The 72,089-nt window shown below is 33.5% G+C and overlaps 1 protein-coding gene across 1 annotated transcript; it reads left to right on the top strand.

Moving 5' to 3' along the window:
- Window positions 1-35,393: 35,393 nt before the first annotated feature.
- On the top strand, window positions 35,394-36,257 carry LOC149140155 (uncharacterized). The gene is made up of 3 exons (XM_089450907.1): window positions 35,394-35,557; window positions 35,686-35,750; window positions 35,864-36,257. Exons 1-3 carry the CDS (start codon window positions 35,394-35,396, stop codon window positions 35,944-35,946), a joined length of 312 nt encoding a protein of 103 aa, XP_089307033.1. The 3' UTR covers window positions 35,947-36,257.
- Window positions 36,258-72,089: the final 35,832 nt, after the last annotated feature.

The following is a 72,089-nucleotide window of genomic DNA, read 5'->3' as shown; positions in this document are numbered from 1 at the left end:
GATAGAGTTCAACCAGCAGATGCAACAACAACAGGAGGAGCCATAATCAGGTACACCTAGGCAGTATGAACATAGGTAGCAGAGACAACATTGTTCAATGTGCATTAGAGGATCAAAACCATCGATTTCCATCGAACAAGGTGGGGAGTAGAAGATATTGTTGAAGTGCCGAGCAGTGAGAGCAGTGAGAGAAGAGACAATGTTGTAAGACTAACATCAAGAGAAACATTGAAGGGTGCATAGAAAAGAGATTGTGTGAGAAAAGGCAAAGTGTTGAGGATATGTTGTTGTGAGCAACGGGAAAAGAGAAGTTTTATGAGACCAAAGGGAGTGTGTGGAACAATAGTGGACCAAGAGCATAAGTTGTTCCTGCAACCAACCTGATTGGTATTTTCCATAATTGTATACGCCTCTGTTTTTAGTTTGAAAATTGTATGAAATAGTAGAAAAGTGGCAAGAGCAGGTTGTAGCCTACATTCAGAAGAGGTTGGATCCTCTTGGAAATTTGGTGCTATCTAACTTAAGTGGGTGGTGCCTCCTGGGAGTGGGTGCTCACAAAAAAAATGATGTAATTAAGTAGGTGCTTAAATTACATCATAAAAAAACAACAAATTGGTGGCTTTTTCCCTCTGGGTTTCCACATGAAGACACTGATGTAAAAATGTGTATGCTACTCATGTGATTGGTTGTGTGAACTATGAATACTTAAACTTGCTTCTCACTTTCTATATGAATAAATGTTCTCATAAGTAACATAAAATAAAAAGGACTAAAAGCATATTTAGGAAAAGATTTAAGAATCTCACTATTATTGATTCACCCCCCCCCCCCCACCCCCCCAAGTAATTCCTTATTCCAACACATTCACCTTCTTAACCACCTTAGGCACAACCATGATATTATTATGTCATATTCCTTACTCATAACTTTTTGAACATGGTGGCTCATAACACATATTTCATTAAAATTGGAAATTTTTTATTACAAGGACATCACTAGAATTGAGTTTTTTAGTTATTTTGGAATTCTAAATCCACTATTTAATTCCAAATTTAATGAAATATGTGTTTCATGCACAAATGTCAAATAGGCCATGTAATGTCATTTCACATCACAACCTTATTGGGTTACTTCAGAATAAGCCTTGAACAAAGAAGGAAGAATGTGGGGAGAAGTTGTTGCAATTCCAATGGATGCAACTCCTCCACATGAACCCACTATTTTTGCAACTCCACCTAGAAGTTATGATGTTGCAACACAAAGGAAGGTTACAATGTAATAGCCTTGGTAAAAAATTCGATGTAATAAAGTTAATAAAGGTGAAATAATAACCAAGGCCATGGGACATGTATTCCAAGCTAAATGTTGGGAAAAACATCCTATTGTGGGTGTTCACTTAGTTTATTATGGCTAAGAAAATTGGCAAAGGTAATGGCAAAGGATTTGGAAAGGAAAAGTGGCATTAATTGGAATTTTATTTATGAAATTAAAGGAAATTAGGAGAAAAGGAAGGTGAAAGGTCACAGGTTTCATGTGAGGAGGAAAATGAAGGAACATAATGGAAAATTGAAGAAAATAGAGGCTTCATTAATAAAAAGGCTTCTGAGGATCATTTGGTACCTTTCCTCAGTTCAGTTTTGGATATATCTCTCTATCTATTCTCTCTCACACACACTCTTGGACACTTAGAGCATTCTTGGAGCACTCTAGCTTTGGATCAAGGAAAGAAAAGGAAGGACAAAGAAGGCAAAGGGAAGCAAAGATCAAGTAAGGAAGAGAAACATCTGGCAGATACAACGAGACTATTTGCAAGTATCGATTTTCATGTGTGATTTCCTTTCTAGTTTTGGAATGCATGGTACATACATGTGTGTATTTGGTTCTCTTATTGTCATTGGCATGGGTTTTTCCAAGTGTGACAGTGTTCTTCAGCATTGCCTTGCCATTTTCGGATAGCCATGGTGTGATGGGTTATCTCGTATTTGGTTGAGTTGGATTTATGGATGGTTTCAAAATTGAGTGAGGTGGTCTCTGAAGCAAAGATCAAGCAAGGAAGAGCAACATCTAGCAGCTACAACAGAATTATTTGCAGGTATTGATTTTTATGTGTGATTTTCTTGCTAGTTTTGGAATGCATGGTACATACATGTGTGTATTTGGTTCTCTAACTGTCATTGGCATGGGTTTTGCCAAGTGTGACAATGTTCTTTAGCATTGCCTTGCCATTTCTGGATAGCCATGGTCTGATGGGTTATCTTGTATTTGGTTGAGCTGGATTTCTAGATGGTTTCAAAATTGAGTGAGGTGGTTTCTGAAAAAAATAACACAAGGCCTAGGAATCCCTGGACCAAAGAAGGTGGGATTGCGGTAAAGCTCGATTCTGTGTGCCTCACTGGGCCTAGGAATCCTCGACTAGTGAATGTCGAGATATACATTAAAGCCTAAAGGTGTGTGTCCTTAATTAGGCCTAGGAAACCATGACTAGTGAATGGTTGGATATATGGTAAATCCTAGAGGATGGAGTATTGATTAGGCCTAGGAATCCTTAACCATTGTATGACGAGATATATGGTAAATCCTAGAGACTAGGAGATAGGAAAATTCCTCATGGTATAGGTGGAGAAATTCGGTGGTATCCATTCTTGTTTAGGGCCTAATTATCTGGGGGGGGATTGCGGTAAAGCCCGAGGAAACCTGGTTTGTTTTGGTTTTGAATCCCACATTCATTCTTGGAATATGGCATGATGGTGATTCGCCGAAAGAAAGATTTGGTTAAGCCAATCTATGGTTGGGTGTTTTGTGGAAGTCCCATACTTGATTATCTTTTTCATTCATTAATAAGAGCTCTTTCTCCTTGGTATTTAATTTGTAAATGTATTGGCTTATATGTGGGTTTTATGGCTGATATATCCTTGTTATTTCTATTGGTTATATGTTGGTTATGAGTATGTTTTATGACAAACTTGATGTATGGATCTCATCATATTTTGATTTGCAAATGAATGTACAATGAATATATGACCTAATAGATGATAATGCAGCTATTTTGATAAGCCAACAATGCTTCCTTATGAATCTTAGATAAGTATGTGACACCTATGCTTAGATCTATTGTTATGACCTGTAGAATGCATGTTTGTGACATGTTTGAAGAAAGGCCTGTCATGGCTAGTAGGGGTAAGATTAAGTACTTGTACAAAAGATTTCATTAATATCCTTATTCCATTATTATTATCATTTCTGAAAGTTTCATGAAGTTCTACGCAGTGGCCTGAGCCTTGGCCCTAAAAACACGGCACAAAATCTAGGGTTGCTGGCTCAGAACTAGCTAAAAAAGTCCACAATTGCTGGCATGCCTTGTTGTGGGAGTGACTAGAAGGCCTCAGTCACATGCATGGCTTGTCATGGGAGCAGCTGAGGGTCCAGATCAGTGAAATGTCAAGTTACCTTAGGGGTTGGTCACCTGGAAAGGTTGGTTGGCTCTTGAAGGCTCTATAGCATGTGTGGAAGGTTAGAATGGTTTTGTTTTGTTGGTTCCACTTCCTTAACTATACATGGGGAGTTGAATCACATCATAGTAGCCTCTCATCACATGTTTACCCTAGCAGACTGGTTAACCAGGGTAAATGTGGGTGGAAGGTGTTACATACAATGCAGTGTTCTCCATAAATCATCATCAACAATAGGTTAGATTACTAATTCATTCTTACAATGACCTTTTTCCATATTGTAAACATTTGTATTCTAATGGGTTAGATTCTTGTTAGTCTAACTTGCATTCAGATAGATATGTTTTGATTTACTTTACTTTATGATTTCTTTACACATTTTTTTTATTTCATTAGACAATTTTTTATTTCATTATATTTGGTGCGATAGAAATAATGAGAGTCAGCCTTATTAAGTATTTAGGATTTTATGAATTTTTTTTTTACAATTTTTTGATATTATCATCCGTGTAAAAAAAACCAATGATTTTTATTCACAATTTTTTGATATTATCACCATTATAATAAAACCAATGATTTATATAGAGTTATATTTATTCACTATTTAGTAATATTAATTATTATTATTATTTTTTATCATTAATCATATAATTTATTTTATTTTATTATCAAAATATTTTCTCTATTTCATTTTTAAAGTCTTGGTAACCTAAAATATTTTTTTTGGATTAAAAGATGTTTAATAAAAAGGAGATTGAAATTATTATAATAATATATTCAATACCAGTTTAATATATAATTTGTAAGAATTGTATTTGGATGGAGAGAATAATAATCATTTCTTCAACCTATCAAGATGAATTCAATTAACATCAATAATTTGCTGGGTGTGGAGCGTGATTATCATTTGTTGGGTGTGGAACCTGATTATTTTCCTGATTATTCATATATTTTTTGTTTCAGTGGCCTTGGATCCATGTTCCTAATGGGCAATTAACACCACCCATTTAATCCCCGTCAGGGGGAAACGATGACTTTTATGAGCTGCCCCTAGTAGGGGTTCGGGGGCAGCGCCCCTGAAGTTAAAAATAGATAAATTTTGCTTTGTAAACTATTGTAATTTCGTAATCAATGTGAGCTACCCCTGAAGTTAAAAATAGATAAAATTTGCTTTGTAAAATATTGTAATTTCGTAGTCAATCTGAGCTGTTCATTAGGCCGATGATCTGGCGGTAGAAGTTATATTGATTTAGGATTTTTTGCAGAGCCCTAAACTCCACTGGACAGTTCTTCACAACAAATCTGATAATATTATATTAAAAATATGAGATTCTACACTATTACAGTTTTATTTAATTTCTAGATCTATAAAATTAACTGTAATTAGTGGATGCATGTAACAATAAATCAACCTAGAAAAGTAGAGAACGACAAAATAAACTCACACACACATAATACACAAGATATGCTCTTTGGAAAACCCTTTCGGGAAAACCCAGCTGGAAGGTGAGGCCACTTTGCTCTCTGTCTGAAAATATGGGTGCAGATACAAAGAAGTAATGTCTATGGCCCGTGGGCTGCTACAGTGCACAGACCCTCTATGTGTGCTCTACCTCCTATCTCTCTTGGCTATCTTTGCCCAACTATGAAACAAAATTTTCTCAAAAGAATGGAATGCCTCTTCCTCCTAGTGGCTTGGTCATAACACATCTAGATAGCCTACTAGTGGTTAAGTTTGACTATATCAACTCTTAACTAGAGTTGCAAAATAAACTCTTCTAAAGTATTTTACATCACAAACATGTGGCTAATCATTTTTCCATGAATAATGGGGACTGACGGGGCATCCTCCCGAACTATAGGTGTGAAAACAAGAAGGTCAATGTGGCGTAACTTTTGCATACAGACTCTAATTGATGCGACTTTTGCATACAGACTCTGATTGATGCGATTCTTGCCTGCCTGGAAAGCTCTCTATGTGTGTAATATTAAATCTTAGCCAACAGAAAAATCCTATCCTTGGGCATACTTTGATGGCTTTACTCAACATGATAGTTATGGTGGCGGAGCTATCCTATTTCTTAGTGAGGGCCACTTGTTCAAAATGGAACTGGATCTTGGTAAGGGGTACTAATAACTATGATGAGCTTAACAACCTTAGAAATCTGTGCCTTTTTGCACTCGAGAAATTTGTGTATCTGACAACTTCACATTTTTGGTGATTCCAAAATTATCATAAACTGGTTCAATCAAGAGTCAAATTATCAGATACACACTCAGAAATCTTTTAAATAAAGTTTTATTTTCAGCTAAAAAAATAAACAAACTTATAAACTAAAAACTACAATATTCCAAATAAATATATATATATATATATATATATATATATATATATAAAACAACTTAAAATAATTAAACTACCTACTTAATTATTATCAAAAAATATCTCCCGCAACATATCTTTCTTGATTCTTCACTTACTTCAAGTGTTTTCTCGATCTCAAAAGCTGTCGAGGATATTCGTAGGTCTTTTTGGAGAACAGAATTTAAAGGTTCAGTCCAATCAGAGAATTCACATCGGCCTCGACACCATTCTAAATCATATTGTTTGTTGAAGCTAAAGATTGATAAAACATAAATCATAATAATAAGTTGATTTAAAATTAAAATTTAATTATATATATAATTTATTTAAAGAAAAATAATAATAATAATTTACAAAACAATTTTAAAGTATAATTTATAAAATTATAAAACTAATTTATATCTATTTAATTTCAAATCTATTAAGCAATTGGGAAGATTAAATTTCTCAAGGTCAAGGTGTAAATTTTTTTAGTGTAAAACATGAAATTTTTTTTGCATTTTTAGAGATTTGATCTCTCTCTAAGCTTTATATATCTGGAGTTTACTTATTAATTTTACTTTTTAGTTTAATTTTTTTTTGTAATTTCAGTGAGTCAAAATGTTTTAATTAATAATTTTATTTTTTATTTTCTTTTTTATTTTTATGTGATTTGACTGGGTCAAAATGTTTATGTCTCTTCCATAGTGGGATGGAGAGTGTCTCTAGCTCCAAAAATGTAACAAAATTAAATTTAAAAAAAAATATTTATAGAATATTCTGAGTGTAAAATGAGATATGGTTTTTGGGCATGTGGAATTGATGAGCCATGGTAGTGGTCCATGGTATGTTATGGTTAATAATATCCTTGGTAAAGTGGGGTGAGTATCCATGGTTAAAGATCTTGTTATATTGTAACTATTATTTTGATAGTGAAATTGGAGAGTGTCTCTAGCTCCAAAAATGTAACAAAATCAAATTTTAAACAAAATTATTTATAAAATATTTTGAGTGTAAAATGAGATATGGTTTTTGGGCATGTGGAATTGATGAGCCATGGTAGTGGCCCATGGTATGTTATGGTTAATAATATCCTTGGTAAAGTGGGGTGAGTATCCATGGTTAAAGATCTTGTTATATTGTAAGTATTATTTTGATAGTGAAATGAGAGATGGTTTTAGGGGGTATGTTATGGTTAATAATATCCTTAGTAAATTGGGGTGAGTATCCATGGTTAAAGATCTTGTTATATTTTAAGTATTATTTTGATAGTGAAATTGGAGTGTCTCTAGCTCTAAAAATGTAACAAAATTAAATTTAAAACAAAATTATTTATAAAATATTTTGAGTGTAAAATGAGATATGGTTTTTGGGCATGTGGAATTCATGAGCCATGGTAGTGGCCCATGGTATGTTATGGTTAATAATATCCTTGGTAAAGTGGGGTGAGTATCCATGGTTAAAGATCTTGTTATATTGTAAGTATTTTTTTGATAGTGAAATGAGAGATAGTTTTGGGGGCTCATGGTATGTTATGATTAATAATATCTTGGTAAAGTGGGGTGAGTATCCATGGTTAAAAATCTTGTTATATTGTAAGTATTATTTAGATACTGAATGAGAGATAGTTTTGAGGCATGTGGTATTGATGAGCTATCCTATTAACCAACCCATGGTATGTATGATCAATAATATCTTAATGGTATGATCAATAATATCCATGCTAAACTGGGTGTGAATATCCATGATTAAAAATCTTGTTATACTGGAAGTATATAGGGTCATAAAACTATTGTTTTAATTTATATGGTAAAATAGATCTTAATTTATAGCTACTATGGGCATGTTGTATTGATGAGCCTTAATAATATTTATGGCAAAGTGGATTGAATATCCATGGTTAAACAGATTGCTATATTGAAATTATGTTTTTATGTGCTTATTAATTCAATTTAAACTTGTTTACATAATCATTAGTCTTAATTTATTGTATGTTATATATTTTAATGTAATATGTATATTATGTTTTTCTTTTATCTAAAAAGTTATTTGTAATTTTATTGATAAAAACAAAACTACAATGTAACAAATTTAATTTTATTATTTTTATTACTTTTAAATTTTTAAAGATAATACAACATCTTCGGGGTGTAAAAATGTTGACAAACTTTCTTACATTACACCTACAAATCACCCCTATATGAGGCTATAGAGGGCCGCACAATGGCTTTCACCCTGGGTTGTAAAAATGTTGACAAATTTTCTTACATTACACCTACAAATCACCCCTATATTAGGCTATAGAGGGCGACACAATGACTTTAGTGTTTATATAATTAGCAATTTTCAAATTTAGTTCATATTATAAAAGTGATTAAATGGTAAATATACAAAAATGAACGATAGATAATAATTTATAATAATTTTATTATTTTTAATGATAATTAATAAATATGTGTAAGTCTCTTCGGATCAATCACATATATTTCTTTTTGGTCGAAGAGTTTAGAACCACTTATTGTGGTTCATAATTATGATAAAGATGGATAGCTCATTCAAAGCACCAATAAATATGGTAGAGATGCAAAACTAATTCTCAAAAGAAGAAAAATAATTATTACTATATATACAATCAATATTAAATGGTAAACCAAAAACTATTAAACTAATAATTTTCTTTAATAAGTTTGGCAAGAGTACATCTTCATCATGTCCATTATATCATTCCAATTAAGGTGGGGAATTGAACCAGCCACTTCACATCGCTTTAACAGAACTCCAGATCGTCATCTATCTAAGACCCGACCCATAGACATTAAAATAATAAATAAATAAAAAATTAATAATGAAAAAACTAAAAATCTATGAAATAAGAATAAAGAAAAATTAAAATGAGAATAACAATCATAAATATATAATTTAGTAAATTAAGGTGTTAATTTTTTTATTTTTAATTCAAAATCAACTTTGAATGGTAAAAAAAATAACAATAATGAAAAAACTAAAAGAACATGAAATAAGAATAACAAAAAATTAAAATGGAAATTAACGATCATAAATATATAGTTTAAAATTTTTTATTGTAAATAAATAAATATAATAAAGGAAATTGTTTCTTTATTAATTAAAAATGACAAATGAAAGAATTAAAATTAATAAATAAAATATTCTCTACTAACAAGTAAAAATAAAAGAATACAGGCAAACAATAATTTCTACATAAACAAATGATAGATGAAAGAAAAAAAAGAGAAAAAGAAGAAATTATTATTAAGAAAAAAATCTATATTTCTAATAAATATTACTATAAAAATGGAAGGAAGGAAACAATAAAAAGAAAACAAACCCAATCAAGAAAAAAAGAGACTCACCAAACTTTTATACAATGAAAGAAGCACACAAAAGACATTGACTATCAAATAAATGAGGAAACCTAGGAATAAAGAGATGGGATCTAACAATTGCTAATCTTCCATCCATCATCCCTATTTAGCATCTTAGACGTTTTTTAAATCTCAATAGCCTCCTTAAACTTTTGGTGATGGAAATGATAATCCTAGCAATGACCTGGGAATCCACTATACAAATGTGGTGTCTTGTCTTCTCAGCATGCTCAACTAAAGCTCAGTCAACTCCATAAGCCATAAACTTATTAAGAGCAACCCTCTTACTCTGAGAATCTATGGGCTTCCCAAGATTCATAAGGAGGGGGCTCCCCTTAAATCTATTTTCAACACAATACGTGGCCTAACTTATATTCTTCCTAAATATTTAGACCGTAAGCTCAAACCCCTTGTCGGTCGTTCAATCTTTTGTGAGAGAATCCTCCTCGTTTGTCAATGAGTTAGAGGATATTAGATTTGAACCTAATGATATAATGATAATTTTTAATGTAGTTTCTCTTTACACCAATATCCCTATTAATGAGGTTCTTGAGGTAATCAATCGTATCACTAATCCTGGTACAACCAAGCTAGTTGCGGTTTGCCTTAACTCTATTTTTTTTAGCTTCGAAGGTGAATTCTATGAACAAACATGCAATGTTTCCATGGGTTCTCCACTCTTGCCTATTGTAGCTAACCTGCTTATGGAAAATTTTGAATATAAGGCTTTGACCTTAACTCAATTTAGGCCAAAACTTTGGAAAAGGTTTATTGGTGATACCTTTATCTTATGGCCTCATGGTCGTGATAAGTTAGATTTGTTTCTGTAACATTTGAACAGTCAATCTAGCTCCATTAAATTCACCATGAAATCTGAGGTTAATGGTAGCCTACCATTTCTTGATGTTCTTATCTCTAAGAAAGTAGATGTTCTTTCTCTCCCCATGTTTTTCGTAAGAAAAACACACTCAACAATATCTTCATGCTGACTCCCATCACTATCCAACCCAATAATTGGGAGTTCTTAACACATTAGATACTCGAGCTTTGTGGGTATCACATGAGAGTCACCTAGAGGTTGAGTAAACCCATCTGCTTAATGTTATCGAAAAGAATGGCTATAGAAGATCCCTAGGTATCAAGGATTTCTTAAAGGTAAGCAAAGGTCCCAAGATTAGGAAAGAACCTAGGGATTTGGTTTCTAATATTCAACTTCCATTTATCCAAGGGTGATCTAGAATTAAAAATGAAGGTTTCATGAATTGATTTGTAAGCTAATTTATGTCTTTTAGGAAATTGATTGTGATTGCAAAAGAACAAAAATAAAAATAAATTTTTCATAATTTTAATAGTTAAAATAGACAATAAGCAACATCAAAACCAACAAATTGATGATGAAGTTCAATCCTCTTGGGCTACGTCTTTGAGTCTGATGTCCAATGGTGGCCTTTTTTAATTATATGATCAAATTATTAGTTACAACAACATAAAAGTCTCATTTTGAAAAAAATAACACTTCCATTGTGTCCATAATGCCCAAAAACCCCTGTGTAGGCTATCCTTAGACTAAAAAAGTTTAAAAAATGATGAATTTAGGACTCTTTTTCCAAAGTTGCTTATTAACTGCTCTTCAAAAACTCGTCCTTTACAAAAACTAGCAACAAAATGGACTGTGGATTATTGGTATGGTTCTTGGTTAGCAGCCCAGAGGTCTTGGGTTCGATCCATGATCCTCGATGGGCTTGGCATTTTGTAATAAATATTAAACAAAATTTTTTAAAGGTTGAAGTCCCTTTCGTCTCTTGTGCTGGTGGTCATGTGGTGCCACATATGATCGAAGGGCATGGGCCATAGGCAACGGGCCTCCCTAGCCTCGCTCATGGTCGCATGACATTAATATAACCTGGGCTTGGGGTGCAGTCAGGGTGCTACGCACCTCGCTCCGCCGAACATTCCGTCGAGGTCATGTTCACATCAATATAACCTGGGGCTGGGCCCTCGGGTGCGATCACGTTCACATCAATATAACTTGGGGCTAGGCTTTTCAGGTGTGACCACAGCCCCAATGCTCTCCCCCAACGATTGAATCATATCACCATAAATAAAAATTTCCAACCATGGTTAACAAGAAACACCTACAACCCAGTTGGTCGTGCATCTGATGCCCATTTGGGAGGTCATGTGTTTGCTTCCTGTGGAGGCTTGTTGGTTTTTCAACTAATTTTTGGCCTAATCTAGAGTTCCATGTGGAACCCTGTGATTGGGTCATGTGTCACTCTATGATTGACCCATTCCTCAAAAGCATCAACCAAAAATGGTGTGCCAAGTGTCATCATGAGACTAGCCCAAATGGAAGATTTCGATTGGCTCCCTCTTGACACCCATACCTACCCAGTCAGAAGATGACATCAACATGATGTCCTTGTATGGATTTCCATGTGGCATCTGTACACTGCACAGTCAACCCTGCAAGTTGACTTTTTAGTAGTGTCTCAAAAACTTCAGAACGCGATAACTTCCTCATATGGTGTCGGATTGAGGCGATTCAAGCTTCATTGGAATTAGAATGACAAGATATAAAATTTGGCACCATTTTTAGGAGATTTTGAGCACTTCCATTTTTAAGTATATTTTTGATCCACTGGATCATTCCTCCCCACTAGAAGTTTTTGGACCACCAAAAATATATTTTTACTCAGCAAGTAAGTAAGGGTAGAAATCCCTCACTTTCTCGATCTCTATCCACCTTGATTTGCTTGGATTGGTACCTTTGAGGCCCACACGAAGATACTCCACATTGCCTATGCATGAAGTTCTTTTCCTCTTGTGAAGAATTGAGTATTCCTACAACTCATTTAAATATTCAGGAGCAAAATCTTCTATAGATGGAATATGAACATTCTCTTCTTGATTAAATATCATAGGAGGCTCATAAAATCATAAATTTTCCACATTCACAACAGAATAAATTTACATGTATGGTGGCAAATCTAATCGAAATTCGTTGTTACCAATATTTTCCAAGATTTTGAAAGGACCATGTCTGATTGGCTTGAGTTTTTTACCTTCACCTTGTAGTATTTTCGTACTGATGTACAACTAAACTTGATCTCCCACCTGGAAATACGATCAACCGCTGAATTTGTTCAATGAAATGCTTGGCTTTTTCCACATCACTATGTCCATTTACTACAGTATCTTTACCAAAAATGAAATCCAAAGGAGACTTTGGAAAATAAACCAAACATGCTTCAAACGTAGATACTTGTGTAGATGAATGCCTGACACGATTGTAGGCATGCTAGATGTAATGCAAATTCTCATCCCAAAATTTAGGATGCTTACTACAATATCCTTGAAGGAGATCCACTATTTTTCTGTTCACTAATCATATATGGTCGTCAGTTTATGGATGAGATGATGTGCTCTTCTTTAACTTTGTGTTGATGTGTTCCCATAAAATTGACCAAAACTTCCCAATAAATCGAGAATATCGATAAAAAATAATTGAAGTAGGTAAACCAAAATGAAATCATACATTTTGGAAGAATAAATTTGCAGTTTGTTCAATTGTAACCTGTTTCTTACATGGCATCAACACACACATTTTGATAAAATAATTCACTAGAATATATAAATAATCATGAAATTTCCTATATATTGGTAGTCCCCCAACAAAATCCATAGAAATACTTTACCATGGACGAGAAGGGATAAGAAGTGGAGTGTTCAAACCCAATTTCCTATTTCTTGGCTTGCTGGTAACCCACATAGGACATCCTTTCACATATCTTGATATAATTTAATTAATATGAGGCCAATAACAATACCTAAGTAATCGAATTGTTTTTCCTACACCAATTTGACCGACAATAAGAGAAGTATGGGATTCATTTATAACAATGACTCTTTCACCCTGTGGAACACATAACTTGCCAAGATGATATAACAACTTATTATGAACATGATAATCCAAATCTTCAACATGATTTCCTTGACTCAAACTTACATAAACATCTTTGAAATCTTCATCTTGAGCATATTGTTCAATATAACTTTCATGCATGATTGAGTTACGCTTAAGAATAACAGATTCATTAACAATATGCCTTGATAACATATCTGCAACTTTGTTGTATATACCGGATTACCAAATGAAATTGCTGCAGGAATTCCATCTGTTGTAGCTTGGTTTGCAATTGTAAATATTGCAAAGGTTGATGGTCAGTATGAATAATCGTTTCTTTACCCATCAAACAGTGCTTCCATTTCTTCGCACTTTGTACCAAAGCATACAACTCTTTATCATAAGTTAGATAGTTAATTACTGAATTGGAAAATGTTTCAAAATGATAACATATTGGCTTACCATGCAACATCAAAACTGCTCCCTTGAATTTCAAATGGGTGCTTAAGATCTGAAAGTGCTAGAATTGGTGTTGTACTGATTTTCTCTTTCAAAGTGTTGAAGGATTTTTGCTACTTTCCTCCCCACTAAAAGATCTACTTCACACTTGTCAAATCATGTAATGGTGTTGCAATGAATGAGAAGTTAGCAATAAATTTTCTCCAATATTTAAATGCTCCCAAAAAACTCCTAACTTCTGTTACATTGTTGGGTTTAGGCCAATTCACAATAACATCAACTTTGGAGGGATCAATCTTCAATTTACTATCTCCTACAATATGACCCAAATAAACAAAAGTGGTTTTCCCAAATTCACATTTAGACATCTTCAAATATAAATTTTCCTTTTTCAAGACATCTAGAACTTGCTTTACATGCTCTTCACGTGTCTTACTGAAAATCAAAATATCATCCAAGTAGAATATGACAAAATCATCAAGGAATGGTCACAATACATCATTCATAACTCTCATGAATGTAGCAGGTGCATTACAAAGCCCAAACAACATAACTAACCATTCAAAAAAACCATGTTTTTTCTTGAAACAAGTTTTCGAAATATCATCTTCAACCATCCTTATCTGATGATAACCACTTCTCAAATATAACTTAGTAAAATAAACACTAATCTAGAACATCATCAATGTGAGGAAGAGGATAGAAATTCTTTACTATGATCTTGCTGAAGGCTCGAAAATCCACTCACATGTGCCATGTACAACCTTTCTTTGGAACCAAAACAATAGGAGATCCACAAGGAGATGTACTAGGTCTTATAACCCCTTTTTCAAGAAACACTTGAAGTTGCTTCTTAATTTCCGCATTCTCCAAAATTGACATCTATACATGCCAATATTTAGAAGTGGTGCATCTTGCTACAATTGCTTTTCATGTTGGATTCCTCTTTTTGGTGGTAACCCTCCAGGTTCCTGAAACATCTTGTCATAAGTGTTAACAAATTCAACCAGTTCATGCTAGAGTTTAGAATCACATCTTGAGAAAGCTTAAGATTCAACAATATCTTTAGATTTAATCATCAACAACACAAAATTCTTACTAGCATTCACAAGCCTTTTCATTTGACTAGCACTTACAAGATGAAAATTCATCTTCTTGCGATGTGTTCTAACGATATGCTCAACTCCATCTTTAATAACAAGATAATATTTGTTCTCATGGAGATAGAACATGGATTTTCGGTCATATAAGTATGGACTCTCTAAGACAATCCCACAAATATCAACTGGTACAATATCAAGTTCTACGTCATCTATAAAATTAACAGTGATGGAAAATTTGGGTTTACATTTTCTTGTCACTTGGAATTTGGCATCATCACATACCCAACCTAAAGGGTAAGGTATTGCATGAGGTGTAGTAAATTAAGTTTCTTGATAATTTCTTTAGAGATAACATTGACTTGAGATCCACTATCAAATAATGTATCAACCCTTGCATGTTTTTTAATGACCCTCATATTGAAAAGCTCACTTCTTTCTTTACCATTTTGAGATTAAATAGGCTTACTAGAAGAACTAGTACTTGCATTAGAAGCTATATTTTTCATTCCCATGGCTATGATTTTGGTTTCATCACCTGAATTAGATCCTAGGTTTTGTTGAGTTGTAGAAACAATATTTGGTTTCCCATTGTTATTGAACTTCTTTAGTCTCAATTCTAGATGTAGTTTCCAACAATGGTCTTCATCATGGCTATTTTTGAACAATGTTTACGAGTAAGTTTATCTCCCTCTTTCTTGACAATAGCGTTCTTCTTTCCTTTGTCTTTAAACTTCCCCTTTCCTTTGTATTTAGATTTAAAAGGTTTCTTTCTTGACTCTTGAGGAACATTCTTGTGTCTTGATTCTAAATGAGTTTCCTAAGCACATACTTCATCTAGATTGTGGGATTAAACATAAGTATAGTATGTCTCAAATAACTATATAACCTGCCTATATACTAAAGGAGAGTATCTTGTGAGGTCAAATCAACACCCAATATTAAAGCTCTTTTTCTAAATTCTTGTGTGTAACTTTGGAAACTCTAACCTTTAGCTTATCTAAAATTTTTCCAATCCATAATTTTTTCTTGCAATTAAGCTAATGGATAAAATTACCTTCTTAATGCAACTATTAAATCGTTCCAAGAAGAGATAATTTTACCACTTTTCTTCAAATATTCTTAAATTCTAGCCTCCCACCAAATGAGGATTGCACCTTCCAAGCAAAGAGAAGCAAGCTGGATCTTTGTGACATCATCATAAATCTTTTGAATCCTGCAATAGACTTCAATTTGACGAACCCAATTATCCAACTTTTTAGCATTTACTTCCCCATTGTACATTGACAATTCAAACTTGACAAGAAGCTTAATCAAAGGAGACTAAGCATGTCCTCTTGGAGATGGAGGAGGAGTACGTCTATGAGATGAAGAAGGTGAAGATGGAGGTGAAGGAGGAGGAGGAGGTGTCGTCATGAGATTGGCCCAAATGGAAGATTCTGATTGGCTCTCTCTTGACACCGTAGCTGCCCAGTCAACAAATGACATCAACATGAAATCATTGCACAGACTGCCACATGGCATCCGTACACTACATAATCGACCGTGCAAGTTGACTTTTTAGTTATTTACCAAAAACTTCAAAATGTGATAACTTCCTCATACGGTGTTAGATTGAGGTGATTCAAGCGTCGTTGGAATCATAATGAAAATACCTATGATTTGGGAATGGTTTTGAGAGATTTTGAGCACTTTCATTTTGAGCATATTTTTGATCTCCTATATTAAAGAGACTACTAATAAGATTGCTCAGATTCTTAGGAAACATAAAGTTTCTTCCATTTTTAAACCCCTGAACATATTTGGTAGCTCCCTAAGATTAGTCAAAGACCCAGTGGAACTTAGAAACGTGAAAGGTGTGTATTTAGTCATATGTTCTTGTGGAACACCCTACATATGGGAAATTGGTCGTTCCATTAATCAAAGGATTCATGAGCGTCTGGTTGACATAAACCATGGTAGGTTGCACTCCTCAACTTTAACTGAGCACGCTGAGAAGGAAGTACACCACATTTGTATAAAGGATCCCCAGGTGATTGCTAAGGTTGATCATTTCGATCACCGAAAGTTCAAGGAGGCTATTGAGATTGAAAAAAGTTCTAAGACACTAAATAGGGTTGATGGATGGAAGATTAGCAGTTGTTGGATCCCATCCCTTTATTTCTTGGTTTTTTCCTTTATTTGATGGTCCATGTCTTTCACTTGCTTCTTTCATGGTTTAGAGGTTTAGTGAGTCCCTTTCTTTCTTCATTGTGTCTGTTTTCTTTTTATTGTTTCCTTCCCTCCATTTTATAGTAATAACTGTTAGGAATATAGTTTTTTTTGCATAATAATAATAATAATTTTCCTTCATCTATCTTTTGTTTATGTAGAATTTATTGTTTATTTTTACTTTTTAGTAGAAAATATTTTATTTATTAATTTTAGTTCTTTTATTTGTGTCATTTTTAATTAATTAATCACTAATTTCTTTATTATATTTATTTATTTACAAAAAAATATATATTAAACTATATATTTATGATTGTTAATTTTCATTTTCGTTTTCCTTTCTTCTTTTTTCATGGCCTTTTATTTTTTTCATTATTATTTTGTTTTTAATTTATAATTTTAATAGTTTTTTTATTTACCATTCAACCTTGCCTTTGAATATATATATATAATTGCTAAAATTTCATTTTATTTTTTCCTTCTTCTTTTTTCATAGCCTTTTATTTTTTTCATTATTATTTTGTTTTTAATTTATAATTTTACCATTCAACCTTTATATATATATATATATATATATATATATATATATATAATTGTTATTTTAATTTTTTATTTCCTCTGATTTCATGGTTTTTTAGTTTTTTCATTATTATTTTAATAGTTTTTAGTTTATCATTTTACATTGATTGTATATGTAATATTAATTATTTTCATTTGTTGGGAATTAGTCGTTGCATCTCTACTATATTTATTGGTGCTTTAAATCAAACTATCTATCTCTATATTGATAATGAACCATGGCATTGACCAAAAAAGACTATATGTAATTGATCCGGAAAAGATTTGACATATCATAATGAATCACAAAACCCTTAATTCAGAGATAATTAATAAATTAAATAAACATAAAATAAATATAGAAATAAAAAATTAATTATTAATAATAGTAATAATTGCCTACCTAGCCAACATATGACATTAACATGAAATCGTCGTACGGATTACCACGTAGCATACATACACTACACAGTTGACCCTGCAAGTTGCCATTTTAGTTGTTTGCCAAAAACTTCAGAATGTGATAACTTCTTCATACGGTGTCAGATTGAGGCAATTCAAGCGTCATTGGAATCATAATAACGATATCTATGATTTGGGGTTGGTTTCAAGAGATTTTGATCACTTTCATTTTGAGCATATTTTTGATCTCCTAGATTAAAGAGACTACTGCTAAGATTGCTCAAATTCTTAGGAAACATAATGTTTATTCCACCTTTAAACCCGTGAACATAATTCGTAGCTCCTTAAGATCAGTCAAAGAACTGGTTGATCTTAGAAACATGAAAGCTTTGTATTTAGTCCCATGTTCTTGGGGAACACCCTACTTTGGGGAAACATTTTGTTCCAATAATCAAAGGATTCATGAGTGTCTAGCTGGCATAAACCGTGGTAGGTCGCGATCCTCAGCTTTAACTCAGCATGCTGAGAAGGAAAGACACCACATTTGTATAGAGGATTCCCAGGTCATTGCTAAGATTGATAATTTCCATCACCAAAAGTTCAGGGAGGCTATTGAGATTGAAAAAAGTTCTAAGGCACTAAATAGGGATGATGGATGGAAGACTAGCAGTCATTGGGTCCCATCCCTTTATTTCTTAGTTTCGTCCTTTATTTGATGGTCCATGTCTTTCACTTGCTTCTTTCATGGTTTAGAGGTTTGGTGAACCCCTTTCTTTCTTTCTTGGAACTGTTTTCTTTTTATTGTTTCCTTCCCTCTATTTTACAGTAATAATTGTTAAAAATATAGTTTTTTTTTTCATAATAATAATAATAATTTTTTTTCCCTTTATTTATCATTTGTTTATGTAAAATTTATTGTTTATTTTTACTTTTTAATAGAGAATCTTTTATGTATTAATTTTAGTTCTTTTATTTGTGTCGTTTTTAATTAATAAATAAACAATTTCTTTATTATATTTATGTATTCACAATAAAAAAAATTATTAAACTATATATTTATGATTGCTAATTTTAATTTTTTTTAGTGACTTTTTATTTTTTCATTATTATTTTGTTTTTAATTTATAATTTTAATAGCTTTTCTATTTACCATTCAACCTTGGGTTTGAAAATATATATATATATATATAATTAATTAATTTAATCTATTAAATTATATACTTATCATTGTTATTTTTATTTTAGTTTTTCTTTATTCTTTTTTTCCCCTAGGAAAAAGTCGTAATTTTATTCATATTGATAAAATTACATTTTGTAGATGCCATAAGGCATATTCAGATGGCTATACCTGTGGTAACAGGCAGCAAACAAAAAGGACACAAAATGGTATATGACTGTTCCTATAATAACCGGAAACTACTGCAATAGAAATAAAATTTTAAATGTATCAGCAAAGCTAAACTTTTCTACCCTTCTTCTCAACCCGTCTCCAACCACCAGTGTCAGGACTGGGTGTAATAATAGCTAGCTGATTTTCCATTGGGATCAGTTGAAGTTCTTTGTCAGATTCTGAGCCCTCAGATCCGTGTGCTCGCTTGATGCCACTTGTTTCCATTTGCGGCTCTTGTTGCAGATCTGTAATGCGTGGCCCCAAGTATGAACTTTGGGTATTCTCTTCCTGAGTATGTGTCTGTTGCATTTGGGGTTCGGGTTCTGGCTGTTTCTCTGTAGGCTCCACGTTTATGTCCTCTTCTTCCAATGGTTCAGTGTGCTGCCATCCTTTCGGCTTTTTCTGTTGTTTCTTGGTTCCCCTGGGGTCCTTTCGAGCAAAAGGGCAGTTATACTGTAGGTGCCCTGTTTGCGTGCATCCCCTGCACCGAAACGCTGTATTCTCATAGTCGAGCTGTTGTATCCATTGAGAGTTATTGAAGTTCAGCGTGATGTGGTCGGGTAGCCCCTGACTCAGATCCACTTCTACACATATTCTGGCAAATGTAAAAATGCCCCTAATAGCTCTGTCTTCATCCATTTTTAGGAATTTACCCAGGGAATTCCCAATGGCCGCTAATACTTTGTGATGCCAAAAGTGTAGAGGGAGACCATGTAGCCTTACCCAAACCGGCATCGTTGAGACTTTCATTGTGTTGGCGTCGAAATCAGGAAACCAGGGGGTGAGGAAGAGGCCAGCACTGCCCCAGAACCAAGGACCCTGATTAATAATGCTGTCACGTTCTTGTTCAGAGTTGAATCTAACTATGAAGTACCCTTTAGGGCAGAGGTAAATTTCACAGTTTGTTGTCCATGTTGTAGAGATCCATTGATGTAGGGCATCTGATTTTGGCCAGAAGCCATTAAATCTACAAATAACTGCGTTTTGAGATAAATCGGTGTGTAGGCTAATTACCTCGGGCATAGTTACTTGTAACATTGGTGATTCTGTCTTTTGTTCCACAATGTAGGGTCCTGGTAACTCTGTTGGTGGTGCTGTTTTATTTTCCATCTTTTTCCCCTTCACTGCATCCCGAAAAGAGCTGGTGTTTTTTGAGCTGGTACCAGTGCTTCCACCACACAGTCGAAGATTAAGAATGATGGTTGAATCGTTGGTAATGCCGTAGTGCTGGAGTGTTTGGTTGTCCTGCAAACTGAACCCAGAATATATAAGGTTTTGATATTGAGCTGGGGTTCCAAGATGACCCTGGATCTTCTTTTTTAAATCGTGTATGCTCATCCCCTTTCTGAATCTCATGCAGATATGTTTGCCTTCAATCGATTTAATGAAGATCTGGATCAGATCTGTGTTCATGAGGCCCTGATTCACTGATTTATGAGCTAGATCTGGGGTTCAAATATCTTCTCACTGTAGGAGAGAAAGGTCCGCCTCCAAACAACGATTCACCCGATGCTGCTGTAGCGGATTCTATGTGAACTGCGACAGATCCAGCATTATTAGCAGTGATATCCATGGGAACGCCCCAGATCTGGTCATCCTTACTCTGTTTGGCTCCCGCACACACGGCCATCTCCAGCCGTTCCGCTTCGCCCTTGCCCATAAACGAACATAATGCCATTGATTCAAGATGGTGTTCTGTGTACGTTTGCAGATCTGGTCGTTTGTAGTCTCCGAACCCTCTATTTGAGCGATGCATCGAGATGTTAAATGCCCAGATCTGCGTTATAGAAAGCAAAGAAACCCCAAAATACCAAGGAACCGGGTCCATACTCCCACCCCATACTTTGTCTTCGACCATGCCATTAAGAATCGGCCCTATATCAACAGAACGGCTCCACGGCATGCCAAAAAGGGATCTGGGGCCCGTCATACACCTCGGTTTCCCATACACGCAGGCAGATCTGCCAGTCTTATGCAGAGCGTATGCGAAGGAGAGCGCATCAAGACGAACCTGCGTCCAGAAAGAGGCAAAAAGATCCGGCTTCTGTTCGCTGTGGTTCGAATCATGCAGGTCCTTTCCATCAGATGATTCAGCCCTGGGCCAGAGGGAAACATCGAAACCTGAGGGTCCTGCCGTCAGGATTCTGTTCGATCCACAGCGGAGCACGACTTTAGGGCCTGCGGCAGCGGAGATCTGTCTTTCTGAAACCCTAAGTCTGTGTGCGGCTTCCATCGCTCCCGGTCGGATCAATGCTCCTCCTTTTCCAAAAATTTAGAATGTTTGTTATGGTTTCAACTGGTAGTTTTTCTTTATTCTTATTTCATGGCTTTTAGTTTTTTCATTATTATGTTTTAATTTATTATTTTAATACTTTTGGGTTTACTATTTTACATTGATTGTATATGTAATATTAATTATATTTCATTTGTTGGGAATTAATCGTTGCATCTTTATTATATTTATTGGTGCTTTAAATTGATTTATCCATCACTATATTGATGATGAACGATAGCATTGACAAAAAAAACTATATGTGATTGATCCAAAAAAAAATTGACATATAATAATGAATCACAAAAGCCTTAATTCAGAAATAATTAATAAATTAAATAAACAAAAAATAAATATAGAAATAAAAAAAATAATTAATAATTTTTATTATCATTATTATTAAATAATATTCAAAGTGAACATAATGATCTAAAAAAATAATAATAAAATGATACAAATTAAAATGTCCCTAATTATGCACACTTAAAAAAAATTGTGAGGTGATTTGAAAAAAAAATTATGAGGTGATATGAATCTTGATGTTATTGCCTTCTATTGCAATAGTCATGCTAGGACAAAATTAATTAAACGTTTGCATTTCATGTCAATGTAACTATATAACCAAAGTTAAGCTTATCAACTTAACCTATTATAAATAACTAGGTCATGCTAAGAGGTCATTCTAAGAAGTTGAGTATTGTTTAAGAGTTTGATGCAAATCTTTAGTCTATTTTATTTAGCAAAAATGGACAAGTTACGAAGTAATAAATAGGGATTAAAAAAATTTAGAGTCTTGGAGTTATTAAGAAATTTTTGTGAGGAATAGTTATATGATAAGATGAATGTCAATCTCAATTAATTTTATATTAATTGTTGAAATATAGGAATATGAAAAATTTAATATTTTTCTTTTTAATGGATATGTTATTTTGAGTTTGGATGGGTAGTTTGATTGGTCGAAGCCCCCCACGAGTTTTCACTTGATGCTAGAGGCTGATTAGGGGGATCACTATTAGAATTAACTGTAGAACGATTAAGTTATTGAATGTATGGGGAAGAGAAGGATTATTGGCGGTCGATGTAATCTATGAAGAAAAAAGACTGGAAATTAGGATGGTTAATGTTTATGGGCCATGTTAGAATCGAATGTCTTTCTGGGAAGAAATCATGTGATTATAGCTCATGCAAACCAACAACATAATACTGGGCAGAGATTTAAATTTTTCTTTGGGTAGTGCTGAACCTTGAGGGAATCATTCCCAAGTGGATTCACCCACATGCTTCTTCAAACACCTGATGTAAGCCAATGACTTTATTGATATAGATTTAGCCCTCCTCAAGCCCATTTGGAGAAATCGAAGAACCGGTGATGCAATGCAAATTTTTAATCAATGACGTCATGACAGAAAATGGTACCTTGATCAGACAATGGGTAGGATCGGGAGACATATCAGATCATTCACCAATTTTATTAGAAGTTTATGGTACCTTTCTGAAACCTCGAGTTCCCTATAAATTCAATTTGGCATGGCTAGAAGATGAGGAGTATCAACGTGTTCTAAAGGACTCTTAGATGACATGCCCACTCAATGAAGATCAATTAACAATAGAAAACCTGGCACACAATTTTTCTACGCTCAAACAAAAGATGATTGAGTGGGTCAAAAATAAAAGAAGAAAAGAGGATGAATCTCTTCGACCTATAGAAGTTAAGCTGGCTCGATTAGAATATCCCAATAGTGGTGGATACGATAACTTGGAATATAAATTACACATTACCAATTGGAACCTGACAAGAGAAAGCTGTTGGAGGATAGAGAAGAAACATGGCGTTTAAGAAGCAGGGCTATATGGCTTCAGGCAGGAGATGACAACACAAAATCCTTCCAGTAGTTTGCAAGAGGCCGAAAAGTGATTAATACTATTTGGTCCCTGAAAGACGAGTCGGGTGTGGATGTGCACACATTTAGGGATCTGGGAAACTTAGGTCTCCAACACTTGGGTCTTTGTTTAAAGCTCCAAATGAAGCATCACTGGCAGAAATCATCAGTGTAGCTAGTCTTTTCCCTCACTTTGTAGACGATGAAGTAAACAAAGAATTGAATTCGTTGGTTACTATGGGTGAGCTTGAATTAGTCCTGAAGTGGTTCAAGAAAGATAAATTTCCAAGACTGAATGGGTGGCCGATAGAATTATTTCTTGCTTTTTTTTTTTTATCTCATAGGGTAGGACATTCTGAAAATGATTGAGAAGTGCATATTGTCAGGTCATATGTACGAAGCCTTTAATTCCACCTTTATTGCATTCATTCAAAAATATGATAATTCGAAGGATTTTAACAATTTCTGACCTATTTCCTTGCGTAACTACATTTACAAGGTCATTGCCAAAATTATTGCAAGCTGTATCAAGCCGATCTAATCTCGGCATATCTCAAAAGAACAAATTTCTTTTCTGGAGAAGCGTCAAATTCCTGAAGCAATAGGAATTGCAAAAGAGGGTCTTCACTCTTTAAAAGTCAAAAGGTTGAAAGGCATGATCTTGAAGATTGATTTATCATAGGCTTTCGACAGAGCCAGTTGGTTATATATTCAAATGTTGCTAACTCACTTAGGATTCAATAATGCTTTCATTAACTCGATTATGTGTTGTGTAACATCTGTTTCTTTCAACATTCTCACTAATGGATTTGCCACAAATTTCTTTCATGTTGAACGAGGTCTACAGCAAGGATTCCCATTGTCACCACTCTTATTTCTGTTAATCATCGAAGGCATTAGCAGACTGATAGTGGCCTAGAGATCACATGGGAGATTAAAAAGTGTTAAAGTTGCAAACAATATTATATTGACATGTCTATTGTTTATAGATGATGTTCTCATATTTTTGAATGGAGCTATCAGTGACATTTCTTCTTTTAAATCATCCTTCAAAATTTCTATAAAGTCACAGGTATGCAGATAAATCTGGAGAAGTATTCAATTTCGGCAAAAAATTGTTCACAAAATGAATTAATCTTTGCTTAGAATCACTTCCCTTTTCATCTCTAGAGATTGAATAAGAACTAAAATATCTGAGATTCATGCTTAAGCCAAACAATTATAAAACAATTGATTGGATGTGGCTCATGGTGAAGATAAAAAGTCAGATCAACATATGGTATCACAGATGACTCTCTAGAGTTAGTCATTTGGTGCTTGTCAAATCAGTGCTGGAGGCCATTCCGGTGTACTGGATGTCTTTAGCATGGATTCCAAAAGGCATTATTCATAAAATTCAACAAGTCTGCTGCAGATTCCTTTAGAGAGGTAAGAAGGAGGGCCATTCTTTTTCTTGGGTTAAATGGGATCACATTGCACTTCCCAAAAAATGGGGGGGATGGGGGTTCAAAAATCTTCTCTGTTTTCAAAAGCACTGGCTGCAAAACTAGGATGGAAGTTGATTTCCTCGAACATATTATGGACACAAATAGTGATTAATAAATATATAAGTCCTTCATTGATTGAGGAATGGATTCGTTTACCCACTCAGAAAAACTCATCTGCTTCTACAGTTTGGAAGGCAGTCTTAAATTCCATTGGTTACATCGAAGCTGGATTGACTTGGCACATAGTATCTAGAGTAAATGTCTGTATAGGTGTGGATGCATGGTTAGGTAGTGGTAGTGCACATATCCTCCCCCATAACAGGTTCAATATCTGGCGAATGAAGGCATAAGGACCATCGACCAGATTGTTGATTGGGTCAATTCATTAATTTTTGGGCAAAACTGGTTGTCTGCACAAGAGCTTTGAATTCTAGCACAATGGAATGAAATCTGGTTCCAATACATAAACACCTTGTAGGTTGCACATGTTCGAATTATAGACTGGGAGGATGAGCTTATCTGCTCTCTATCCCCCCCGGGAGATACACCCCAAAAATGGGCTATCCATATATATTTGCAAACCATGAGCCTGAAGCTCAAAGCCCCTGCAAAATCCAAGTTGTTCATGTGGTGTCTATTGAAAAACAAAATCCCAACAGGCGAAAATTTGAGGCACAAAGATTTTCAAGGTCCGACATGGTGTGTTTTGTGTTGGAGTAGTGAAGAATGAGTTTGTCATTTATTTCTTCACTATCCATTCGGCTCACAAATTTGGAACCTGGCTTATCAATCATTGGCATTAAATATTAGATGGCATGGGAACTCTCTAATTGAAGCATGGATTCTTGGTGGGAGGAGGCTCACCCTATTAAGCTCAGAAATATCCCTCTTGATATGCTGGGGAATCTGGTTAAGCTAGAACCATGTTAAATTGTTTAGAGATGTTTTTGGCGATAATCACATCAAAATTCATTTGTCGACGCGTTTCGAACCAACAAGTGTGGTTCATCATCAGGACAAGATGAACCACACTTTTTCGTTCGAAACGCGTCGACAAATGAATTTTGATTTGATTATCACTGAAAACATCTCTCAAAAATTTGATATGAATCACAGGAGCCTTAATTCAGTAATAACCATTTTATATTTCAGGAGTCTCACAAGACCTGGGCCACTATCAGCTCTAAATCGATAACCATTTACCACACGATCCCAGAGGATGAACAAAGGAAGAAGACTTGAAATATTAGCTCTTAGCCCATAGAAAAATCCTATCCATGGGCATACTTTGATGGTTCTACTCAACATGATAGTTGTGGTGGCAGAGATGTCCTATTTCGTAGTGAGGGCCACTCATTCAAAATGAAAATGGGTCTTGGTAGGGGTACTAATAACTATGTTGAGCTTAACAACCTTAGACTTCTACGCATTTTTTTACTCGAGAAAGGTTGCCGACAACTTCAATTTTTTGGTGATTCCAAAATTATCATAAACTGCGGTAATCACCAGTCAAATTGTCATGTATGCACACTCAAAAATCTATTAGATGAGGTTTTATCTTTAAAATCACAATTTGATTTAGTGATTTGTTGTCATATCTACAGGGATAGAAATCAAATTTCTAATGGTTTATCCAAAGAAGCAGAGCAACAAATATTTGGTACTTGGTTGATCTCTCAGCATAGTGGACAAGATTTCTATCAATACTTCCAGAGACAATCAATTGAGAATCATCCTCAAGAGGCAACATCTTCTTTTGGCATAACAACATAATATGGACTCTTTTTGTATATGTTTGTTTTATAGTTGATACTATGACGATGTCTCGGATATATTTTTCACCATCTTACTCTATATAATCTGTCTTTCGGATATATTTTTCACTATCTGACTTTGTATAATGTGTCTTCGGACTAATACCGATTATTTATTTTATGATATGGAATCAATGGTGATTTATTTTATGACATGGAGTCAATGGTGTGATCACTCATGATCACCTTTTTGATATATGCTCCTTTGAAGCATCTACAACATGTAATTTTCAATATTATATATAATGAAAGTTACTGTTTTTCCTGGGGGAAAGTTTCAATATTATATATAACGAAGGTCACCATTTTTCTTGGGGAAAAAGAAGTTGATATCCACATAAATTATTTAACATAGATCTTCAAATAAATTAGTTAACATAGATATTCAAATAGTTTATTTAAATCTCTGGTTGAAATGTTTTTGAAAAGTATAAGGTTTAAACATCTTACTCACACATTTTTTTACTTATTATTACTTTACAACATATTCATTTCTTATTAATATAACTGACATTATTTTTTTATTTATATTTTAAAGGGATTGGAGAATGAACCTTTGGACTCAATAATTTATTAATGAAAAATATTAACATTAAATCTATTTAATAAAATTCTAATATTTATTATATATTATTACCTGAAATAATAACATTAATATAAAATTTTAGCCGGGTCAAAATAGAACATACAACCACGCTCATTAAATACCATATAGCAAGCTAATTATTTTCAAACATCTCTGGGTACTTCTTTTTCCAGGTACTCTTGCAGGTCTGTTACTCGTGCACCTTTTTCGGCGGGCATTGTACAAAGTACCACGCCTCTGCAAAACACAAAGTGGGTACAATGGTTTTGGTTGGTAGGCAGAAAGTATAATCAGCCACATATCTTCCTTCATTCTTCAAAGTTTTTTCTTTCACAAAAAATATCTCCTGCTACATTCTTCACTTCAAGTGTTTTCTCGATCTCAAAAAGCTGTCAAGGAGCAGGTTTGTATTCTTAGGTCTTTTTGGAGAACATAATTTAAAGGTTCAGTCCAATCCAAGTATTCTAAATCATATGCTTTATTAAAGCTAAACATTAATAAAATATAGATAATTGATAATAAAAATAATAATTTAATTTAAAATCAAAATTTAATTATATATATAATTTGTTTAAAGAAAAATAGCAATAATAATTTATAAAATATTTGAAGGGATTAAATCTCTCGAGATGCAATTTTTTTTTAATGCAAAATATGAAGAAATGTTTGCATCTCTAGAGATTTGATATCTTTCTAGTATATTGTCACGACCACATTCTAACTTATACCATAAATAAAAAGATTGTTGTTACCTAACCCCTACAAGTCACTTCCCACCGTGACCACAAGGGAATCGGCACCATGGTATAAGATTATAATTCATGCGCAAAACTTATTTCACTTTGTATTAACAGGTTATGACTTACCAACATATTGGTTTTCACGCCTGTATAGTTACGTTACACCTTACTCGCTCCAGCACTTATGCAACAACCTTAATGTATTGAATACTTGTTCATTTAACACGGCACCAGGTGGTAAGCGGATGTTAATCCAGCTCATCCATCCTGGGGCCAGGTGGAAAGAAGCCATGTGATTGCCATGTGAACGTTCAGAGGGTTGTACATCTATGGTTTTCGCGCCAGCCTTCCCGCTCATACGAACGATGGCGATCACTCCATCTAATCGTAGGGCTCAGATTGGTTCAAGGGTTTGGCCGGCATCATATAAGCCACCGGGTTCTTCGGCCTCAGTTCATTTGCGTCCAGAGCGAACCTCAGCTCAGCAGAACCTCCTCCGCACCGCTCCAGTTCTGCCACTCTCTCTCGGGTATGAACCTCTCTCTTCATAGCAATAATATACAGGTTTACAGTCCTGCACTTTGACAATTTATTATGTAGCTCATTGATCCTTTGCTTTCCTCTATTCCAGTTAACGATGGTGTATTTTCTGTGCAGGAGGGTTTGGTCCTTACAGCTTCTATCGCCTGCGAGGAGAGTGTGCTGGTCCACGGCCATTCCGGGTGAGTCCTCATACTTGCAAGCGTAGTAAAATAGAGAATGTCTATTGTTAGGTGGATTGGAGGTCTCCACAGGCCGGACGAGACTTATGTCTTGACATTCCTGTATTCTCAGGTCTGGATATTATTGTTCAAGCCCTGGTTGCGATTTACAGGCGGCCTCTCCCCATGCCGGACCTGTATCTCGTGAAACCCTGAGGGTTTAGCTATGATGTTTACGGCTACACGCCCTTTGTAAATCTGTGTAAATGGGTACTTGGAACTGAGTTCAAATCTCTGTTTCGAATTGATACAGTTAATTCAGAGTTCATATATTCAAGTATTTTGCATGTTTAATAGAACCCTTATGTTACTGTTTCTGTTACGCCTTTCTATTGGGCTATAGTCCCTTATCAGGCTCCTGAAGCAAATATTGTGAATAGTTTACCTGTGAATTGAACATCTTATGCTCGGCTACGGCCTCTTAACGGATTAACGTTGCTTTTGTTATTACACTGCCGACTATATCTATGCAGCTTCTGTTTATTTGATGTTCAATTTAATGTTCTCATTCATACGCTAGTGATATTCCACGGGGTTACCCAACTGTCTGTTACCACAGTTTAATATGGTCATGCGTATGAAGTTAATGCCCTATGGGCTTACCACAGTGAAGGATTTGTTCTGCATGTAACGTTAATACTCATCTTGTACAGCTAAGTGATATTTTCTATGGTTAAACATTCCGCTGGGTTTTAACTGTGAGCATAACCCTCACGGCCGTTCCGAATACTTTTACTTTCACAATGTTATTGTTTATTAAAGGCCCTCGGCCCTTCACTATGGTATCCATGAACTATCTTTGTGACTCATACAGTAATGACATCCGTCTGAGCACCGTTTCATGACTGTTTCTTTTTATTATTTAAGAACTGTAACTTTCTGAGACGGGTTATTTGACTACGTTCGTAGCCAATGGTTCCATACATGCATTCATACCTTTCTATTCATTAATGTACTCTGCGGTCTCTTAACCACTTCAGGGTTTAGTCTTAATCTGGCATTTTCTTTAAACACTCTAGTTTCTACAGCGATGAATTTAATCACGAAAACTAGTTCTGCAGGATAGACTATATGCATTAACCATATATAACCGCTACAACTATCATTGTTTAATGTCTAAAAGGATTAATAGATAACTGTAGCATCTAATAACCAGATAAAGAAACATAAATACCTGAACCTGTCTGTATGCTATCTTCATCTGTTACTCAAGTCAGAGCTCTTTAGAAATGCATACCTGGCAATCTGCTACCGTCGTGCCTTCTTCAGGGATTCACCTGCAATGATTTTGCTCTTATCCTCCCAACCTTGAGATCCACTTCACACTGGATTCTCCCCCCGAGCAGTCTTGCAGGCCTACAGCCCTCAACAAGACACATGCACTCCTGTGCTGGGTTATCTGGTCTCTACCAGACTTAACCTCTTTCTCAGGTTATCTGGTCTCTACCAGACTTAACCTCTTTCTCAGGTTATCTGGTCTCTACCAGACTTAACCTCTTTCTCAGGTTATCTGGTCTCTACCAGACTTAACCTCTTTCTCTGTCTGCTCTCTCCTGGAATTCTTCTCTCTGCCTGTTCCTCTCTGCCCTGTTAGGGTGCTCGCTGATCCCTTTAACCAATGCCAAGAATTAGTTGTAACTGATATGTAATTTAAAATTACTTTTACGCAGGTTTGATTAACTGATTGGTAATTTAAAATTACCTTACCTGGGGTTAATCACAATAGGTATATCACATACTCCCCCCCTTAACAGGAACACCGTCCTCGGTGTTCATCTTTCGTTGGAACTTGATATTTTACTCGTGGTATTACCATCTAATCCACACAAAATGTGATCCTTTCTCTTTGAAATCAAAGATTTCATTCCAAGAAAAGACGACAAATAAAATAGTAATGATATAGTCTTAAGAAATATCATTAGTTATAAGCATCAATAGTCATAATCATTCGTAACTGCAAAAATATGCAACTTTTAATCGCCACCACCTGGCCCTTATTCATTCATAATAAACAATTCTCTGTGTCAACTTACCATAACTTACCATCTTATGCTTGAAAATCATGAATACTTTCATGTAAGCCTGTTAATAGAGGTTGGACAATTCTTCAACCTTCCATGGTAAGTAGTTCCTGCAATATATGACTAACAAATTCAACCACATTAGTCACTATATTTTGAGTCAAATGAGACACTTTTGACTAGCAATCAATTGTGCAATGTTAGATGCTTTCTAAATCACAGTACTTTTACAAGTACTTAAAGAGCACTAACACTAATCATCAAATGATAAATCACTGCTCACGTGCACACTGAACGAATTCTCACTAAAGACATCCGTAAAGTACTTCAAGAAGTACCAAAAGAGCACCTAGCTCTCTAATCATCAAAACAGTCAATCACTGCATCAAGCAAGAATTGTCTTAGCTCCCACTAAGATGTTCACAACATTAATAACACAATAAAGGAATTAACATTTCCATTTATTCTTTATTGAGCACTAAGCTCATTTCTTATTAAATGTGCATAACATATTTTACACAACTATATGTAAAATTCATTTTTAACATAACATATAGCTGATTAGTTAATTCCTTTAGCCATGAGTCCACAATGGACTAAAGAATTCCCAACCCATGGAAACTGGTTCTCACAACCAAATCAAGTCATTTTCACATCCAGATAGTTGCTTTGATAGAGACCTTACCAGGTCTAACATAGAATTCCACTGGCCAACCAGCTCAAGAATTCTAGGGAGAAGAAATCTGGGCAGACAAGTACCATCAACCCCTCCGGGCAGGTAACTGTCACCAACCCAAGGCATTCAAGCCTTTCACAATCCGGGCAGACAAGTACCATCAACCCCTCCGGGCAGGTAACTGTCATCAACCCAAGCACTTGCAGGTCCTACTCGACCGCAATTACACTGGTCTCGCCAGTAAATGCTATCTGATCCTAACCAGACATAGCGTACACAGGAAAATTCTTTCCTCTTATGCCATCTGATCCTAACCAGACATAGCATGAATATTATCATTAGCACAACAAACATGCATGTATACCATGCATTTACACTTAACCCCCAACATGGGTCCACAACATCAAGATTGATGGAAACATATCTATCATACACGTTATATGCATGCAAATTTTCCAAATAACATAATTCATGCATATCATATTGTCATGTATAAAGCATATGCAAATACTCATTAATGTATAAATGTCAACAACAGTTGAGTTAATACTCTCATCATTCCCAATTTTGCCATAGTCTGTTGTTCCAATTCAAATCATCATTAATGGAGTATTATCTTACGTTTACTATGGCTAGCTTTAGTCATGCATTGTTAGTGTAATTAAACATAATTTCTAACATATAAGATCATAAGAACATAACTCTTACGTCACAATGACTATTCTTTGTGCATACTATTGCTTATCCTATAAGCCCTTCTTTAATGTATTCAACACTTATTTCCTTCACTAGAAGACCACCATCATTTCATACGACAAACCACATACCTCTTTCTTAAAGGAAGTCATTTTAATCCTCACTTCTATATCTTCAGATATGAGGGTTTCTCAAGATTCCCTTTCCAGAAATTATTAAAGGTATCTACCTTTAGGCATAAAAATCAAGATACAAAAACAAGGATTAATTATCCTTTATGTATCCAAATCAAGCAATCAACACAGCTCATCCAACACGACAATCTCCCCAAGAGATTATTAATTTCAAGGAAGCTAGCATGACCTCTTTCTCTAAGTACACAATAATTCCAAAGTCAAAATAGCTAATTTCAAGGAAGCTAGCATGACCTCTTTCTCTAAGTACACAATAATTCCAAAGTCAAAATAGCTACCAATATGCAACATGTGTTCTTCTAACACAATTACCTTACTTCAATGCACATAGTTCTTTTCATGAAACAAGTAAGGATTTTGGTTCTTGTATGAACACTATTCTAATGTGTCTTTAAGGGAAAAACCTTTACTTTTATTTCCAAGAAAAATTCTCATGCATCTTCATACATGAAGTATGCATACTCTTAGGAGGAGGCTATATTTATGTATATATGTAATATATTCTTTCCTCAAGAATTTAGGGATAAATATCTTTGTGCCTAGAAGCACATTCTTAGTTATCTTTTATCATGCATGTAATGCATAGTCATATCACTAGAGCTTATAAACCAACCAGAATCATAATGCAATTAGCATATATATATATATATTTTCCAAGAAGCTTTTATCAAATAAAGATACATATTTTAATTCAAGCAAACTTGGCCACCTTCCATGCTATGTCCTCAGGACATTTATATACCTCATCCTCTTTTCTCAAGAAAATACCTCGGCCATATTCAGCAAGGATTTTATTCCAAGAAAAACAACGAGAGACAAACATTTCTCTCACAAGACTCACATGTAGTCCGACTAGGAGGAACTACCTATTCTTTTTACTAAGAAGCATATAAACAGTCAATCTTTAATTGCATGCCTTATCCCATTTTCTTTACCAAGAAAATCTATAAAAGAACCATTCTTTTATTGCATGCATTCAAATACTTTCTCTACTAAGAAATCATGTAAAACATTCATATGTGTTCTCCAATGTAAAACATTCATATGTGTTCTTCAAGAAAGTGGACAAGACACTTATCTTATCCTTGGATCAACATGCATAACTAACAAGTTAAACCACCCTTACCGAAAGCAATGGCTCTACTTTATGCGATTAGAAGCATAATCCCCTAAGTGTCACACACGCACCAGAGTTACCACTTGATGCTAGATGCAACAACTATCATAACAGTACTATGTGTCCATTTCAGAACAATGACTTCAAGGAAGCATTACGAAAATCATTAACATCAATACACTATAGTTATCATTTTCCAACTCCTTAAGCATGGTCAAGGGAATACTCACATGCACATCAAGCACTATCTAGTCATTTCCAGACTTAGAGTTTTCTGCAAGATTCTGATACCCAAGCTTGCTCTATCTGGTCATCACCAGGCTTAGCGATTTCTTTTCCCATCTCCGTCTGTCCCTACAGCACGGTCTTCTTCCTTCTCCTTGCTTCCTTTTCCTTTGGAAGCGTCTATAGCTGGGGAAGGTAGTTAGAATTTACCGACAACTGTGTTAACACAGGTAGTCTATTTATGAGTAATTATCTTATGTAATTATACCATGAATGGATCCTAGAAACGTTACCCACCGAACATGCCTCTCCAATTAAGTTCTCACTGGAAAGCAACATGCATAAGAAATCCATCATTCCCATGGTAGAGATAAATTCAACCATCATTAAGGCTCCAATGGTTTTTATCTCTCAACAAGTAATGATAAACACATACCATGCTAATGGATTTCACTTGATTAGAGGGTAATCATCATTAAATCTATTAAGACATAAGCATATACTATTCATCATGCATTCTCATGGTGAATAAAATTAAGAACTCTTCTCGTGCACCACTGGACTATAGCACCGAGAGAGTAACAAAAATAAAATCTTCATACACACATTTCATGCATGCGACATCAATCAACCTTCACTTGGTTACGAACTGTAACAATCTTAGTTCAATTTAATTAATGCATATAAGTTCTATGGGTTAGTCATACAGCACTAACCAATCTCAACTACCAATCGTCTTCATGCATCCATGACAAGACCGAATCAAAAGTTAGTTATGACAATCAAGTCTCGCTACTTGACTCATTGCATGTTTTCAATATCTAAAGGGGTTCTTCTAATGTTCTTTTTAAAACAATTTTTCATCCTATTCAAGGATGTTCCCACCTGGTTATATTCATGCACTGGCCTATTAAGTTTCGTTCATTGTAATTTCAATCTAGTTCAATATATGCATTGTTGTTATTGCCATATGTGCAAATCAAAAGTTGGTAGTTGATCGTCACTTCCTCACTGAGTGTTCAATATTGTTCTTAAGTGCGACAAAAGTTCATTGTCTTTTATCCTCATCAGGAAGTTCATTGTCTTTTATCCTCATCAGGAATCCAACGTTATGAACGTAGTTATGCAACAACTTATCACCTGCTTCTCAAAGAAGCTATAAACATGAATCACACCTGTCATGCCGAAAGTAGTGTACGACATAAATGAATATGCGTATGATTAAACTCATACCTGAGTTAATGCCTACTGATGGTGTACTTCAATATCCTTTCCGCTTACCAATTCCCAAAGGCACCAGTATTGCAACCTTTGGCTCTGATACCACATTGTCACGACCACATTCTAACTTATACCATAAATAAAAAAATTGTTGTTACCTAACCCCTACAAGTCACTTCCCACCGTGACCACAAGGGAATCGGCACCATGGTATAAGATTATAATTCATGCGCAAAACTTATTTCACTTTGTATTAACAGGTTATGACTTACCAACATATTGGTTTTCACGCCTGTATAGTTACGTTACACCTTACTCGCTCCAGCACTTATGCAACAACCTTAATGTATTGAATACTTGTTCATTTAACACGGCACCAGGTGGTAAGCGGATGTTAATCCAGCTCATCCATCCTGGGGCCAGGTGGAAAGAAGCCATGTGAACGTTCAGAGGGTTGTACATCTATGGTTTTCGCGCCAGCCTTCCCGCTCATACGAACGATGGCGATCACTCCATCTAATCGTAGGGCTCAGATTGGTTCAAGGGTTTGGCCGGAATCATATAAGCCACCGGGTTCTTCGGCCTCAGTTCATTTGCGTCCAGAGCGAACCTCAGCTCAGCAGAACTTCCTCCGCACCGCACCAGTTCTGCCACTCTCTCTCGGGTATGAACCTCTCTGTTCATAGCAATAGTATACAGGTTTACAGTCCTGCACTTTGACAATTTATTATGTAGCTCATTGATCCTTTGCTTTCCTCTATTCCAGTTAACGATGGTGTATTTTCTGTGCAGGAGGGTTTGGACTTTACAGCTTCTACTGCCTGCAAGGAGAGTGTGCTGGTCCACGGTCATTCCGGGTGAGTCATCATTCTTGTAAGCGTTGTCATGTAGAGGGTGTCTGTTGTTAAGTGGAATGGAGGTCTCCACAGGCCGAAACGAGACTTATGTCTTGTTATTCATGTGTTCTCAGGTCTGGATATTATTGTTCAAGCCCTGGTTGCGATTTACAGGCGGCCTCTCCCCATGCCGGACCTGTATCTCGTGAAACCCTGAGGGTTTAGCTATGATGTTTACGGCTACAAGCCATTTGTAAATCTGTGTAAATGGGTACTTGGAACTGAGTTCAAATCTCTGTTTCGAATTGATACAGTTAATTCAGAGTTCATATATTCAAGTATTTTGCATGTTTAATAGAACCCTTATGTTACTGTTTCTGTTACGCCTTTCTATTGGGCTATAGTCCCTTATCGGGCTCCTGAAGCAAATATTGTGAATAGTTTACCTGTGTATTGAACATCTTATGCTCGGCTACGGCCTCTTAATGGATTAACGTTGATTTTGTTATTACACTGCCGACTATATCTATGCAGCTTCTGTTTATTTGATGTTCAATTTAATGTTCTCATTCATACGCTAGTGATATTCCACGGGGTTACCCAACTGTCTGTTACCACAGTTTAATATGGTCATGCGTATGAAGTTAATGCCCTATGGGCTTACCACAGTAAAGGATTTGTTCTGCATGTAACGTTAATACTCATCTTGTACAGCTATGTGATATTTTCTATGGTTAAACGTTCCGCTGGGTTTTAACTGTGAGCATAACCCTCACGGCCGTTCCGAATACTTTTACTTTCACAATGTTATTGTTTATTAAAGGCCCTCGGCCCTTCACTATGGTTTCCATGAAGTATCTTTGTGACTCATACAGTAATGACACCCGTCTGAGCACCGTTTCATGACTGTTTCTTTTTATTATTTAAGAACTGTAACTTTCTGAGACGGGTTATTTGACTACGTTCGTAGCCAATGGTTCCATACATGCATTCATACATTTCTATTCATTAATGTACTCTGCGGTCTCTTAACCGCTTCAGGGTTTAGTCTTAATCTGGCATTTTCTTTAAACACTCTAGTTTCTACAGCGATGAATTTAATCACGAAAACTAGTTCTGCAGGATAGACTATATGCATTAACCATATATAACCGCTACAACTATCATTGTTTAATGTCTAAAAGGATTAATAGATAACTGTAGCATCTAATAACCAGATAAAGAAACATAAATACCTGAACCTGTCTGTATGCTATCTTCATCTGTTACTCAAGTCAGAGCTCTTTAGAAATGCATACCTGGAAATCTGCTACCGTCGTGCCTTCTTCAGGGATCCACCTGTATTGATTTTGCTCTTATCCTCCCAACCTTGAGATCCACTTCACACTGGATTCTCCCCCCGAGCAGTCTTGCAGGCCTACAACCCTCAACAAGACACATGCACTCTTGTGCTGGGTTATCTGGTCTCTACCAGACTTAACCTCTTTCTCAGGTTATCTGGTCTCTACCAGACTTAACCTCTTTCTCAGGTTATCTGGTCTCTACCAGACTTAACCTCTTTCTCTGTCTGCTCTCTCTTGGAATTCTTCTCTCTGCCTGTTCCTCTCTGCCCTGTTAGGGTGCTCGCTGATCCCTTTAACCAATGCCAAGAATTAGTTGTAACTGATATGTAATTTAAAATTACTTTTACGCAGGTTTGATTAACTGATTGGTAATTTAAAATTACCTTACCTGGGGTTAATCACAATAGGTATATCACATATATGGAGTTTGATTATTAATTTTATTGTTTAGTTTAATTTTTATTTTTATGTAATTTCAGTGAGTGAAAATGTTTTAATTAATAATTTTATTTTTTATTTTTATGTGATTTCACTGGGTCAAAATGTTTCAGAGAGTGTCTCTAGCTCTAAAAATGTAACAAAATTAAATTATCTTCCATAGTGGGATGGAGAGTGTCTCTAGCTCCAAAAATGTAACAAAATTAAATTTTATGATAGTGGCCCATGGTATGCTATGATTAATAATCTCCTTGGTAAAGTGGGGTGAGTATCCATGGTTAAAGATCTTGTTATATTGTAAGTATTATTTTGATGGTGAAATGAGAGATGATTTTTGAGCATGTGGTATTGATGAGCTATCCTCTTGACCCGTGGTACGTGTGATCAATAATATCCTTATGGTATGATCAATAATAGCCATGGTAAAGTGGGGGTGAATATCCTTGATTAAAAATCTTGTTATATTAGAAAGTATTAAGCTTTTACGTGCTTATTAATGAAATTTAAAGAAGGTAATAAAATTATTATTTTAATTTCTATGGTAAAATGGATCTTAATTTATAGCTATTATTTATATCTTATATATTTTAATGTGATAGAGGGTATAGATATATCTAAAAAATAATTATAATATTTTTTATTTTTTATTTAATAAAAAATGTTATAAAATTAAATTCAAATAAAATATTTATAAAATATTTTGATTGCAAAATAAAAATGGTTTTGGCATGTTGTATTGATGAACCATGGTATTGTAACAAAGCCCATTTGCAAGTTAATAATATCTATGGCAAAGTGGATTGAATATCAATGGTTAAACATACTGCTATATTGAAAGTGTTCAAGTTTTTATATGCTTATTAATTAAATTTAAATTTATTTACATAATCATTATTCTAATTTATGAGGTAAAATGAATATTAATTTATTGTATCTTATATATTTTAATGTAATATGTATATTATGTTTTTCTTTTACCTAAGTAATTTTATTGATAAAAACAAAATTACAATGTAACAAATTGAATTTTATTATTTTTATTACTTTTAACTTTTTTAAAGATAGTACATCTTTGGAGTGTAAAAATGTTGACAACTTTCTTACATTACACCTACAAATCACCGCTATACTAGGCTATAGAGGCCAATGCAATGACTTTAGTGTTTAAATAATTAGTAATTTTCAAATTTAATTCATATTATAAAAGTGATTGAATGGTAAATATATAAAATTGAATGATAGATTTATAATAATTTATTTATTTTTAATGATAATTAATAAATATGTCTAAGTCTCTTCGGGATCAATCACATATATTTCTTTTGGGTCAAAGAGTTTAGAACCACTCCCCTAGATCACCATCTATCTAAGGCCCCATAGACATTAAAATAATAAATTAAAAATAGAAATAATAATGAAAAAACTAAAAATCCATGAAATAAGAATAATGAAAAATTAAAATGAGAATAGCAATCATAAATATATAATTTAGTAAACTAAAATGTTTTAAAAAAACTTTTATTCAAAATCAACTTTGAAAGGTAAAAAAACTAAAATAATAATGAAAAAACTAAAAAAACCAGAAATAAGAATAAAGAAAAATGGAAATGGAAATTAAATTTCATAAATATATAGTTTAATAATTTTTATTGTAAATAAATAAATATAATAAAGGAAATTGTTTCTTTGTTAATTAAAAATGCCAAATGAAAGAACTAAAATTAATAAATAAAATATTCTCTACTAAAAAGTAAAAATATAAAGACAAACAATACTTTCTACATAAACCAATGATACATGAAGGAAGAAAAAAAAGAGAAAAGAATAAATTATTATTATTATGAAAAAAATATATATTTCTCATAAATATTACTATAAAAATGAAGGAAGGAAACAATAAAAAGAAAACAGACCCAATCAAGAAAAAGGAGACTCACCAAACCTCTATACAATGAAAGAAACAGACGAAAGACATTGACCATCAAATAAATGACGAAACCTAAGAATAAAGAGATGGGATCTAACAATTGCTAATCTTCCATCCATCATCCCTATTTAGCGTCTAAATGTTTTTTCAATCTTAATAGCCTCCTTACAATTTCGGTGATGGAAATGATAAATCCTAGCAATGACCTGGGAATCCACTATACAAATGTGGTGTCTTGCGTGCTCAGCATGCTCAACTAAATCTTGGTCAACTCCATAAGCCATAAACTTATTGAGAACAACCCTCTCACTCTGAGGATCTATGGGCTTCCCAAGATTCCTAAGGAGGGGGCTCCCCTTAGGCCTATTTTCAACACAATACGTGGCTTGACTTATTTCTTCCTAAATATTTAGCCCATAAGCTCAAACCCCTTGTCGGTCATTCAACCTTTTTTGAAAGACTCCTCCTCTTTTGTCAATGAGTTTAAGGATATTAGATTTGAACCTAATGATATTATGATAAGTTTTAATGTAGTTTCTCTTTACACCAATATCCCTATTGATGAGGTTCTTGAGGTAATCGATCATATCACTAATCTTGATAGAACCAAGTTGGTTGAGGTTTTCCTTAACTCTACTTTTTTCAGCTTCGAAGGTGAATTCTATGAGCAAACATGCAATGTTTCCATGGGTTCTCCGCTCTCGCCTACTGTAGCTAACTTGTTCATGGAACATTTTGAATATAAGGCTTTGACCTCAGCTCAATTTAGGCCAAAACTTTGGAAATGGTTTATTGATGATACCTTTATCTTATGGACTCATGGTCGTGATAAGTTAGATTTGTTTATGTAACATTTGAACAACCAATCTAGATCCATTAAATTCACCATGAAATCTAAGGTTAATGGTAGCCTACCCCTTATTGATGTTCTTATCTCTAAGAAAGTAGATGTTCTTTCTCTCACCAAGTTTTTCGTAAGAAAAATCACATTGAGCAATATCTTCATGTGGGAGTTCTTAACACATTAGTTACTTGAGTTTTGTGGTTATCACATGAGAGTCACCTAGAGGGTGAGTAAACCCATCTTCTTAATGTTATCAAGAAGAATGGCTATAACAAATCCCTAGGTATCAAGGATTTCTTAAAGGTGAGCAAAGGTCTTGAGATTAGGAAAGAACCTAGGGATTTGGTTTCTAATATTCAACTTCAATTTATCCAAGGTTGATCTAAAATTAAAAATGAAGGTTTCATGAAATGATTTGTAAGCTAATTTATGTATTTTAGGAAATTGATCATGATTGCAAAAGCACACAAATTAAAATAAATTTTTCATAATTTTAATAGTTAAGGACAATAAGAACCATCAAAACATAACAAATTGATGATGAAGTTCACCCCTCTTGGGCTACATCTTCGGGTCCAACTTCCAATGGTGGACTTTTTTTATTATATGATCAAATTCTTAGTTACATCAACATAAAAGTCTCAATTTACAAAAATAACACTTCCATTGCATCCATAATGCCCAATACCCCTTTTTAGGCTCTTCTTAAGCTAAAAAAGGTTAAAAAATGACGAAGTTAGGCCTCTTTTTCCAAAGTTGCTTATTAACTGTTGTTCAAAAAATCGTCCTTTGAAAAACCTGGCAACAAAATGGACCATGGAGTATTGGTATGGTGATTTTTTAGCAACCCAAAGGTCTCAGGTTCGATCCACGATCCTTGACAGACTTGACGTTTTGTAATAAATATCAAACAAATGTTTTTAAAGGTCGACGCCCCTTCTGCCTCCCGTGTTGGTGGTCATGTGGCGCCACATATGATCAAGGAGTGCGGGCCATAGGCCACAGGGCTCCCTTGCCTCCCTCACAGTCGTGTGACATTAATATAACCTAGGCTTGGGGTGCAGGTAGGGTGCCACGCACCCCGCCCCTTCGAACATTTCGCCGCGGTCACGTTCACATCAATATAACATGGGGCTGGGCTTGTCAGGCGCGGTCACGTTCACATCAATATAACTTAGGGTTGGGCCTGACGGGTGCATCGGCAACCCCAATCCTCTCCCCCAACCGCTGGACCATATCACCATAAATAAAAACCACCTACCATGGTTAACAAGAAACACCTGCAACCCAGTTGGTCGCACGTCCAATCCCTATTTAGGAGGTCATGTGTTTGATTCCTGCGAAGGCTTCTTGGTTTGTCAACTAATTTTTGGCCTAATATAGAGTGCCATGTGGCACCCTGTGATTGGGCCATATGTCACTCTGTGATTGGCCCATTCCTTAAAACCATCAACCAATAATGGTGTGCCAAGTGTCATCATGAGACTAGCCCAAATGACAGATTTCAATTGGCCCCCTCTTGACACCCATACCTACCCAATCAGTAGATGACATCAACATGATGTCATTGTATGGATTTCCATATGGCATCCGTACACTGCATAGTCAACCCTGCAAGTTGACTTTTTAGTAGTTTGCCAAAAACTTTAGAATGTGATAACTTCCTCATTCAGTATCGGATTGAGGCAATTCAAGTGTCATTGGAATTAAAATAATGAGATCTATGATTTAGCACCATTTTTGGAATATTTTTAGCACTTCCATTTTTTAAGCATAGTTTTGATCCCTTGGATCATTCCTCCCCACTAGAAGCTTTTGGACCACCAAAAGTATATTTTTATTTAGCAAGTAAGGGTACAACTCCCTCACTTTCTCGATATATATCCACCTTGATTTGCTTGGATTGGTACCTTTAAGCCCCACAAAAAGATACTCCACATTGCCTCTGCGTGAAGTTCTTATCCTCCTGTCAAGAATTGAGTATTACTACAACTCATTTAAATATTCAGGAGCAAAATCTTCTATAGATGGAATATGAACATTTTCTTCTTGATTAAAAATCATAGGAGGCTCATGCAATCACAATTTTTCCACATTCACAACATACTAAATTTGCATGTAAGGTGGCAAATCTAATCGAAAATCGTTGTTACCAATATTTTCCAAGATTTTGAAAGGACCATATCTGATTGGCTTGAGATTTTTATCTTCACCTTGTAGTACTTCCTTACTAATGTACAACCAAACTTGATCTCCCACTTGGAAATCATGATCAGCGCGATGCTTATCGTACCTTGCTTTGCACTTGGCTTGGCTTTTCTCCAACTGTTCCTATACCCTTTGATGCACTAGCTGAATTTGTTCAATGAAGTGCTTGGTTTTCTCCACATCACTATGTCCATCTACTGAAATATATTTACAAAAGATGAAATCCAAAGGAGACTTTGGAAAATAACCCAAACATTCTTCAAATGGAGATACTTGTGTAGATGAATTCTTGGCATGATTGTAGGCATGCTAGATGTAATGAAAATTCTCATCCCAAAATTTAGGATGCTTACTACAATATCCTTGAAAGAGATCCACATTTGTTCTGTTCACTAATTCTATCTTGTCGTTGGTTTGTGGATGAGATGATGTGCTCTTCTTTAACTTTGTGTCGATGAGTTCCCATAAACTTGACCAAAACTTCCTGATAAATCGAGAATATCGGTAAAAAATAATGGAACTAGGTAACCCAAAATGAAACCATACATTTTGGAAGAATATCTTTGTAGTTTGTTCAGTTGTAACCTGTTTCTTACATGGCATCAACACACACATTTTGCTAAAATAATCCACTACAACATATAAATAATCATGAACTTTCCTATACATTGGTAGTCCCTCAACAAAATCCATAGAAATAATTTCCCAAGGACGAGAAGGGATAGGAAGTGGAGTGTACAAACCCAATTTCCTATTACTTGGCTTGTTGGTAGCACAAATAGGACATCCTTTTACATATCTTTATATAATTTCATTCATATGAGGCCAATAACAATACATATGTAAACGAGCAACTATTTTTCCTACACCAATTTGACCAACAATAAGAGAAGTATGGGATTCCTTTATAACGATGACTCTTCCACCCTGTGGAACACATAACTTGCCAAGATGATATAACAACTTGTTATGAATATGATAATCCAACTCTTCAACATGATTTCCTTGACTCAAACTTGCATAAACATCTTTAAAATATACATCTTGAGCATATTGTTCAATATAACTTTCATGCATGATTGAGTTATGCTTAAGAATAACAGATGCATTAACAATATGCCTTGATAACATATCTACAACTTTGTTGTATATACCTTTCTTATACCTGATTACCAAATGAAATTGTTGCAGGAATCCCATCCATCTGAAATGTTTATATTGTTGTAGCTTGGTTTGAAATTGTAAATATTGCAAAGGTTGATGGTCAGTATGAATAATCGTTTCTTTTCCCATCAAATAGTGCTTCCATTTCTTCACACTTTGTACCAAAGCATACAACTCTTTATCATAAGCTGGATAGTTGATTACTGAATTGGAAAATGTTTCTGAGTGATAACGTATTGGCTTACCACACAACATCAAAATTGCTCCATTGAATTTCAAATGGGTGCTTAAGATCTGGAAGTGCTAGAATTCATGTTGTACTCATTTCCTCTTTCAAAGTGTTGAAGGATTTTTTCATCTTTCCTCCCCACTCAAATATCTACTTCACACTTGTCAAAGCATGTAATGGTGTTGCAATGAATGAGAAGTTAGCGATAAATTTTCTCCATTATTGAGATGCTCCCAAAAAACTCCTAACTTTTGTTACATTTTTGGGTTTTGGCCAATTCACAATAAAATCAAATTTAGAGGGATCAATCTTCAATTTACCGCCTCCTACAATATGACCCAAATAAAAAAAAGAGCTTTTCCCAAATTCACATTTAGACATCTTCAAATATAAATTTTCCATTTTCAAGACATCTAGAACTTGCTTTAGATGCTTGACATGCTCTTCATGTGTCTTACTGAAAATAGGAATATCATCTAAGTATACTATGACAAAAGCATCAAGGAATGATCACAATACATCATTCATAACTCTCATGAATGTAGCAAGTGCATTGCAAAGCCCAAACGACATAACTAACCATTCAAAAAAACCATGTTTTTTCTTGAAAGCAGTTTATGATAACTAGTTTTCATATCTAATTTAGTAAAATAAACACTGATCTAGAAAATCATCAATGCGAGGAAGAGGATAGTGATTCTTTACTATAATCCTGTTCAAGGCTCGGAAATCCACACACATGTGCCATGTACCATCTTTCTTTGGAACCCAAACAATAGGAGACCCACAAGGAGATGTACTAGGTCTGATAACCCCCTTTTCAAGCAACTCTTGAATTTTCTTCTTAATTTCTGGATTCTCCAAAATTGACATTCTATACATGCCAATATTTATAAGTGGTTCCTCTTGTTGCAATTGAATTTCATGTTGGATTCCTCTTTTTGGAGGTAACCCTTTAGGTTCTTCAAACATCTTGTCAGAAGTGTTAACAAATTCAACCATTTCATGCTAGAGTTTAGAATCACATCTTGAGAAAGCTTAAGATTCAATAATATCTTTATATTTAATCATCAACAACACAAAATTCTTACTAGCATTCACAAGCCTTTTCATTTGACGAGCACTTACAAGATATAAGTTCATCTTATTGCGATGTGCTCTAACAATATACTCAACTCCATCTTTAATAACAAGATGATATTTGTTCTCATGGAGATAGAATATGGATTTTTGGTCATATAAGTATGGACTCTCTAAGACAATCCCACAAATATCAAGTCGTGCAATATCAAGCTCCACCTCATCTATAAAATTAGCAGTGACGGAAAATTTGGGTTTACATTTTCTCGTCACTTGCAATTTGGCATCATCACATACCCAACCTAAAGGGTAAGGTTTTTCATGAGGTGTAATCTTTAAATTAAGTTTCTTGACAATTTCTTTAGAGATAAAATTGACTTGAGATCCACTATCAAATAATGTAGCACCTTTTGTATGTTTTGTAATGAACCTGATATGGAAAAGCTCACTTCTTTCTTTACCATTTTGAGATTAAATAGGCTTACTAGACGAACTAGTACTTGCATTAGAAGCTATACTTTTCATTCCCATGGTTGTGATTTTGGTTTCATCACCTAAATTAGATCGTAGATTTTGTTGAGTTGTAGCAACAGTCTTTTGTTTCACCTTCTTATTGAACTTCTTTGGTCTCAATTATAGATGTAGTTTCCAACAATGGTCTTCATCATGGCTATCTTTTGAACAATGTTTACAAGTAAGTTTCTCTCCCTCTTTCTTGATAGTAACAATCTTCCTTCCTTTGCCTTTAACCTTCCCCTTTCCTTTGTCTTTAGATTTAAAAGGTTTCTTTTTTGACTCTTGAGGAACATTCTTGTCTCTTGATTCTAAATGATTTCCTAAACACATACTTCATCTAGATTGTGGGATTAAACATAAGTATAATACGTCTCAAAAAACTATGTAATCTGCCTATAAACTTAAGGAGAGTATCTTGTGAAGTCAAATAAACACCCAAGATTAAAGCTCCTCTTCTAAATTCTTCTGTGTAACTTTGGAAACTTTGACCTTTAGTTTGTCTAAAATTTTTCCAATCCATAATTGTTTTTTCATGTAAGCTAATGGATAAAATTTCCTTCTTAATGCAGTTATAAAATCATTCCAAGCAGAAATAATTTTACCACTTTTCTTCAAATATTCTTAAGTTCTGGCCTCACACCAAATGATGGTTGCACCTTCGAAGTGAAGAGAAGCAAGCTAGATCTTTGTGACATCATCATAAATCTTTTGAATCCTGCAATAGACTTCAATTTGACAAACCCAATTATCCAACTTTTCAACATTTACTTTCCCATTGTACATTGGAAATTCAAACTTTACATCAAGCTTAATCAAAGGAGACTTAGCATGCCCTCTTAGAGATGTAGGAGGAGTAGGTATATGAGATGAAGGAGGTGAAGAAGTAAGTGAAGATGGAGGCATAGATGGAGGTAAAGGAGGAGGAGGAGGTGGAGGCTTGCTCCCATTACCACCATTATCTTTTGGTTGATTAGAACTTTCTCCTTGCAACCTTGTTATTCTCTCATTATACAACAATTTCACCATCGCATTCATATAAATGAAAGCCTTTCTAAAATCTCTCTCATCCTCAGACATCAACTCTTGTCCTTGTCCTTCTTCATGTGCCATGACTTGTGGATTTTTTGGCCTCCTTGAGCCAATTTGAGGGTTAGCCTCTTCAGGTTCTCCTTTTCCTCTTCTCAATTTAGACATTGTAAGCATTAAAAAACCTTGCAAAATTTGTCAAACCTTCACAAAAACCTTGCCATGATACCAAACTGATCTAAAATTAAAAATGAAGGTTTCATGAAATGATTTGTAAGCTAATTTATGTATTTTAGGAAATGGATTGTGATTACAAAAGCACACAAATTAAAATAATTTTTGTAGAAATTCAACAATTAAAATAGACAATAAGCAACATCAAAACACAACAAATTGATGACAGAGTTCACCCCACCTAGGCTACGTCTCCAGGTCCAGCTTCCCATGGTGGCCTTTTTTTATTATATGCTCAAATTCTCAGTCACATTAACATAAAAGTCTCAATTTGAAAAAATAACACTCCCATTGTGTCCATAATGCTAAGACCCCATGTGTAGGCTCTTCTTGGGCTCAAAAGAGTTAAAAAATGACCAAGTTAGGCCTCTTTTTCCAAGCTTCCTGTTAACTACTCCACAAAAACTGGTCCTTTGCAAAAAATGGAAACAAAATTGACCGTCGCATATTGGTATGGTGCTTTGTTAGTAACCTGAAGGTATTGGGTTTAATCCACGATCCTTGACGGGCTTGGCATGTTGTGACAAATATTAAACAAATTTTTTTAAAGGTGGAATCCCCTTCGATCGCTCGCTTTGGTGTTCATGTGGTGCCACATATGACCAAGGGGCATGGGCCATAGGCCACATGATTTCCTAGCCCCACCCCCAGTTGTGTGGCATTAATATGAACTGGGCCTAGGGCACGAGCATGGTGCCATGTGCCCCGCCCCTCCGAAGATTCTACCATGGTCATGTTCACATCAATATAACCTGGGGCTGGGCCTATCAGGCATGCCTGCTGTCTTGACCCTCTCCCCCAACTAGCGAACCATATCACCATAAATAAACACTGCCCACCGTGGTTAACAAGAAACACATGTGACCCGGTTGAATGGATGTTCGTTCGCATTTGGGAGGTCATGTGTTTGATTCTTGTAGAGGCTTGTCAGTTGGTCAACCAATTTTTGGCCTCATCTAGTGTGCCATGTGGAGCCTTGGGATTGGGACACGTGTCACTCTATGGTTGACCTATTCCTCAAAACCAACAACGAATAATGGTGCACCAAGTGTCGTCATGACACTGGCCTAAATGGAAGATTCTGATTGACTCCCTTTTGACACCCGTACTTGCCCAGTCAACAAATAACATCAACATGAAATCGTTACACGGATGACCACATGGCATCCATACACTGCACAACGAACTCTGCAAGTTGATGTTTTAGCTATTTGCCAAAAACTTCAGAATGTGATAACTTCCTCATACGGTGTTAGATTGAGGCAATTTAAGCATCGTTGGAATCATAACAACGATATCTACAATTTGGGGCTAGTTTCAAGAGATTTTGGGCATTTTCATTTTGAGCATATTTTGACCTCCTAGATTAAAGAGACTACCAATAAGATTGTTCAGATTCTTAGGAAACATAACATTTCTTCCACCTTTAAACCCCTGAACATAATTTGTAGCTCCCTAAGATCAGTCAAATACCTAATGGATCTTAGAAACATGAAAGGTTTGTATTTAGTCCCATGTTCTTGTGGAATACCCTACTTTGGGGAAACTGACCATTCCATTCATCAAAGGAGTGCTAGTTGACATAAACCATGGTAGGTCGCGCTGCTTAGCTTTAACTGAGCATGTTGAGAAGGAAAGACCACATTTGTATAGAGGATTCCCAAGTCATTGCTAAGATTGATCATTTCCATCAACGAAAGTTCAGGGAGGCTATTGAAATTGAGAAAAGTTCTAAGACACTAAATAGGGATGATGGATGGAAGATTAGCAATTGTTGGATCCCATCCCTTTACTTCTTGGTTTCGTCCTTTATTTGATGGTCCGTGTCTTTTGCTTACTTCTTTCATGCTTTAGAGGTTTGGTGAACCCCTTTCTTTCTTGAATGGGTCAGTTTTCTTTTTATTGTTTCCTTCCCTCCATTTTATAGTAATAATTGTTAGAAATATAGATTTTTTTCATAATAATAATAATATTAATTTTTTTTTTCTTTCATCTATCATTTGTTTATGTAGAATTTATTGTTTATTTTTACTTTTTAGTGGAGAATCTTTTATTTATTAATTTTAGTTCTTTTATTTGTGTTGTTGTTAATATTTAAATAAATAATTTATTTATTTACAATAAAAAAATATTAAATTATATATTTATGATTGCTAATTTTCATTTTAATTTTTCTTTTCTCTTTTTTGTGGCATTTTAGTTTTTTGATTGTTATTTTGTTTTTAATTTATAATTTTAATAGTTTTTTTATTTACCATTCAACCTTGCCTTTGAAAGAATATATTTATATATATTACAATTTAATCTATTAAATCATATATTTATCATTTTTATTTTTCTTTATTCTTATTTCATAGTTTTTTATTTATTTCATCATTATTTTTTTATTTCTTATTTTAATAGTTTTTGGTTTACCATTTTATATTGATGGTGTATGTAATATTATTTTTTTTCATTGGTTAGGAATTAGCCTATTGGTGCTTTAAATTGAGCTATCCATCTCTATATCGATCATAAGCCATGAGGTCGACCAAAGAAAACTATATGTAAAAATTTTGACATATTGTAATGAATCAAAAAAACTTTAATTTAAAAATAATTAATAAATTAAATAAACATAAAAAATAAAAAAAATAATTAATAATAATAATAATTACTATTAAATAATACTCAAAAACATTAATTAAGAAAATAATAATACACGCACAAATTAAAATGTTCCTGATTATGAATATTTAACAAAATAAAAATTGATTTATAAAAATTAATACAAATTAAAATGTTCCTAATTATGCATACTAGAAGAAATTATGAGGTGATTTGAAAAAGATAATAATTATGCACATTTACAAAAAAAAATGAGGGGATTTGAAAAAAAAATTATGAGGTGATACGAAACTTGATGTTCGCGCCTTCTGTTGCAAGTCATGCTAGGACAAAATTAATTAAACTTTTACATTTCATGTCAATGCAACGATATAACAGAGTTAAGTATATCAATTTAACTTATTATAAATAACATAAATAACTAGGTCATGCAAATAGGTCATTCTAAGTTGAGCATTGTATAAGAGTTTGATGCAAATCTTTAGTCTACATTATTTAGCAAAAATGGATAAGTTACGAAATTATTGAAGTAATAATAAGGATTAAGAAAACTTGAGTTATTTAGCAAAAATGGATAAGTTACGAAATTATTGAAGTAATAATAAGGATTAAGAAAACTTGAGTTATTAAGGATTTTTTTTAGGGTCATTCTAAGAAGTTGAAGCTCAAGTTGAGCATTTTATAAGAGTTTGATGAATTTTTTTTTTTTTCTATTTTATTTTAAAAAACAAGTTACGAAATAATAAATAGGGATTAAGAAAATTTAGAGTGTTGAGAAAGAGTTATTAAGGATTTTTTTAGAAATAGTTATATGATAAGATAAATGTCAACCATTAATTGCACACGAGTGCATGATGTGTTGGTCGGGCTGCTTGGTTTACACGCTTCCGGTCGTAGTTCGATTCCTGCGGAGCTGCAGACGCTGCAGTGAATTTGTTCCTTGGAGTCTCCAGTGTTGTTTCGATGTGACAGTGGTCAGACTGTTCTGACGCGCATATGTACCAATATGTAAAAAAAAAAGAGGGCCCAGAATGCTTCTAAAGGGAACTAGCCCCTCCCATTTCAAAAAAATGTCAACCATTAATTGTTGAAATATAAAAACATGAAAAATCTAATATTTCTTTTTAATGGATATGTTATTTTCAGCTTGATTGGTCGAAGCCCCACGAGCACGCTAGTCCTCTGTCACAACAGGTTAGATCTTTGAGACTTGTCTGGATCAAATTTCGATAGTCACATGGTCCCGCTCTTGGTTCATTACGATGAAAAAATATAAATATGTTATTTTTAAAATTAAAATGGAAAATCCATATAAAAAAAATAAATTAATATGATATTAAGAAAAAAATATAAAAACAATTATTATAATCAACAGATTTACTTTAATGAGTTGTTTTTAGTGAGACTTTTAGAAGTGGGTTTTTCTGGTCTAATTTTTCTAAAATCTGGTATGAATTTATTGAAATCACTAACTTGATGGGTAACCCTTGCACAATTGAAATGCGCTAGGGTTTTGAGGGAGCTGAATCCATATACAATCAAAAAATCAGTTTAAATAACACAAATCAAGATTTCACCTTAATTTTTTCCACCAGATTCTACACCAAAAATTCAAAAAATCATCTAAAAATAATTCCTTTACTTTAATATCACTTTCAATCACTTTCCAATTCCAATACAATAATATACTTTTACTAGTTATTTATTACTTTATTCCATTCAACCACATTCTAAAAGAACCCTGACTTTCATTTTGACTACATTTTTAACCATGATAATTCTAAATTGAAAATTAAAAAATATTATGCTTTTAAAATTTTTAATGCTAAAATTAATAATACTCAACTTCCTAGGATGACCATTTTCCATGCCGTAAACATTTGTCATAGGTTAGATTTACTATTCATATAACATGAAGCTTGGTAGATGACCTTTGTCCATATCGTAAACATATGTAACGGGCTAATTTTTAGTTAACGACTTTTTAAATTAATTTAAAATTTAATTTAATTTAATCAAAATTTAGTTCAATTTAAATAAAAAAAAAATTTTCAAATTAATTTTATTTAAATCAATTTTTATAATTTTTTTATTTTATATAATTTTATTTAATCAATTTTAGTTTTATTTTTTTAATCATTATTTTATTTTAAATAATATTATAATATTTTAAATAACCATAATTCTAATAATATATTTTCAATTTCTCATTATTTTCATTTAACCTTATTTATCTCTTTAATAATCGAAAATATTTTTAATTAATAATTTATTTTCCTATCACTAAATGTAGTTATTATAATTAATTTTGACCATCCTTTTAACTGCTCAAACGAGGTTGGTATAAAGACACTAGGGGTTGGTTAAACCATTGAGAGATTGACGAGAATGTTGCATTGCAAAACATTAATAACATTAAAAATATTGTTACTTCTAAGTTCAAAGAAAACATGTGGTGTGAGAAAGATTTAGCAGCTAAAAGAAAATTAGGATATTATAAGGAGGTCATCAACCCCACCCTAGAAGATCAAAAGTATCTCTCTGTTTTAACTAGCTCAAAGAAGAAAATTAATATAGCCAAAATTAGAACGAACTCTTGTGAGCTCCATAGTGAAACACGTAGTTGGGCAGTTCCTAAAACACCATGGATGGAAAGGTTCTGCCATCTCTGCGAGAATACAAACATCGAGGGTGAAAATCACTTCCTCTTAGAGTGCCCCGGGTACAACCACATTACATCTCAGTTTCAAAATCTTTGCTGCAATACTAACCTTCCTAGCTTTTTATGTTGTCAAAATTACAGTGAGCTCGGGAGGCTTCTCTCCAAACTTTTTGAGCATAGGAATAAAATCTTAAATCAAACTAAATAATTAGTTTCTTTAGATCCGAAAGACCAAAGTTTGGTCTCAGTGGACGTTAACCACCTCCATCATCATCATCATTAAATAATTTAAAGAAATTTTGTATTTCTACCTTTGTATATTTTTACATTTCCCCCTTGAAACAAAGAATTTCTTTTTCATACTAAAATTTAATTAATTCTATAATAATTTATCATCTCTTATATATATATATATATATTCTGTATTTGGCATATTTTTACCTTTCTCATATTTGGAATTTTCAATTAAATTAAAAATTAATTTATTATTTAATGTAATTTAATTAATAATTATTTAATTCATTAATAATTTATCTAATCTATTTCTAACTCTTTTTTATTAAAAATCAATTTTAATCATCAATTCTTTCCTATATAATTTATACAACTATTGAAATTCTAACACCATCTTCTATTTATAACGGTCGAGCACTCTTCATATCTTCAATAAAGTTTAAAATTCTAATTCATTCTTACAGTGACCTTTTTCCATATTGTAAACATTTGTATTCTAATGGGTTAGATTCTGGTTAGTCTAAAGTCTAACTTGCATTCAGATGGAGATGTTTTGATTTACTTTACTTTATGATTTCTTTACACATTTTTTTTATTTCATTATATTTGGTGTGATAGGAATAATGAGAGTCACCCTTATTAAGTATTTAGGATTTTAGGAATTTTCTTTTTACAATTTTTTTGATATTATCATCTGTGTAAAAAAAACCAATGATTTTTATTCACAATTTTTTGATATTATCACCATTATAATAAAACCAATGATTTATATTAGAGTTATATTTATTCACTATTTAGTAATATTAATTATTATTATTTTTTTATTATTAATTATATAATTTATTTTTTTTTAAATAATTATCAAAATATTTTCTCTATTTCATTTTTAAAATCTTGGTAACTTAAAATATTTTTTTTGGATTAAAAAATGTTTAACAAAAAGAGATTGAAATTATTATAATAATATATTCAATACCAGTTTAATATATAATTTGTAAGAATTGTATTTGGATGGAGAGAATAATGATCATTTCTTCAACCTACCAAGATGAATTCAATTAACATTAATAATTTGTTGGGTGTGGAATCTGATTATTTTCCTGATTGTTCATATATTTTTTGTTTCAGTGGCCTTGGATCCCTATTCCTAATGGGCAATTAACACCATCCGTTTAATCCCCGTCAGGGGGAAATGATGACTTTTATGAGCTCCCCCCTAGCAGGGGTTCGGGGGCAGCGCCCCTGAAGTTAAAAATAGATAAATTTTGCTTTGAAATAGATAAATTTTGCTTTGTAAAATATTGTAATTTCATAATCAATCTGAGCTGCCCCTTATATTGATTTAGGATTTTTTGCAGAGCCCTAAACTCCACTGGATAGTTCGTCACAACAGATCTGATAATATAGATTTTACACTATTACAATTTTATTTAATTTCTATATCTATAAAATTAACTGTAATTAGTGGATGCATGTAACAATAAATCAACCAGAAAAGTAGAAAATGACAAAATAAATTCACACACACATAATACACAAGATATGCTCTCTGGGAAACCCTTTCGGGAAAACCCAGCGGGAAGGTGAGGCCACTTTGCTCTCTGTCTGAAAATATGGGTGCAGATACAAAGAAGTAATGTCTGTGGCCCGTGGGCTGCTACGGTGCACATACCCTCTATGTGTGCGATACCTCCTATCTCTCTGGGCTATCTTTGCTCAACTATGGAACAAAATGCTCTCGAAAGAATGGAATGCCTCTTCCTCCTAGTGGCTCGGTCGTAACACAACCAGATAGCCTACTAGTGGTTAAGTTTGACTATATCAACTCTTAACTAGAGTTGCAAAATAAACTCTTCTAAAGTATTTTACATCACAAACATGTGGCTAATCATTTTTCCATGAATAATGGGGATTGACGGGGCATCCTCCCGAACTATAGGTGTGAAAACATGAAGGTCAACTTTCTAAGTGGGATAACTTTTGCATACAGACTCTGATTGATACGATTCTTGCGTCTATGTGTGTAATATTAAATCTTAGCCAATAGAAAAATCCTATCCCTGGGCATACTTCAACATGATAGTTATGGTGGCGGAGCTATCCTATTTCTTAGTAAGGACCACTCGTTCAAAATGGAAATGGATCTTGGTAAGGGGTACTAATAACTATGATGAGCTTAACAACCTTAGAAATCTGTGCCTTTTTGCACTCGAGAAGTTTGTGTATCTGACAACTTCAAATTTTTTGCGATTCCAAAATTATCATAAACTGGATCAATCAAGAGTCAGATTATCAGATACACACTCAGAAATCTTTTAAATGAGGTTTTATTTTCAACTAAAAAAAATAAACAAACTTACAAACTAAAAACTACACTATTCCCAAAAATATATATATATATATATATATATATATATATATATATAAAACAACTTAAAATAATTAAACTACTTACTCAATTATCATCACCCATGTGAAAAATATAAATAATTACTTAAAGCATTCCCTTTTAAAGTGGATTACTCAACGCCTGCCACATATATTTCTTGATTCTTCACTCACTTCAAGTTTTCTCTCGATCAGTCGGTAGGCAGAAAGTGTAATCGGCCAGAAGCTGTCTTTCCTGCCACATATTCTTCACAGTAATACGTGTCTTCAAAGTTTTTTCTTATCAGCTTTGCTTTTGATCGTCGACAAAAGATATCTCCTGCAACATATCTTTCTTGATTCTTCACTTACTTCAAGTGTTTTCTCGATCTCGAAAGCTGTCAAGGATATTCTTACGTCTTTTTGGAGAACAGAATTTAAAGGTTCAGTCCAATCCGAGTGAAGTGAAATCAGAGAATTCACATCGGCCTCGACACCATTCTAACTCATATTGTTTATTGAAGCTAAAGATTGATAAAACATAGATCATAATAATAATTTGATTTAAAATTAAAATTTAATTATATATATAATTTATTTAAAGAAAAATAATAATAATAATTTACAAAACAATTTTAAATTATAAAACTAATTTATATCTACTTAATTTCAAATCTATTAAGCACCTGGGAGGATTAAATTTCTCAAGGTCAAGGTGTAAACTTTTTTTAGTGTAAAACATGAAAAAAAGTTTGCATTTTTAAAGATTTGATCTCTCTCTAAGCTTTATATATCTGGTGTTTACTTATTAATTTTACTTTTTAGTTTAATTTTTTTTATGTAATTTTAGTGAGTCAAAATGTTTTAATTAATAGTTTTATTTTTTATTTTTATGTGATTTCACTGGGTCAAAATGTTTATGTCTCTTCCATAGTGGGATGGAGAGTGTCTCTAGCTCCAAAATGTAACAAAATTAAATTTAAAAAAAAAATATTTATAAAATATTTTGAGTGTAAAATGAGATATGGTTTTTGGGCATGTGGAATTGATGAGCCATGGTAGTGGTCCATGGTATGTTATGGTTAATAATATTCTTGGTAAAGTGGGGTGAGTATCCATGGTTAAAGATCTTGTTATATTGTAAGTATTATTTTGATAGTGAAATTGGAGAGTGTCTCTAGCCCCAAAAATGTAACAAAATTAAATTTAAAAAAAATTATTTATAAAATATTTTGAGTGTAAAATGAGATATGGTTTTTGGGCATGTGGAATTGATGAGCCATGGTAGTGGCCCATGGTATGTTATGGTTAATAATATCCTTGGTAAAGTGGGGTGAGTATCCATGGTTAAAGATCTTGTTATATTGTAAGTATTATTTTGATAGTGAAATCAGAGATGGTTTTCAAGGGTATGTTATGGTTAATAATATCCTTGGTAAAGTGGAGTGAGTATCCATGGTTAAATATATTGTTATATTGTAAGTATTATTTTGATAGTGAAATTGGAGAGTGTCTCTAGCTCTAAAAATGTAACAAAATTAAATTTAAAACAAAATTATTTATAAAATATTTTGAGTGTAAAATGAGATATGGTTTTTGGGTATGTGGAATTCATGAGCCATGGTAGTGGCCCATGGTATGTTATGGTTAATAATATCCTTGGTAAAGTGGGGTGAGTATCCATGGTTAAAGATCTTGTTATATTGTAAGTATTTTTTTGATAGTGAAATGAGAGATAGTTTTTCGGGGCTCATGGTATGTTATGATTAATAATATCTTGGTAAAGTGGGGTAAGTATCCATGGTTAAAAATCTTGTTATATTGTAAGTATTATTTAGATAGTGAATGAGAGATAGTTTTGAGGCATGTGGTATTGATGAGCTATCCTATTATGATCAATAATATCTTAATGGTATGATCAACAATATCCATGCTAAACTAGGTGTGAATATCCATGATTAAAAATCTTGTTATACTGGAAGTATATACGGTAATAAAACTATTGTTTTAATTTATATGGTAAAATAGATCTTAATTTATAGCTACTATGTGCATGTTGTATTGATGAGCCTTAATAATATTTATGGCAAAGTGGATTGAATATCCATGGTTAAACAGATTGCTATATTGAAATTATGTTTTTATGTGCTTATTAATTCAATTTAAACTTGTTTACATAATCATTAGTCTTAATTTATTGTATGTTATATATTTTAATGTAATATGTATATTATGTTTTTCTTTTATCTAAAAAGTTATTTGTAATTTTATTGATAAAAACAAAACTACAATGTAACAAATTTAATTTTATTACTTTTAAATTTTTAAAGATAATACAACATCTCCGGCGTGTAAAAATGTTGACAAACTTTCTTACATTACACCTACAAATCACCCCTATATTAGGCTATAGAGGGCCGCACAATGGCTTTCACCCTGGGTTGTAAAAATGTTGACAAATTTTCTTACATTACACCTACAAATCACCCCTATATTAGGCTATAGAGGGTGACACAATGACTTTAGTGTTTATATAATTAGTAATTTTCAAATTTAGTTCATATTATAAAAGTGATTAAATGGTAAATATATAAAAATGAACGATAGATAATAATTTATAATTATTTTATTATTTTTAATGATAATTAATAAATATGTGTAAGTCTCTTCAGATCAATCACATATATTTCTTTTTGGTCGAAGAGTTTAGAACCACTTATTGTGGTTCATACTTATGATAAAGATGGATAGCTCAATTCAAAGCACCAATAAATATGGTAGAGATGCAAAACTAATTCTCAAAAGAAGAAAAATAATTATTACTATATATACAATCAATATTAAATGGTAAACCAAAAACTATTAAACTAATAATTTTTTTTAATAAGTTTGGCAAGAGTACATCTTCATCATGTCCAAATCCCCATCTATCTAAGACTCGACCCGTAGACATTAAAATAATAAATAAATAAAAAATTAATAAGAAAAAACTAAAAATCTATGAAATAAGAATAAAGAAAAATTAAAATGAGAATAACAATCATAAATATATAATTTAGTAAATTAAGGTGTTAATTTTTTATTTTTTATTCAAAATCAACTTTGAATGGTAAAAAAAAATAACAATAATGAAAAAACTAAAAGAACATGAAATAAGAATAACGAAAAATTAAAATGGAAATTAACAAACATTTTTTATTGTAAATAAATTAATATAATAAAGGAAATTGTTTCTTTATTAATTAAAAATGAAAAATGAAAGAATTAAAATTAATAAATAAAATATTCTCTACTAACTAGTAAAAATAAAAGAATACGGGTAAACAATAATTTCTACATAAACAAATGATAGATGAAAGAAAAAAAAGAGAAAAAGAAGAAATTATTATTATTAAGAAAAAAATCTATATTTCTAATAAATATTACTATAAAAATGGAAGGAAGGAAACAATAAAAAGAAAACAAACCCAATCAAGAAAAAAAGAGACTCACCAAACTTTTATACAATGAAAGAAGCACACCAAAGACATTGACTATCAAATAAATGAGGAAACCTAGGAATAAAGAGATGGGATCTAACAATTGCTAATCTTCCATCCATCATCCCTATTTAGCATCTTAGACGTTTTTTTAATCTCAATAGCCTCCTTAAACTTTCGGTGATGGAAATGATAAATCCTAACAATGACCTGGGAATCCACTATACAAATGTGGTGTCTTGTCTTCTCAGCATGCTCAACTAAAGCTCAGTCAACTCCATAAGCCATAACATTATTAAGAGCAACCCTCTTACTCTGAGAATCTATGGGCTTCCCAAGATTCATAAGGAGGGGGCTCCCCTTAAATCTATTTTCAACACAATACGTGGCCTAACTTATATTCTTCCTAAATATTTAGACCATAAGCTCAAACCCCTTGTCAGTCGTTCAATATTTTGTGAGAGAATCCTCCTCTTCTGTCAATGAGTTAAAGGATATTAGATTTGAACCTAATGATATAATGATAATTTTTAATGTAGTTTCTCTTTACACCAATATCCCTATTAATGAGGTTCTTGAGGTGATCAATTGTATCACTAATCCTGGTACAACTAAGCTAGTTGTGGTTTGCCTTAACTCTATTTTTTTTAGCTTCGAAGGTGAATTCTATGAACAAACATGCAATGTTTCCATGGGTTCTCCACTCTCGCCTACTATAGCTAACCTGCTTATGGACAATTTTGAATATAAGGCTTTGACCTTAACTCAATTTAGGCCAAAACTTTGGAAAAGGTTTATTGATGATACCTTTATCTTATGGCCTCATGGTCGTGATAAGTTAGATTTGTTTATGTAACATTTGAACAGTCAATCTAGCTCCATTAAATTCACCATGAAATCTGAGGTTAATGGTAGCCTACCCTTTCTTGATGTTCTTATCTCTAAGAAAGTAGATGTTCTTTCTCTCACCATGTTTTTCGTAAGAAAAAACACACTCAACAATATCTTCATGCTGACTCCCATCACTATCCAACCCAATAATTGGGAGTTCTTAACACATTAGATACTCGAGCTTTGTGGGTATCACATGAGAGTCACCTAGAGGGTGAGTAAACCCATCTGCTTAATGTTATCGAAAAGAATGGCTATAGAAGATCCCTAGGTATCAAGGATTTCTTAAAGGTAAGCAAAGGTCCCAAGATTAGGAAAGATCCTAGGGATTTGGTTTCTAATATTCAACTTCCATTTATCCAAGGGTGATCTAGAATTAAAAATGAAGGTTTCATGAATTGATTTGTAAGCTAATTTATGTCTTTTAGGAAATTGATTGTGATTGCAAAAGAACAAAAATAAAAATAATTTTTTCATAATTTTAATAGTTAAAATAGACAATAAGCAACATCAAAACGCAACAAATTGATGATGAAGTTCAATCCTCTTGGGCTACGTCTTCGAGTCCGACGTCCAATGGTGGCCTTTTTTAATTATATGATCAAATTATTAGTTACATCAACATAAAAGTCTCATTTTGAAAAAAATAACACTTCCATTGTGTCCATAATTCCCAAAAACCCCTGTGTAGGCTATTCTTAGACTAGAAAAGGTTAAAAAATGATGAATTTAGGACTCTTTTTCCAAAGTTGCTTATTAACTACTCTTCAAAAACTCGTACTTTACAAAAACTAGCAACAAAATGGACTGTGGATTATTGGTATGGTTCTTGGTTAGCAGCCCAGAGGTCTTGGGTTCGATCCATGATCCTCGATGGGCTTGGCATTTTGTAATAAATATTAAACAAAGTTTTTTAAAGGTTGAAGTCCCTTTCGTCTCTTGTGCTGGTGGTCATGTGGTGCCACATATGATCGAAGGGCACGGGCCATAGGCAACGGGCCTCCCTAGCCTTGCTCATGGTCGCATGACATTAATATAACCTGGGCTTGGGGTGCAGTCAGGGTGCCACGCACCTCGCCCCGCCGAACATTTTGTCGAGGTCATGTTCACATCAATATAACCTGGGGCTGGGCCCTCGGGTGCGATCATGTTCACATCAATATAACTTGGGGCTAGGCTTGTCAGGTGTGACCACAGCCCCAACGCTCTCCCCCAACGATTGAACCATATCACCATAAATAAAAATTTCCAACCATGGTTAACAAGAAACACCTGCAACCCAATTGGTCGTGCATCTGATGCCCATTTGGGAGGTCATGTGTTTGATTCCTGTGGAGGCTTGTTGGTTTTTCAACTAATTTTTGGCCTAATCTAGAGTTCCATGTGGAACCCTGTGATTGGGCCATGTGTCACTCTATGATTGACCCATTCCTCAAAAGCATCAACCAAAAATGGTGTGCCAAGTGTCATTATGAGACTAGCCCAAATGGAAGATTTCGATTGGCTCCCTCTTGACACCCATACCTACCTGGTCAGAAGATGACATCAACATGATGTCCTTGTATGGATTTCCATGTGGCATCTGTACACTGCACAGTCAACCCTGCAAGTTGACTTTTTAGTAGTTTCTCAAAAACTTTAGAACGTGATAACTTCCTCATATGGTGTCGGATTGAGGCGATTCAAGCTTCATTGGAATTAGAATGACAAGATATAAAATTTAGCACCATTTTTAGGAGATTTTGAGCACTTCCATTTTTAAGCATATTTTTGATCCACTGGATCATTCCTCCCCACTAAAAGTTTTTGGACCACCAAAAATATATTTTTACTCAGCAAGTAAGTAAGGGTAGAAATCCCTCACTTTCTCGATCTCTATCCACCTTGATTTGCTTGGATTGGTACCTTTGAGGCCCACACGAAGATACTCCACATTGCCTATGCATGAAGTTCTTTTCCTCTTGTGAAGAATTGAGTATTCCTACAACTCATTTAAATATTCAGGAGCAAAATCTTCTATAGATGGAATATGAACATTCTCTTCTTGATTAAATATCATAGGAGGCTCATAAAATCATAATTTTTCCACATTCACAATAGAATAAATTTACATGTATGGTGGCAAATCTAATCAAAAATCGTTGTTACCAATATTTTCCAAGATTTTGAAAGGACCATGTCTGATTGGCTTGAGTTTTTTACCTTCACCTTGTAGTATTTTCGTACTGATGTACAACTAAGCTTGATCTCCCACTTGGAAATACAATCAACCGCTGAATTTGTTCAATGAAATGCTTGGATTTTTCCACATCACTATGTCCATTTACTACAGTATCTTTACCAAAAATGAAATCCAAAGGAGACTTTGGAAAATAAACCAAACATGCTTCAAACGTAGATACTTGTGTAGATGAATGCTTGACACGATTGTAGGCATGCTAGATGTAATGCAAATTCTCATCCCAAAATTTAGGATGCTTACTACAATATCCTTGAAGGAGATCCACTATTTTTCTGTTCACTAATTCTATCTGGTCGTCGGTTTATGGATGAGATGATGTGCTCTTCTTTAACTTTGTGTCGATGAGTTCCCATAAAATTGACCAAAACTTCCCAATAAATCGAGAATATCGATAAAAAATAATTGAAGTAGGTAAACCAAAATGAAATCATACATTTTGGAAGAATAAATTTGCAGTTTTTTCAATTATAACCTGTTTCTTACATGGCATCAACACACACATTTTGATAAAATAATTCACTACAATATATAAATAATCATGAAATTTCCTATATATTGGTAGTCCCCCAACAAAATCCATAGAAATACTTTACCATGGACGAGAAGGGATAGGAAGTGGAGTGTTCAAACCCAATTTCCTATTACTTGGCTTGCTGGTAACCCACATAGGACATCCTTTTACATATCTTGATATAATTTAATTAATATGAGGCCAATAACAATACCTATGTAATCGAATTGTTTTTCCTACATGAATTTGACCGACAATAAGAGAAGTATGGGATTCATTTATAACAATGACTCTTTCACCCTGTGGAACACATAACTTGCCAAGATGATATAACAACTTGTTATGAACATGATAATCCAACTCTTCAACATGATTTCCTTGACTCAAACTTACATAAACATCTTTGAAATCTTCATCTTGAGCATATTGTTCAATATAACTTTCATGCATGATTGAGTTACGCTTAAGAATAACAGATTCATTAACAATATGCCTTGATAACATATCTGCAACTTTGTTGTATATACTGTATTACCAAATGAAATTGCTCTAGGAATTCCATCCGTTGTAGCTTGGTTTGCAATTGTAAATATTGCAAAGGTTGATGGTCAGTATGAATAATCGTTTCTTTACCCATCAAATAGTGCTTCCATTTCTTTGCACTTTGTACCAAAGCATACAACTCTTTATCATAAGTTGGATAGTTAATTACTGAATTGGAAAATGTTTCAGAATGATAACATATTGGCTTACCATGCAACATCAAAACTGCTCCCTTGAATTTCAAATGGGTGCTTAAGATCTGAAAGTGCTAGAATTGGTGTTGTATTGATTTTTTCTTTCAAAGTGTTGACGAATTTTTGCTACTTTCCTCCCCACTAAAAGATCTACTTCACACTTGTCAAATCATGTAATGGTGTTGCAATGAATGAGAAGTTAGCAATAAATTTTCTCCAATATTTAAATGCTCCCAAAAAACTCCTAACTTCTGTTACATTGTTGGGTTTAGGCCAATTCACAATAACATCAACTTTGGAGGGATCAATCTTCAATTTACTACCTCCTACAATATGACCCAAATAAAAAAAAGTGGTTTTCCCAAATTCACATTTAGACATCTTCAAATATAAATTTTCCTTTTTCAAGACATCTAGAACTTGCTTTACATGCTTTACATGCTCTTCACGTGTCTTACTGAAAATCAGAATATCATCCAAGTAGAATATGACAAAATCATCAAGGAATGGTCACAATACATCATTCATAACTCTCATGAATGTAGCAGGTGCATTACAAAGCCCAGACAACGTAACTAACCATTCAAAAAAACCATGTTTTGTCTTGAAACAAGTTTTCGAAATATCATCTTCAACCATCCTTATCTGATGATAACCACTTCTCAAATCTAACTTAGTAAAATAAACACTAATCTAGAACATCATCAATGTGAGGAAGAGGATAGCAATTCTTTACTATGATCTTGCTGAAGGCTCGGAAATCCACTCACGTGTGCCATGTACAACCTTTCTTTGGAACCAAAACAATAGGAGATCCACAAGGAGATGTACTAGGTCTTATAACCCCTTTTTCAAGAAACACTTGAAGTTGCTTCTTAATTTCCGCATTCTCCAAAATTGACATCTATACATGCCAATATTTAGAAGTGGTGCATATTGCTACAATTTCATTTCATGTTGGATTCCTCTTTTTGGTGGTAACCCTCCAGGTTCCTGAAACATCTTGTCATAAGTGTTAACAAATTCAACCAGTTCATGCTAGAGTTTAGAATCACATCTTGAGAAAGCTTAAGATTCAACAATATCTTTAGATTTAATCATCAACAAAACAAAATTCTTACTAGCATTCACAAGCCTTTTCATTTGACTAGCACTTACAAGATGAAAATTCATCTTCTTGCGATGTGTTCTAACAATATACTCAACTCCATCTTTAATAACAAGATAATATTTGTTCTCATGGAGATAGAACATGGATTTTCGGTCATATAAGTATGGACTCTCTAAGACAATCCCACAAATATCAACTGGTACAATATCAAGCTCTACGTCATCTATAAAATTAACAGTGATGGAAAATTTGGGTTTACATTTTCTTGTCACTTGGAATTTGGCATCATCACATACCTAACCTAAAGGGTAAGGTATTGCATGAGGTGTAGTCTATAAATTAAGTTTCTTGATAATTTCTTTAGAGATAACATTGACTTGAGATCCACTATCAAATAGTGTATCAACCCTTGCATGTTTTTTAATGACCCTCATATTGAAAAGCTCACTTCTTTCTTTACCGTTTTGAGATTAACTAGGCTTACTAGAAGAACTAGTACTTGCATTAGAAGCTATATTTTTCATTCCCATGGCTATGATTTTGGTTTCATCACCTGAATTAGATCCTAGGTTTTGTTGAGTTGTAGAAACAATATTTTGTTTCCCATTGTTATTGAACTTCTTTAGTCTCAATTCTAGATGTAGTTTCCAACAATGGTCTTCATCATGGCTATTTTTGAACAATGTTTACGAGTAAGTTTATCTCCCTCTTTCTTGACAATAGCTTTCTTCTTTCCTTTGTCTTTAAACTTCCCCTTTCCTTTGTATTTAGATTTAAAAGGTTTCTTTCTTGACTCTTGAGGAACATTCTTGTGTCTTGATTCTAAATGAGTTTCCTAAGCACATACTTCATCTAGATTGTGGGATTAAACAAAAGTATAGTATGTCTCAAATAACTATATAACCTGCCTATATACTGAAGGAGAGTATCTTGTGAGGTCAAATCAACACACAATATTAAAGCTCTTTTTCTAAATTATTGTGTGTAACTTTGGAAACTCTAACCTTAACTTGTCTAAAATTTTTCCAATCCATAATTTTTTCTTGCAAGTAAGCTAATGGATAAAATTACCTTCTTAATGCAACTATAAAATCGTTCCAAGAAGAGATAATTTCACCACTTTTCTTCAAATATTCTTAAATTATAGCCTCCCACCAAATGAGGATTGCACCTTCCAAGCGAAGAGAAGCAAGCTGGATCTTTGTGACATCATCATAAATCTTTTGAATCCTACAATAGACTTCAATTTGACAAACCCAATTATCCAACTTTTTAGCATTTACTTTCCCATTATACATTGACAATTCAAACTTGACAAGAAGCTTAAACAAAGGAGACTAAGCATGTCCTCTTGGAGATGGAGGAGGAGTATGTCTATGAGATGAAGAAGGTGAAGATGGAGGTGAAGGAGGAGGAGGAGGTGTCGTCATGAGATTGGCCCAAATGGAAGATTCTGATTGGCTCCTTCTTGACACTGTACCTGCCCAGTCAACAAATGACATCAACATGAAATCATTGCACAGACTGCCACATGGCATCCGTACACTACATAATCGACCCTGCAAGTTGACTTTTTAGTTATTTACCAAAAACTTCAAAATGTGATAACTTCCTCATACGGTGTTAGATTGAGGTGATTCAAGCATCGTTGGAATCATAACGAAAATACCTATGCTTTGGGGATGGTTTTGAGAGATTTTGAGCACTTTCATTTTGAGCATATTTTTGATCTCCTATATTAAAGAGACTACTAATAAGATTGCTCAGATTCTTAGGAAACATAATGTTTCTTCCATTTTTAAACCCCTGAACATATTTGGTAGCTCCCTAAGATTAGTCAAAGACCTAGTGGAACTTAGAAACGTGAAAGGTGTGTATTTAGTCATATGTTCATGTGGAACACCCTACATATAGGAAAATGGTCATTCCATTAATCAAAGGATTCATGAGCGTCTGGTTGACATAAACCATGGTAGGTTGCACTCCTCAACTTTAACTGAGCATGCTAAGAAGGAAAGACACCACATTTGTATAAAGGATCCCCAGGTGATTGCTAAGATTGATCATTTCGATCACCGAAAGTTCAAGGAGGCTATTGAGATTGAAAAAAGTTCTAAGACACTAAATAGGGTTGATGGATGGAAGATTAGCAGTGGTTGGATCCCATCCCTTTATTTCTTGGTTTTTTCCTTTATTTGATGGTCCATGTCTTTCACTTGCTTCTTTCATGGTTTAGAGGTTTAGTGAGTCCCTTTCTTTCTTCATTATGTCTGTTTTCTTTTTATTGTTTCCTTCCCTCCATTTTATAGTAATAATTGTTAGGAATATAGTTTTTTTTTTGCATAATAATAATAATAATTTTCCTTCATCTATCTTTTGTTTATGTAGAATTTATTGTTTATTTTTACTTTTTAGTAGAAAATATTTTATTTATTAATTTTAGTTCTTTTATTTGTGTCATTTTTAATTAATTAATCACTAATTTCTTTATTATATTTATTTATTTAAAAAAAAATATATTAAACTATATATTTATGATTGTTAATTTTCATTTTCATTTTCCTTTCTTCTTTTTTCATGGCCTTTTATTTTTTCATTATTATTTTGTTTTTAATTTATAATTTTAATAGTTTTTTATTTACCATTCAACCTTGCCTTTGAATATATATATATAATTGCTCATTTTCATTTTATTTTTTCTTTCTTCTCTTTTCATGGCCTTTTATTTTTTCCATTATTATTTTGTTTTTAATTTATAATTTTAATAGTTTTTTGTTTTACCATTCAACCTTTTATATATATATAATTGTTATTTTAATTTTTTCTTTCTTCTAATTTCATGTTTTTTTAGTTTTTTCATTATTATTTTTAATTTCATGGTTTTTTAGTTTTTTCATTATTATTTTTAAAATTATTATTTTAATAGTTTTTAGTTTATCATTTTACATTGATTGTATATGTAATATTAATTATTTTCGTTTGTTGGGAATTAGTCGTTGCATCTCTACTATATTTATTGGTGCTTTAAATCGAACTATCTATCTCTATATTGATAATGAACCATGGCGTTGACCAAAAAAGACTATATGTAATTGATCCGGAAAAGATTTGACATATAATAATGAATCACAAAACCCTTAATTCAGAGATAATTAATAAATTAAATAAATATAGAAATAAAAAATTAATTATTAATAATAGTAATAATTACCTACCTAGCCAACATATGACATTAACATGAAATCATCGTACGGATTACCACGTAGCATACATACACTACACAGTTGACCCTGCAAGTTGCCATTTTAGTTGTTTGCCAAAAACTTCAGAATGTGATAACTTCTTCATATAGTGTCAGATTGAGGCAATTCAAGCGTCATTGGAATCATAATAACGATATCTATGATTTGGGGTTGGTTTCAAGAGATTTTGATCACTTTCATTTTGAGCATATTTTTGATCTCCTAGATTAAAGAGACTACTGCTAAGATTGCTCAGATTCTTAGGAAACATAATGTTTATTCCACCTTTAAACCCGTGAACATAATTCGTAGCTCCTTAAGATTAGTCAAAGAACTGGTTGATCTTAGAAACATGAAAGATTTGTATTTAGTCCCATGTTCTTGTGGAACACCCTACTTTGGGGAAACTTTTTGTTCCAATAATCAAAGGATTCATGAGTGTCTAGCTGACATAAACCATGGTAGGTCGTGATCCTCAGCTTTAACTCAGCATGCTGAGAAGGAAAGACACCACATTTGTCTAGAGGATTCCCAGGTCATTGCTAAGATTGATAATTTCCATCACCAAAAGTTCAGGGAGGCTATTGAGATTGAAAAAAGTTCTAAGACACTAAATAGGGATGATGGATGGAAGACTAGCAGTCATTGGATCCCATCCCTTTATTTCTTAGTTTCGTCCTTTATTTGATGGTCCATGTCTTTCACTTGCTTCTTTCATGGTTCAGAGGTTTGGTGAACCCCTTTCTTTCTTTCTTGGAACTGTTTTCTTTTTATTGTTTCCTTCCCTCTATTTTACAGTAATAATTGTTAAAAATATAGTTTTTTTTTTCATAATAATAATAATAATTTTTTTCCTTTTATTTATCATTTGTTTAGGTAAAATTTATTGTTTATTTTTACTTTTTAATAGAGAATCTTTTATGTATTAATTTTAGTTCTTTTATTTGTGTCGTTTTTAATTAATAAATAAACAATTTCTTTATTATATTTCTGTATTCACAATAAAAAAAATTATTAAACTATATATTTATGATTGCTAATTTTAATTTTCTTTTTTCTTTTTTTAGTGACCTTTTATTTTTTCATTATTCTTTTGTTTTTAATTTATAATTTTAATAGCTTTTTTATTTACCATTCAACCTTGGGTTTGTATATATATATATATATATATATATATATATATATATATATATATATATATATATATATATATATATATATATATATCCTTTAATCTATTAAATTATATACTTATCATTGTTATTTTTATTTTAGTTTTTCTTTATTCTTATTTCATGGCTTTTAGTTTTTTCATTATTATGTTTTAATTTATTATTTTAATACTTTTGGGTTTACCATTTTATATTGATTGTATATGTAATATTAATTATATTTCATTTGTTGGGAATTAACAGTTGCATCTTTACTATATTTATTGGTGCTTTAAATCGATTTATCCATTACTATATTGATGATGAACGATAGCATTGACAAAAAAAACTATATGTGATTGATCCAAAAAAAAATTGACATATAATAATGAATCACAAAAGCCTTAATTCATAAATAACTAATAAATCAAATAAACAAAAAATAAATATAGAAATAAAAAAATAATTAATAATTTTTATTATCATTATTATTAAATAATATTCAAAGTGAACATAATGATCTAAAAAAATAATAATAAAATGATACAAATTAAAATGTCCCTAATTATGCACACTTAAAAAAAAATTGTGAGGTGATTTGAAAAAAAAATTATGAGGTGATATGAATCTTGATGTTATTGCCTTCTATTGCAATAGTCATGCTAGGACAAAATTAATTAAACGTTTACATTTCATGTTAATGTAACTATATAACCAAAGTTAAGCTTATCAATTTAACCTATTATAAATAACTAGGTCATGCAAAGAGGTCATTCTAAGAAGTTGAGTATTGTATAAGAGTTTGATGCAAATCTTTAGTCTATTTTATTTAGCAAAAATGGACAAGTTACGAAGTAATAAATAGGGATTCAAAAAATTTAGAGTCTTGGAGTTATTAAGAAATTTTTGTGAGGAATAGTTATATGATAAGATGAATGTCAATCTCAATTAATTTTATATTAATTGTTGAAATATAGGAATATGAAAAATTTAATATTTTTCTTTTTAATGGATATGTTATTTTGAGTTTGGATGGGTAGTTTGATTGGTCGAAGCCCCCCACAAGTTTTCACTTGATGCTAGAGGCTGATTAGGGGGAATCACTATTAGAATTAACTGTAGAACGATTAAGTTATTGAATGTATGGGGAAGAGAAGGATTATTGGCAGTCGATGTAATCTATGAAGAAAAACACTGGAAATTAGGATGGTTAATGTTTATGGGCCATGTTAGAATCGAATGTCTTTCTGGGAAGAAATCATGTGATTATAGCTCATGCAAACCAACAACATAATACTGGGCAGAGATTTAAATTTTTCTTTGGGTAGTGCTGAACCTTGAGGGAGTCATTCCCAAATGGATTCACCCACATGCTTCTTCAAACACCTGATGTAAGCCAATGACTTTATTGATATAGATTTAGCCCTCCTCAAGCCCATTTGGAGAAATCGAAGAACTGGTGATGCAATGCAAATTTTTAATCAATGATGTCATGACGGAAAATGGTACCTCGATCAGACAATGGGTAGGATCGGGAGACATATCAGATCATTCACCAATTTTATTAGAAGTTTATGGTACCTTTCTGAAACCTCGAGTTCCCTATAAATTCAATTTGGCATGGCTAGAAGATGAGGAGTATCAACGTGTTCTAAAGGACTCTTAGATGACATGCCCACTCAATGAAGATCGATTAACAATAGAAAACCTGGCAAACAATTTTTCTAGGCTCAAACAAAAGACGATTGAGTGGGTCAAAAATAAAAGAAGAAAAGAGGATGAATCTCTTCAACCTATAGAAGTTAAGCTGGCTCGATTAGAATATCCCAATAGTGGTGGATACGATAACTTGGGATATAAATTACACATACCAATTGGAACCTGACAAGAAAAAGTTGTTGGAGGATAGAGAAGAAACATGGCGTTTAAGAAGCAGGGATATATGGCTTCAGGCAGGAGATGACAACACAAAATCCTTCCAGTAGTTTGCAAGAGGCCGAAAAGTGATTAATACTATTTGGTCCCTGAAAGACGAGTCGAGTGTGGATGTGCACACATTTAGGATCTGGGAAACTTAGGTCTCCAACACTTGGGTCTTTGTTTAAAGCTCCAAATGAAGCATCACTGGCAGAAATCATTAGTGTAGCTAGTCTTTTCCCTCACTTTGCAGACGATGAAGTAAACAAAGAATTGAATTCGTTGGTTACTATGGGTGAGCTTGAATTAGTCCTGAAGTGGTTCAAAAAAGATAAATTTCCAAGACTGAATGGGTGGCCGATAGAATTATTTCTTGCTTCTTCTTTTTTTATCTCATAGGGTAGGACATTCTGAAAATGATTGAGGAGTGCATATTGTCAGGTCATATGTACGAAGCCTTTAATTCCACCTTTATTGCATTCATTCCAAAATATGATAATTCAAAGGATTTTAACAATTTCTGACCTATTTCCTTGCGTAACTACATTTACAAGGTCATTGCCAAAATTATTGCAAACTGTATCAAGCCAATCTAATCTTGGCATATCTCAAAAGAACAAATTTATTTTCTGGAGAAGCGTCAAATTCCTAAAGCAATAGGAATTGCACAAGAGGGTCTTCACTCTTTAAAATTCAAAAGGTTGAAAGGCATGATCTTGAAGATTAATTTATCATAGGATTTCAACAGAGCCAGTTGGTTATATATTCAAATGTTGCTAACTCACTTAGGATTCCATAATGCTTTCATTAACTTGATTATGTGTTGTGTAACATTTGTTTCTTTCAACATTCTCACTAATGGATTTGCCACAAATTTCTTTCATGTTGAACGAGGTTTATGGCAAGGAAGCCCATTGTCACCACTCTTATTTCTGTTAATCATCGAAGGCATTAGCAGACTGATAGTGGCCTAGAGATCACATGGGAGAGTAAAAAGTGTTAAAACTGCAAACAATATTATATTGACATGTCTATTGTTTATAGATGATGTTTTCATATTTCTGAATGGAGCTATCAATGACATTTCTTCTTTTAAAATCATCCTTCAAAATTTCTATAAAGTCATAGGTATGCAGATAAATCTGGAGAAGTATTCAATTTCAGCAACAAGTTGTTCACAAAATGAATTGATCTTTGCTTAGAATCACTTCCCTTTTCATCTCTAGAGATTGAATAAGAACTAAAATATCTAAGATTCACGCTTAAGCCAAACAATTATAAAACAATTGATTGGATGTGGCTCATGGTGAAGATAAAAAGTCAGATCAACATATGGTATCACAGATGACTCTCTAGAGTTAGTCATTTGGTGCTTGTCAAATCAGTGCTGGAGGCCATTCCAGTGTACTGGATGTCTTTAGCCTGGATTCCGAAAGGCGTTATTCATAAAATTCAACAGGTTTGCTGCAGATTCCTTTAGAGAGGTAAGAAGGAGGGCCATTCTTTTTCTTGGGTTAAATGGGATCACATTGCACTTCCCAAAAAATGGGGGGGATGGGGGTTCAAAAATCTTCTTTGTTTTTCAAAAGCACTGGCTACAAAACTAGGATGGAAGTTGATTTCCTCGAACATATTATGGACACAAATAGTGATTAATAAATATATAAGTCCTTTATTGATTGAGGAATGGATTCGTTTACCCACTCAGAAAAACTCATCTGCTTCTACAGTTTGGAAGGCAGTCTTAAATTCCATTGGTTACATCGAAGCTGGATTGACTAGGCGCATAGTATCTAGAGTAAATGTCCATATAGGTGTGGATGCATGGTTAGGTAGTGGTAGTGCACATATCCTCCCCCATAACAGGTTCAATATCTGGCGAATGAAGGCATAAGGACCATCGACCAGATTGTTGATCGGGTCAATTCATCAAGTTTTGGGCAAAAATGGTTGTCTGCACAAGAGCTTTGAATTCTAGCACAATGGAATGAAATCTGGTTCCAATACATAAACACCTTGTAGGTTGTGCATGTTCGAATTATAGACTGGGAGGATGAGCTTATCTGGTCTCTATCCCCCCGGGAGATACACCCCAAAAATGGGCTATCCATATATATTTGCAGACCATGAGCCTGAAGCTCAAAGCCCCTGCAAAATCCAAGTTGTTCATGTGGTGGTGCCCATTATGGAAGCTCAAAGC

Source organism: Pinus tabuliformis, chromosome X (assembly GCF_031772625.1).
Source record: "Pinus tabuliformis cultivar Carrire ecotype Pingquan chromosome X, CPIR1, whole genome shotgun sequence".
In the NCBI taxonomy this organism is placed as follows: Eukaryota; Viridiplantae; Streptophyta; class Pinopsida; order Pinales; family Pinaceae; genus Pinus; species Pinus tabuliformis.
Note: the sequence above shows the minus strand (reverse complement) of the source record. Positions and strands in the feature narration are given on the sequence as shown.

Coding starts and splice junctions, on each gene's coding strand:
- LOC149140155 (XM_089450907.1), top strand. CDS start 35,394: ATGGCGATCACTCCATCTAATCGTAGGGCTCAGATTGGTTCAAGGGTT. Junction 35,558..35,685: donor GTTCTGCCACTCTCTCTCGG/GTATGAACCTCT, acceptor TTTTCTGTGCAG/GAGGGTTTGGACTTTACAGC. Junction 35,751..35,863: donor CTGGTCCACGGTCATTCCGG/GTGAGTCATCAT, acceptor ATGTGTTCTCAG/GTCTGGATATTATTGTTCAA.